The 72,089-nt window shown below is 41.5% G+C and overlaps 2 protein-coding genes and 1 non-coding gene across 4 annotated transcripts; all 3 read left to right on the top strand.

Moving 5' to 3' along the window:
- Nucleotides 1-16,238: 16,238 nt before the first annotated feature.
- LOC119915485 (glycylpeptide N-tetradecanoyltransferase 1-like) lies at nt 16,239-22,362 on the top strand. 2 transcript variants are annotated; one of them, XM_038735024.1, is made up of 11 exons: nt 16,239-16,477; nt 16,721-16,865; nt 17,525-17,643; nt 17,828-17,919; nt 19,187-19,303; nt 19,420-19,590; nt 20,147-20,258; nt 20,448-20,618; nt 20,750-20,917; nt 21,147-21,284; nt 22,140-22,362. In XM_038735024.1, exons 1-11 carry the CDS (start codon nt 16,262-16,264, stop codon nt 22,161-22,163), a joined length of 1,473 nt encoding a protein of 490 aa, XP_038590952.1. In that variant the 5' UTR covers nt 16,239-16,261; the 3' UTR covers nt 22,164-22,362. The 2 variants fall into 2 exon arrangements, with proteins under 2 accessions (XP_038590952.1, XP_038590951.1); XM_038735023.1 differs by having other exon boundaries at nt 19,408-19,590.
- Nucleotides 22,363-24,133: 1,771 nt separating this feature from the next.
- On the top strand, nt 24,134-67,556 carry LOC119915483 (supervillin-like). Its single transcript, XM_038735022.1, has 29 exons — nt 24,134-24,497; nt 36,477-37,004; nt 40,940-40,974; nt 43,946-44,001; nt 46,934-47,028; nt 48,301-48,406; nt 49,796-50,382; nt 50,955-51,087; nt 56,820-56,967; nt 57,507-57,590; nt 57,870-57,956; nt 58,343-58,526; nt 58,714-58,886; nt 60,043-60,204; nt 60,475-60,611; nt 60,744-60,891; nt 61,085-61,230; nt 61,494-61,669; nt 61,959-62,094; nt 62,360-62,660; nt 62,828-62,982; nt 63,118-63,220; nt 63,431-63,638; nt 63,722-63,855; nt 63,987-64,142; nt 64,785-64,928; nt 65,061-65,173; nt 65,612-65,767; nt 66,198-67,556. Exons 2-29 carry the CDS (start codon nt 36,625-36,627, stop codon nt 66,282-66,284), a joined length of 4,530 nt encoding a protein of 1,509 aa, XP_038590950.1. The 5' UTR covers nt 24,134-24,497; nt 36,477-36,624; the 3' UTR covers nt 66,285-67,556.
- Nucleotides 54,234-54,305, top strand: trnaq-cug. Its single transcript has one exon. It is a non-coding gene; the product is annotated as a tRNA-Gln (tRNA).
- Nucleotides 67,557-72,089: the final 4,533 nt, after the last annotated feature.

Raw genomic sequence — 72,089 nt, 5'->3', positions numbered from 1 at the left:
AATCTTGTGTGTTTAATCCTTACAAAACAACAAATTGTGGTTTTATAGAGAGTTATGTGCCAGACTATTTCTTCCTGGAGTATCTTCTAAATGCCTGGCAACCTCACATTGAAGACAAGACAGAGACAGTCCATGAATCACTGTGTCCGCCACCCAACCAAGAATCAGTGCCAATGTCCTTAATTCATTGGCAGAATAATTTCTTGTTGTTGTACAGAGCCAGGCTGGCTGTTTCCCCATGTTTCCAGTCTTTATGCAAAGCTAAGCTTACTTGATGCTAGCTGTAGCATATTTACATTTCACGTTTATATATATTTTTTTACATGTACGGCATTTAGCAGATGCTTTTGTCCAAAACGACTACTTACAAGTGCATTTGTCAGAAGCAATAGATTGCTGTCAGTAGTATACGGACAGAACAAGTTTCAAGCACTCATAATTGCTAAGTTAGCCGTTGCTGCTAGACAGTAAATATAGCTGGGTAAAATGCTAAACAGTGCTAAGTACTATATTTAGCAGAAAGACAGGAGAGAGGTATTTATCTTCTCAGCTAACTCTAGGCAAGAAAGCAAATGTGTGTTTCCTAAAATAAAGAACTAGGACTACCTTTTTTAAAAAGCATTAATAAATGTTTGTTGTCAATACCTACATGATATTATGTTGAAATAAAATATAACCTTGCATCAAGTTAACATAAACAGCTGTTGGGAGAAATTAGAATATTAACTGAACAGAAATTGTCCTTGAGGTCTGAAATTGGAAATTTGAAATTGAAATTTTTTGGATCTAGAAAGAAGAAACACACACATGAATTTACTCCACAAACACAGTGATGGACTGTTTTGTTGTAGCCCCATTCTTGGCAACGATTTTTCGAAAAACATACATGCTGGGTGTTTTGTAGCTGTCAGTGTTGTGTCACAGAAGTTCCCCACATGGTAAGATTAAATCACCTGATGCCAAACGACCCATTTAAAGCTAGGGTAAGCAATTTTTTAAAGAAGCATTTTTGTTATTTTATCTGAAATTCTCTTTACATCAGCAATCAATAAATCAAATGCAAGCAGCTTGTAAGCACCAACCAGCTCCTCCTGTCTGATCAATCATGTAATTTCTGTTATTATTGATGCCTGCTCTGTTCTGTACTTCGGGGGGAGGGTCTTTGCTGCTGCTCTCTCTGCTTTCTCAGGCTTTCCATGTTTTCACAGGGACGGGCAAGAAGCTCTTTTCCCTTCCTTATGGCTTTCCACGCAGGCACGTGGAGGGGCAAGAGATCCCAGAACAGAGCCATACTGCCAAACATAACTTACTGCAGAGCAAATATCAGTTTCTTTGATGAAAGATGTCCTGACTGAAATACAGTTAAGATGAATACATTCTCACAAGACAAAACATGATCAATCCTTAATGAGGGTCTGCGTGATTTTTTGTATATTTACTGAATATAAATTACTTTTGCACAGGTTCAGGAGTGTAGACTAGACTAGATTTTCTGTATAGTGCTCATTGTTACTTTATATTAGTATTATTGTGTAAAGACTATTTACATCCTTTCTTGTGTATGCCTGCTGGGTTGACAAATTTCTTACCATGGTATTTTAAGTAAACTGGCACTCCCGGCAGGCCAGTCTGCTTTTTCTGAGAGGCAGTTGTCTTTCATATTAGGAATTTGATCACTATAGGTGAAATGCAGCTTACATGAAATAGGCATTAAAGCTCTGGTTCTTATTATAGCCTTTTTAAAAATCAGCTTATGTTACAAATCCCATCATTGCATGGTGTGTTCATTTGGCCCCAAACTGGATAATATGCACCATATACTGTATATTTAATTATATTTCCTGTCAAATACTAATTGGGAATGTATTTGCTGTAGGAGAGGTTACCTACATTGACTACCGTGTCAGGCAACTAAAAATAATGAATGAAAGGAGGACATTGTAGTGACTCATTTCATCAATACACACTTAACCCCAACCCTAATCCGACTACAGCCTTAAACCTAAACTTTAACGGGAGATGAGTGCCCATAATGGTAGTGAACATATATTTGCACCACAGTGTGATTAAAACAATTACATAAAAACACACACAGCTGTACTGTACAACACACAGCATTTACTTCCCCCAATGAAGACATTGTAACAAATAAAATCCCAGATATTTAGGACTAACTCATTTTAATGAAATCCACCCTGCAAGCAAACTCTTGGTGCTGTGGTGCACAAACACACACAACTTTCCTTCTGGGTAACTTAGTTTCCAAAGTCCTGCCAACTTTTTTAAGAGCAGTTAAGGGTGATTGAGTCATGGAGACTTTTTCATTTAAGTGTTTGCCTTGTTTGAAGAGTTGTCAGGACTTTTGTCTTTTCAGTCTAGGCCCAATGAAAGTTCAGAAAGGTACAGAGCCAGACAGGTGAGGTGTGTCTCTGTCTCATTTCTTTGCAGGACTAGATAAAATAAGAGAATGAGACAGGTGGAGAGATAGAAAGACAGGCAGGGAGGAAGGGTGAGATGGAGGTTGTCGATGGTTGTAAATGTAATGGTCATTATTGTAAAGTCAATGTTTCGATCTCCCACAACGGCCATTTTCTCTAAGAGTTATCCCCCATGTCCTTGAACAAGATACTGAACCCTGCTCGCTCGCTGCTACTGTCACTTGTAACCATAATGTCAGTTACATGCCTTAAATGTTAGATGGACGAAGGCGGACAGAAATGAGAAGTTGCCAATAACAAAGCCAGCCAGCTTCAATACTTAAGGCTAGACCTCTACTATAGCAAAATATGGCACAGTGACAAAGCCAGCCATATTCAGTGCGGAGCTAGAGGGGAATGCAAATACTGTTGTCACGTCCACTCATCAAGGCCAGCAACACGGCCAAATAATAATAACAATAACAACCACCAAACAAGGCCCTTAGATCGCATGCTTTAAGTGGGAGGATCCTCTAATCAGAACAAAACCAAGCTTTTCATTTTCTGAGTTGTTGGCAACATCAAAGTAGTGTCCTCTTTGATGAAAAGATGTTGATTAGGACCCAGAAATCCACATGTGCACTAATTCCACAGGCAAGAAAGAGATTGGTGCTGCCTGCTGCAATTTAACCAGAGAGAATCAGAGATCTGGTTTAATGGCTTATTTAAAAAATGTTTCCACTTTACAGGATTTGATGCCACAGGTTAGCTTACTTGTTGTGTTACAACATGAAATTCTTCTGTCAAAACATCAAAAAGTACAAGGGATGTATTATTTATTTCTCATTTGAGTCTCTGTGTTCATGTGAAAGTCCACTGTTTGTTTTATCATCACCCATGAGAGGAGCAAGTTAGCTCAGCCTCAGGCAGGGCACCTTTTCCAAGGTAGACAGCACATCAGGATGAGTCACAAGTGGAGAAAGTGCAGGATGGATAGTATACTTCCTGCCTTAAAGGTTCAGTGTGTTATATTCCTGAGTATCTATTGAAAGAAATGCAATATAAGACCCATAAAAATGTTTTACATATACTGTGGGTCCTCTTACATGGACGTCGCCGTGTTTCTACAGTAGCCCAAAACGGATAAACTGCCCTACAGTGCGCATATGGTCACTACGTTCTTCTTCTTCTTCTTGTATAATTCGGGCAGTGTATATACTCATCACTATGTTGAATATGTATGTTTGAAGAAGCAGTCGTAATAAAATATAGCAGGGGTTGCAAATAAGTTTTGCATCAGTGCATTTTTTTAACCATTGAACTCATTGTGATATTGTTTGGTTAGCTCTGTCAGAAGAGTGCTAGACTGTCTCCTAGAAGGGACATTTAGGGAAATCACGTTTTCTGATGGCGCTTTCAGAGTTGTGTCAAGCAGGCTACAGACTCTTTTTAATGTCGTTCAGAATTTTTCAAAGTAAAAGCTCCAATTCCACTCAAAATAAAGCATTACTGCAAAAAACTCACACTTTTATTTTGCAGGCATAATCACGAAAGAGGAAGTGATTATGTGAGTAACTGTTGCTGTCATGACTGAAAACTATTTCATCAACGCTATCAAAGTATTTATTTATATATATTTTTTTTTCCAAGTACCATCATTTGGCCGCGGACCAGATATTATTGCTGGTGGGCAGTTTTGGCGAGGGTCAATAATCACAGAGAGAAGTAACGTGTTTCCATTGTCAATGTTGTAAAATATATAGTTGGATTGTTATATCATGTAACATTATTCTCCACCACTGTAATTGAACAAAGTGGAGACGACCCTTGATTCTCACCTGACTCTGCCTTTGTAAACTTCATCTATTATGTGGTTTATAATGGACTGTGCAGATACTTTTCTGGAAACCTTTATCTGTCAGTGGCCAAGTCGCAATAACATATGGATATACTAAATAATTAAGTAAATATAATTTATCAATATTAATATATCTATCTAAAGAAACCTAATTTCTTGACAGTGTAGCATGACTAGATCTGATCTAATAAATTTATGAGAATTAATACCAAATTATGAATTTAAATATTCAGAAAATATTAATTCACAAAGCTTCTCGTTTCACGGGGCACCACCCGAGATTCCGTTCACCCAGGGTCTCGGGATTCCCTGGGTATGGTTAATAATTTAGACAATTATTAATTAGTGATCAGTTAGTTAACAATCACTCAATTATCTTAAATTAGTCAGTCAGTCTCATATCGAAGGGGTAAATTCTCGTGGCAGGGACTTGGAGATAGGCAATACACACACAATTCCTTTGATTACAGTGAAATATTATTAACTAACTAAGATGAATATTAATGCGGTTACATATACATCAAAAAAATAAACAATGGGTAAACAATGAGAATGTGGGGTTCTATTGTCAGGAGAATTTTGACTCATACGGCCAGCTAATGAATGCAAGCTATGAGTTTTACGGACTAAAGATAATGGATTAACAAACTATTGGACATCACTGACCACAGAATACAGGGTTTTTGTCTTAATGCATGTTGCTGTTAAACGGCCTCACACTGGCGGAGTTCCGTGCGTTCTCGGTTAGGACAGCTTAAAGCCGTCACTTTCTCTGCCAGGGAATTGCTCCGGAGGTCCGTCTTTTGTCGGCTTATTGAAGAAACTTGCAGTGGGGGCCTTTTCAAATCCTGACTCGGGTCAGAGGTTTGGTCGTCCTTTGCTACTGCTTGCGGCCCACGTGGCTGATCCGGGTGTCGGGGATCAGTGTAAGTTAGCTCGAATTTAGCTTGAATTAAAATTGTGTAACTTACGGTCTAACAAACAAAAGAAAATAAAATAAAAAGCAAGTAAAGTTGCTGGAAACGAGTGAAAAATCGATGTGTGGCTTGTAAACGAACAAATGGCCTTTGTTGCGCCGGTTCGAACTTCTTAGGGCGTTGCGGGAAGAGGGAGCACGCCGGGCGCGTGCCGAAGCACAGTTGGAGAGAGCCAAACCATGAGAACGTCTCGGGTTACGTATGTAACCCTTGTTCCCGGAGAAGGGGAACAAGACACTGCGTCGGTGACGACACTATGTGAACGCCTGTGGGCGTGGCAGGGCTGAAATCATGAATGAAACTACTCCAATCCTATTGGCGTTGCTAGAACGGTAGCATGTGACCTAACTGGCTAACTGGAGGCGTATATAAGCACGTCGGCACACCGGACAAAATTAGCTCTTTGCTATGAAGCAAGGCACTCCAGGCGGGGCGAGGTGTGGCGGACCGACGCAGTGTCTTGTTCCCCTCCTCGTGGGAAAAAGGGTTACATACGAAACCTGAGACATTCCCCTTCGAGGGAACTCGAACTGCGTCGGTGACGACACTATGGGAACGAGAATACCCACTATTCCACGCCGAAGCCGCCACCTGCCCCCCAGCGTGCAGTAACCCATAGGCACGACTAAGAGGAGAGCGCACGGGTGCCGGGTGCAGAGGGAAGGTCCAGACTGTAAAAGCGGATGAAATCCTGGAGCGAAGCCTCTACGAGGAGGGCCCTAGAGGCCGCCATGCCTCGAGTAGAGTGCGCCCTTATGGCCATAGGTGAAGGTAACCCGCGCACTTGATAGGCCAGGGAAATAGTCTGAACGATCCAGTTGCTGATCGTGTGTTTAGAAGCGGGGAGCCCAGCCTTGGGGGACCCGAAACACACCAGCAACTGGTCTGCTTTCCTCCACCGTCACATGAGGTGGGGGATGAAACGCCTGCAGCACCGTAGACCCTGCCAACCTGGACAGAACCTTAGGGACATAGCCCGGACAGGGGTGCAGGATGGCTCTGACCCTCCCCGGGGCAAACTACAGGCATTGAGGAGAAACCGGAAGTTCCTGGAGATCCCCCACCCTCCTCAGAGTGGTGATAGCGAGGAGAAGGCCATCTTAAGGGTCAGGTGCTTGGCCTCAGCCGACTCCAGGGTTCGAAGGGGGCCTCAGCCAGCACTTTGAGAACCACTGCCAGGTCCCAACTGGGAACCCTGGAATGAGTCACAGGTCTCATCCTCCGGGCTCCACGGAGGAAGCGCACGACCAGTGGAAGCCTCCCCAGAGGTCCATCCCTCAGAGGGGCGTGGAACGCTGCCTCGGCCGTGTCTGCACCATGGCATCCAGCCCTAGCGGGCTGGGGGTGAGAGGGAGAACCAGAGCGGACAGTGCGTAGTCTCTCGAGACTGGGCCGAACCTTCGCACAACCACTCCACCACCTTGGGGTGGAGTCTCCATTCCCCGGGCCTCAGCCCCTGTTGCGACAGCAGGTCTGCTCCCTGAATCTGGGTCCCAGGGATATACATCTCTCTGAGGGACAGCAGTCTCTGCTGGGACCACAGGAGGATCTGATGCACCAGCTTGCATAATGGGCACGAGCGCAGACCCTCCTGGTGATTCAAATAGGCCGAGGAGGGCGGGCAGAAAACTCCTCAGAGCTCTGAACACCACCAACATTTCCAGGCAATTTATGTGCCAAGAGAAATGAGTCTCCTCCCAGGAGCCGTCCATGACCGCGCCCCATCCCGTGCGTGAGGCAACCATCGAATAATTGTTCGGCGACATGACACTCCCAACACGGGACCTTGGGACAGGAATCCACTGCCAGGAGACCCAACACCCTCTGAAAGTGTTTTACAGTGATGGTGCAGCCTAACTGCACTCTAGTCACTGTGGACAAAATGAAGCCGATGCGTGCAGGCGACAGGCCCGCATAGTCGTTGAATCTCACACCACCCCTAGGAACGTAGTCCGTTGGGCGGGCGTGCTAGGCCGAACGGAAGAACCCGATACTGGTACGCTGCGCCCCTGAAGACGAACCTCAGGAACTTCCTGTGAGAGGGACGGATGGAGATGTGGAAATATGCGTCTCTTAAATCTATCGTGACAAACCAATCCTCGGATTGGATGTGACTGATGATGGCGGGGATGGTGAGCATCCTGAACCGGAATCTCCTTGATTGGTTCAGGGACCGCAGATCCAAAATCGGACGCAACACATCCGTCCTTCTTGGGAACTATGAAGTACCGGCTGTAGAACCCGGACTCCCTGACTGGCGGGGAAATAAGCTCTCTGGCCCCGTTTTCCAGCAAAGAGCGAACTTCTTGTCCCAACACCATGTGGGGCGGCTGTGGCTCAGGAGGTAGAGCGGGTTTGCCGTTAATCGGAAGGTCGGCGGTTCAATCCTTGGCTCCCCCTGGTTGCGTGTCGAAGTGTCCTTGGCGGCTATTCCGCCAGTGTATGAGTGAGTGTGAATGTTAGTTTCTGTTTGAGCACTTAGGCTCAGTGTATGAATGTGTGTGACTGGTGAATGCAGATGTAGTGTAAAAGCGCTTTGAGTGGTCAAAAAGACTAGAAAGGCGCTATACAAGTACGGAGCATTTACATTTACATTACACCTGGCTCTGCCCCGTGTGCACCGCAGTCCAGACCAGGCCGTTGAACTTATGCGGGGGGTGGACCCGGAACTGCAGCCTGTAGCCATCTACTACGGTGCGCAGGACCCACGGGGAAATATTTGCAAGGCTCCGCCATGCTTCTACAAAAAATCCGCCAAGGGAATCAGCCCCTCGAGAGCTCACTGGCGGCTAGCGTGTCCCGAACGCCAAGACGGCGGGTATAAACAGAGCCTGTTGCCTGAGCCGCTACAAGGGATGGGGACCTCGGTTAGTCTCTCGGGGGGCTGTGGGCGAGAGCGCCGCCTCGCGTCCCAGGTTTGTTGAGGGGGACTACGGGAAGCGACGCTTCGCTTCTGGCTCTGGTAGGAGCTAGACGAGGGCTGAGCTCGTCTCTCTTAAGCCGTCGCCGTCCTGGAACCAGACCGGCGGGGGAGATATTGCTCAAACGCCTCTGCTAATGACAGCATCCACTGCCTCACCAAACAGGCCAGTAGGAGAGAGGGGCACATCCAGGAGAAAAGCCTTCTCCTTCCACTGGATGCCTGAGAGGTTGAGCCACAGATGGCGCTCCGTAGCCACCAATGCTGCCATGGAGCAGCCAATGGAACGGGCCGTCTCCTTGGTAACACGGAGTGTTAAGTCTGTAGCTCTACAGAGCTAGGTGTGCAGGCTTGCACCTGCTCGACCCACTGCCATGTAGGCCTTGCCCACCAAGGCGGATGTCGTCCGACACGGCTTGGTGGGGAGCGCCAGCGTCTGAAGGAATGAAGCGAGGGTGGGAGAAAGATAGCTCGTGAGCGCTTCCTCCACCCGAGGCATCGTTCCATAGCCGTGCTGCTTAGTTTCTGTCACGCTGCTGTAGTCCAGCAGAGGGGACACAGCCAGCCGTGCAGAGCAGCTTTTTTTTTTTTTTGTCTCTTCCATGATTTACACAACTCATTGTGTAAATCAGGAAAGAATGGCAAGGATCGACGCGGGGGTAGCGCTCGGGCTGCAGAAAAGCTCATTGCGGTTACTGCCGCCCCGCGGCTCCTGCCCCGCCTCTCATAGCTGGGCGCAGACTGATGACGTCGGCCCGGCTCCCAGAAGTCATCCTCCATGATGCTAAGCACGTCTAGCTCCTCAGAATCAGACTGTGCAAGCCTCTCCAGACTCATACCTCAGGCGGGAGAAGCCGAGAAATGGGCTCCCGAACGGGGAAGAGAGGAGGCGGAGTCAGCAGACGAGGAATGGGAAAAAGCCTCGGCAGTCCCGATGCCCTCGGAGATGTCGCGCTGGGAGCCCCATGACCGAAGCCACTGCGCCGCCTCAGCGACCGCCGGGCCCGAGCCATGGGGAGAGCGCATCTGGCCGTCTTCGGAAAAGAGAGCCGCACGGGACCTCAGTACCCTCGGGGGCAGGGCCTCGTAATGGCCGCAAGCAGCCACCTCGAGAGCTGCCTGGGCATGCGGCATCCCCAGACAGGAAACACAAAGGGCATGAGTGTCCCCAGCTGTGATGTAGCGCGGGCATGGAAAAACACACTGCCTGAACCACTCACCAGCAATCTCCTCTGCCTCTCCTTCCAGGTAAGAAAACTTCCTCTCGTGGTTGCTTTTCGAATAGTCTCGAACATGCCAGAGTGAATAGAAAAAAGCTAATGTGTCCGGTGTGCCGGCGTGCTTATATATGCCATCACACACTACCGTTCTAGCAACGCCAATAGGATTGGAGTAGTTTCATTCATGATTTCAGCCCTGCCACGCCCAGAGGTTCCCATAGTGTCGTCACCGACGCAGTTCGAGTTCCCTCGAAGGGGAACAAGAGAGAGCAAGACAGCGTGGGTCGCTGCTTTTGTCTGTTGGGGTGTGGTTCCCAGAGGGCAGTCCTTTGTTCCCCTGAGGGAGGGATTGTTTCCGGTTTCCTGGGGACCGTCTTTTCTTTAACTTTTGATATGTCTAAAAAAAATCTGTTTGCGCGTATTGTAATCAAATATCTTCCCACAATCAAACCTTAACTGCCAAACGGTTGTACCGTTCTTAGTTTTAAGCACTTGATAAAAAGGAAAACAATTGTCCGTAGTTAGACCTTAAAAGGTTAGCATTTCATAGGAATCACATCAGATGAGAGGAACTTAACTAGCTTTCTGGATATATTGGCTGTTACACGTTCTTAGAGAATATAAGCAAGATCCACGAATGGCATCAATTATGGACAAGATAAATACAGAGTGACATTTATGTATTAAACGGCATTTCAGACGATGGCATGTAATACTTATTTTGTCCACTTGGCGGAGCTCGGGTTACATGAAGATAGCTTTGATTGACCTTAAAACAATCTTCTGCTCAGGATCTGGGAAATTTAGTTATTTAACCTTAAATTCGAGATGGAAAATTTCTCAAGTAGTATAGGATGACATTTTTTATCATAATTTCTAAAGGAAGTGTCATAAAGTGTTGTGAACAAAGCATTGATTACAACATGAAATGACTAAAGGTCAGGGATCCTTGCTGAAAATTAAAATACTGCAAAATTAACTTATTTAGATTCTTTTCAACAACAAATAACACCAACATGGTAACATAACTACTCAAATGGAGTGGAGAGACCTCGTCAAGTAACTAAAAGATTATTTCATTAAACAAGGAAATGCTTTGAGTTTTGAGGAGACAATACTCTTTGTTTACACAAAGAAGTTCAGGGCAGTGTCTCTGGTGTCCTGGAGTTTCTCACACCTGGGCGTGAAGAGGAGAATATCCTTTGATGTGTGGTAATTAAACAAATAGGAAGGTCAGTTGCCGTGGTTACGTGTATGGGGGGCAGTTTAGGGTTTCCTGCCCTCTCTTACGAAGAGTTCCGATAGGCTGTTCAGAAGAAAGCTAATCTCTGGTGAGTGTTTCTTTGTCATTTTAACAGTCATGCACCGAGGCTTGTCTTGGCTGCTGCCAAAGGTGGACAGTTTTACGATCAACTGCCCAGAAATAGCACTTAGGGAAAGCAACCTTTCAACCCCCCTCCTGTTGGGTCTCTTCAGCCGTCTGTTGAGGGTTGTTATCTCACCCCCTCCTTTTCTTTCTCCCAGGGAGAGAGAAGGAATTTGGAGTAGTCCAAATTTATTTGATATAAAATGCACAAATCCACACTGTTTGTACACTAAAACAGGCTACTCTCTGCTCTCTGATCTTTTGTCCTGTGTCAGCCACTGTGGCTATCCTACACTCTTTGAAAGGGTAGGGGCCAGACAGAGATGGGACAGTTGGTTGAAGTTCGCAACCTCACCACTAGATGCCACTAAATCTTAAACACTGAATCTTTAAGAGAAGATTGTTTTACTCTTTCCACAACCTCGCCAAACAAGAATGCTAATGTTGGGAGATCCCAAATTACGTTAAGTGACAAAATGTTTTCAACATTCCATGTTAACGTTTTTTAATAGTTGGGGATCAAAAACAATTGAGTAATTAAGATAAGATAAGATATACTTTATTGTCCCCGAAGGGAAATTTGTTTTGGACTCTGTCCGTTCTGCAGCTTTACAAGAACAATACAACACAAAATACAGAAATAAAACATCTCTCACACATATTCTCATGCAACACAACACATGCTGTCGTATACATTTGACAGTTCCCTATATAGTAGCACATTGACTCCTTCTTCCAATGCCAGTTTTGATTGAATAACCCTGTCGGCTGCATTCCCGCAATGTAGCACAACCCTTCCACAATGAGATATTGCACACCCCTAATAGCTTATGTATTGCACAAATGACATATTGCACAACCCCTATAGCCTACATATTGCACAAATGACATATTGCACAACCCACCTAGCCTACGTATTGCACAAAAGCGCAATTATAGTAGTATTTGTGACTTAGGCAAAACAGAATTTAATGAGAAAAGAAAAAGACAGTGATACATTCCGATTTGAAAGATGTCACATACTTATTCTACACATAGTAGCTTTTAAGGATTAAAAAAAGGTAATCATCATGGTTTAAAAAAGTCTGACACAGGACACAAAATCACTTTGCAGCATCAAGGTTAGATGACCTACATTCATCTACATCTCAGACCTCTACACTTTTACTTTTTGTCATGGTACATAAACTGCACACTCTCAGCTGCACAGTAACACAGTAATGGCATTGGGTGTAAATCTCACATTGCAGAATTGTCCCATATGAGTCTAATTTCTTGGAAGGCTGGCTTTTGTTTTCAGGTTAGTCTGCGAAAGGCTACCTTTTAAGTAAAATTGTCCTGCTATGCCTGAATGACCACCTGAGTTTGTGGGAGTTTTTACAAGGGAGTGATGAATTTCCTCAACCCTTGGAGAAGCATGTTATCCTTTAATCTGTAATCAACAAAACTGGAGTTACCATTGTTACCGTTGTACAACAAACAATACTGTAGCTAGGCATAATGAGAATAAACAGATAAAAGATACAGTCATCCATGGGTACACATTTTATTGGCTGCTATGTGTGAAATAATGACAAGTTGGTGCAACTCTAAAGCTATAAAGAGATCTAAAATAACAAGTTCTTGAAGTGAGACTAAGAAACTTTTGAAAGATGAAACAGCACATTCTTACGAACAAAAGTTGTAATTCTTAACCAATAAATAGCACCTCTGCTCCATTCAGTACAGTCAGTTGTTTTGCTGCTTCAGCCTTACTTGGCCTGGTATGACCATTAACTTATGGTCATTAATGTTGGCAAACTTTACGGACAAACTTTATGACTCATCTCTTCTTGTGCTACTATTACTCCAGGGTTTGCCATTTATCTTTAGCCTGTTAAACTGACAATGAAATAAACAAATACAGGAAGAGAGAAACAAAGAAAGACAGAAACAAATAAAAAAGCAAAGAAAGGAGCCTCTACTACTCGACAATTATCATCCAATTCACACTTTGGCTGAATGCAAAAAGATAAACAGATTTAATGGCCTAATCATTCCTATGCCCTGATTAAAAACAGTTACTATATAATTGGAGACCGTGATGACTTATTTGACAGTCATGGCTGTCACGAAAAATTGAGTGAGCGTTAAATGCGTAAGTGAGAGAGAAGGAGACAAGGACAGAACAACAAGCTCGAAAGAAGGATCGGAGAGACAGTGAGTCAGAGCCGCTGAAAGACAAGAGTCAGCAGAGAGAAAGAGACGTGCAGAGATTGCTGCTCATTCATCCAGTCTCACGAACAACAGAGTTACAGACAGTGAGACAGACGAGGGAGACAGGGAAGAAGAAGAGAAAGCGAAGCAAACTGAGGAGGATCTTGTTCGGCAGATAGATCACAGCAATACAGATCTATTTACAGATTAGTAATAGTTCTGACTGTGTGCGTGTCTCTCTGTGTGTGCATGTCACCCTCTGTGTGTGTGTGTGTGTGTGTGTGTGTGTGTGTATGTGTGTGTGTATGTGTGTGTGTATGTGTGTGTGTGTGTGTGTGTGTGTGTGTGTGTGTGCACATACTGCAGGAACCAGTCAGTCACACTTACACAGGTACCCGCAATTACACACAAACACACACAAGAAACATACCTTTCCCTGGTTATCCTTATATCCCCTGAGCAGAAAGCTGCACATTTGTTGTTGATTGGCTGTGATAGTGGTGTATTTTATTATAGCACGTGTTTTTTGCACCATCTACAGGCCTAGGTCTGAATACATGCTATTCATTTTTATTCTAAGCATTTTAGGGATTGAGCTGCATGCATTCATTGCAACTGCAGAATGAATATGTTGTAACAATGAAAAAAAATATTAAGTTAAATGATTTATCCATCTCATGAACCAATGAATAACATACTGTATCTATCTCGATCTGCTCTTCACATCTTGCAACCTAAAGTCACCTTAAGGGAATCTTTCATCAGCCAACTTGGAGAAACACCACACCAGCCTCCCCCCACCAAAAAAACCCCCAAACAATTGAGGCAATTGATACAGGAACTGGAGTGATAAGGTCTCAAACAGACAGTTATATTTAGAGGTTTTTAACAAGGTGCAGCAACTAACTTTACAACACAATGCATTGTCTTCATGCAAAAAAGAGGAGGCACAGGCAGTGAAGACATTTGAATTGCCTGCCTCTCATCAGATGATCATAAAACATGTATGTGTTATATTATGTGTTCATAATGTCCCCTGCTCTAGGGGATGTGGAAACATTATTAATACCTAAAAATGTCCGGGTGGATCCAATCATATTCTTCAGCAGCGGTTACCTGCACTGTCCAAAATGGTAAATGTGTGTTTTGGCAAGAGAAGTGAAAGATTCTGCAGGAGACATCAAGGGGCTCACCGAAGATGAAAAATTACCAAATGACGAGTGATCATATTACCTTCATGTATATACATTATACATATACATGTTTGTGGTGTTAATCACAGTAGCAGTCAGTTTCTCTGACATGACCAGAGAGTAAATTTGCTATCAAGTTTGCTGAGCCTGACAGTAATCACCATGGGAGGACTGAAATCATGAATACATTCATATTTAATTATTTACTGTCTCAACAAAATGGGTGAATTATTTTTCCCGCATCACAATGAACTTGACTGATTCCTTCAGTAACTCAAGAGGGCTCAGTTATGAGATGAAATTTTAATGGTCTTTGTGGGAGTCTTTTTCAAAATGAAAAAGATAAAAAAAAACACACAAAAAAAAACAGAAATGGCACACAGCTACAACACAATAAAACAAAAATCAGTGCTTGAACATAGAGGTACAGGAAGGCGCGTCAGCTCACTAGAGACGTGTTGAGTGTTGTTCAATTGGATACGTCATTTAGCCTTCATCCTTTGCCTTACTGCTGCTTCCAGTAAGCTGTTGACACCAGTCTGATCATCTTGCCTAGCACTGTACTGGAAAGAAAAGTGCACTGACCATGAAAAATTAATAGAAGTATGTTGCATTATGTTGAAACACCTGAGCCTCAGGAGGAACATGCTGCTCTGCCCACCCTTGCACTCTACCTGTTTGATGTCAAATCATCAGTTGTTTATGAGATTTTCCATTATTGGACTGCACAATTTCTACCACTTACACGTCCTTCCTCTACTGGCTTATCAGTTGCAGGATAATACTACATTAGAAGCACAAAGTAGAGACAAAAATAGCTCCAGACAGGCTGCATCCATTTTACATGTATATTTCTATATCATCTATGGTGAAAAACAGTCAGGAGGATGCTGTACAGATTGTAAAGCCCCTTGAGGCAATTTTGTAACTTGTTGTATTGAGCCATGTAAATAAAAAGACTGACGCGCTCTCCAGATGAATCCAAGGAGCCATGTAACAGACTCCACAGGGACAGCAGTAAACCTCCCTTGGGGGGAAACAGAGGACAATGTACTCAATGCACAATTCAAGAGATGTCATAATTATTATTGGCAGCAGTGGCATGAAGGATCCTTAGGGAGAGGCCGTGAGCGCATGGATCATTTGGTCCAACTAACTAACTTGTTTGAATGTAACTGCCAATCGTATGAGTTGGTCGACACAGATCAGCTGATGGCTGGCATGGGTGTGCTGCTCTGCCTGAACTAAGGCCAGAAATGCACAGACCGTCTCAGACATAGATACCCATTATTGTTGCCGTTTGAGGGACTGTACAAAATGACTGGGGTGGGGAGGAGGGCTGAAACAAAGCAAGGCCCTCCCAGTTTTATTAATATTTTTTTGAACCCTCTCATTGACTTGAGGAAAAAGCAAAAGCAATAACTTCCCCCCTAATTTCAAAATAATATATCAAATTCTGACATAAAATTGTAAAATATTCTAGCCACTACCTATTTATTAATAAAGAGCTGCTTAATAAACAATTAATACAGCCAGGCTAAAGCTCTGGTGCTGCTGGTCTACATACAGAAGTTATCTTTTTGATTTTATTTATTTATTTATTTATTACAATAAAATGAAAGACTGAAATAAAATATAAATCTAGGATGAGAACTTCCCAAAAAACTCTCTTTAACAAAGACAAAAAATACATAACTCGTATAAAGTGCTGAGCTGTGTTGTTAACAGACTGTAAACTATACTGAACACGGACAATGATCATCAATTCCACAAGAACTATAAAGCTCTGGGAAAAGTGCTGTATTTTAAATGGGAGACTTTATGGGAACTCTGCAATTAGACAGCCTCAACCAATTAAATCTGCTCATGGATCAAGCTGTTCTAACCTTTAATCTGCCGCAGTGCTCTATGCAGCAGCTGTCTGACATATGAAGACCGTGAGAAGTCATATTTAATTGTAAGCATTGCTCTCAGTTATCTATCGACTGGGTGGGAGTTGGGTTGGGTAACTGAGGCAGTCACTCCCCTCCCATTGCTGCTCGCCAAGATAAGAGCTGAAAAACCACAAATGTGTCAGACAACACCCCAGTTCACCCTTCGCTTCAAGGACTCGTATGACAGTATTTTTCAGTTCTCTGTGTTTTCAGTCTGTAAAAAAATCAATCATTAAAATTAAGCCTTACAATATACAGGAACGTCAGTGCATGAAAATGTCTTTTAGCAATAAGAAGTTGGAAGAGGATGCGAGTGGCAGTCACAAAAGGAGCAAAAAGAAGCAAAAGAAGGACGATGCCTGGAGACCAGAAGGACCCAGGGACCCATTTGCCGTGGTGTGTGTCTTTGCGTGAGCGCACACATGCAGTGATGAATGTGTGCTGGTTTGTGTTTGTGACAATGTGAACTCTCATAAACTTTTCCATGGGTGAATCGTATGCATGTCACACATGAATTGAAAATGATCAATTCTATTGAAATGATCGGTTTTGACTGTAGGGATCGAGCTGCTGTGTGAAACTCAAATCTTCTCGAGAAAGATTATATAACTTGTCCTTGTTTGTCTTTTCCTGTCCTAGCTGGACTCTCTTCCTGAGAAGAAGCAGCAGGAGATCCAGAGAGCCCTCCACCTCTTCTCCTTGGGCCCAAATCTGCCAAAGACCCTGCAGCAGGCCAAAAAACACACATACCAGTTCTGGGACACACAGCCTGTCCCCAAACTGGGTAAGAAGTCATTCCTCTTCCAGCAATTATATGCCAGAATACTCTAAAAACAAAACATTGGCTCAAACTTTCATTGAAAGCAAAACTTGCTTATTTGCAGGAGAATATGATGATAAGATTAACACACATATGTCATATATGTCCTTTAGATATTGGGCTACAGCTAGCAGACGGTAAACTTAGCTTAGCACAAACATTTTATTTTATTTTTTACCTTGGACAGTGCCAGGCTAGCTGTTTCCCCTGATTTCAGTCTTTGTGCTAAGTCACAGTAAGCACACCAGCTATCATATTTAACAAACAAACATTAGAGTGGATCAATCTTTTCATTATTTACCACAATGTTGAGCTATAAAGAAACACCTATGATTCACTTTGCACCAATACTGCATACGATTCTTCTTTTGATTATTTTGAAACCTACATTGTTCAGCTTTCATGTGCAGTTATGTTTTTATACAAAATGGTAAGAAGATGCCCTATAATCCTATTGAAGCCATTATAAAAAAACATTATAGAGCAGCCCTATTCATTTTAAAAAGTCATGAGTCAAGTAAAGTCAAGTATATACCTCATTCACTATAATTACGATATTGATAAACAAGTTTTATATACCTTATTTTGGTACAAAAATGGTTTAATCTTTATTCTGTCCTCAGGTGACAGTATTGTGACTCACGGTCCAATAGTAGAGGGTGAAACCAGTGTGCGAAAGGAGCCCTACTCTCTGCCTCAAGGTTTCTCCTGGGACACTCTGGACCTGAGCAGCCCTATGGTGGTAAGTAACTGTATGTAAGTTACTGTATGTACATCATTAGAAACTGCAACCTGTCAAATTCCAGTCTTTCAGAAGTAAGGAGCTTTACTGTATTTTAGAGTAAAAGTTGCAGTTGGCAATCTTTTCTTAGTGTGAAGTTCATTAAAAATGGATGCAAATTTATCATTTCCATCTATCATCTTAGATGAGAGAGCTATGCACTCTACTAAATGAGAACTACATGGAAGAGGATGACAACACCATCAGATTTGACTTTTCTCTGGAGTATCTGCAATGGTAAGCTTCGAACAGCTGCATTCAGTCACTTTTGATTGCTATATTTTGAGTGTATATGAGCAAAATTTTCTTTTTAAACCTTTTATTAGTGGATACTGACTGAGATGTGATCTTCTTAAAGCAGTAGCATTTGGGAAATTTGCTTATTTTATGGGTGGTTATGTGACTATTTCTTGGCAGTGAGCTGTTGTCAGGCAACCAGAAGTCAAGATTTTAAGTTCTAAGTCAAGTCTAGTAATGAATGAAATACTTACTTACTGTCTCCTTATACAGTATTGATATATTTCAGGGAAGATATACATTTGTCATTTCGCTATTACGGTGTACCGCACATTGGAGAATTCTGATAAACACCGAGTCATTGATTATTCAAGCAGTTCATTTAAGTGCATCAAGGAGGCGGGGGCATTTCTTGAAAAACTAAATTACATATCTAGAATTGCTTTACCAAAAACAGGTGGGCAGGCAACTAGCAGAGACTCCAGGAAGTTACTGTGCCTAGCCAAGGAAGAGTCCAGCAAATATCCTCCACAAATGGCAAATAGTTATAGTTATTACACTTTAGTTTTTGTACTGAACAAGACATAATATGTTGTTTAGTAACTTTAGCGGTGCTGGTAGGTGCTGGACATAGCCAGGGTAGCTCTTTACCCCTGTTTACAGTCTTTGTGCTAAGCTAAGCTAACCAGCTGCTGGCTGTAGCCTTTTTTTAATGCACAGATATGAGGTTGGTATCAGTCTTCTCAACCAGCTCAACTGCAAGAAAGTGAATAAGCATATTTCCCAAAATGTCAAACTATTCCTTATATAATTTAATTAAACTGCTCAGTAAAACTGCAACATATTTCTTTTAGCCTCTGGGTTATACTAAAGGAATTAAGGTGTTGAGAGCCTCAAAAGGACAGCATCATTTTTCCCACTCGACTTTCCAGCCTGACCCACCAACACGCCGTTATCAGTTACAAGCTTGCTACTCTAATCTCTTTACTACTGGCTTTTTCCACTGTGATCTGCATAAATGGTACCTCTACCTTCAGGGAACACTTCCATCAAAACATAATAACATTTACTTTAAAATGAATAATTAACATTAAGATTCCAGGAACAGTCTCAGATCTCTGGGACAGAAGTTAAAGAAAGCTGCTGCATTCATTCAGCCAATGCACAGTTCTTTTATTGGAACTTGTCCTTGATCAGATTTATTGAACTACCCCTACATTTATTCACAGAGTCTTTTTGCAGACACTGTCATTCTTTTCCTCTTCAGGGCTTTACAACCTCCTAACTGGCTGGCCCAGTGGCACTGTGGTGTGCGAGTAGACACCAATAACAAGCTCGTCGGCTTCATTGCTGCTGTTCCTGCAGATGTTCGCGTATATGAGACGTGAGTAGCTCATAAACATGTGCAAAGATACGTGTTGTGTGAAATCTGATGCCAACAAAAGTGTAGCAATTTTCCTGTAAATGTCTCAAAGCAAATGCTCAAAGTGTGTTCTGCAGGGAGAAGCGGATGGTTCAGGTTAAATTCCTGTGTGTTCACAAGAAGCTGCGCCTCAAGCGGATGACTCCAGTTCTGATCCGAGAGCTCACCAGACGGGTCAACCAACAGGGCCTCTACCAGGCTGTCTACACAGCTGGCATAGTGCTGCCCACGCCACTAAGCTCCTGCAGGTAGTAGCTGCTACACAGTGTTGCTTCACACTTGACTTAAAGGGAAGCCACAATTTCCACTTTTACAGCCCCTGAAAAAATAGTTTCTCAGCACGGCTTCTTAACAGCTGTGGGGTTGCTTGCCTGTGCTGCCAGGCCACTGTCAGTCACATCTGATCAAAGCGCACCCACCCAGCCCTGATGAAGCAGACTGGCTTAATAAGTCATACCCATAGACTTTTTTAAAGATTTTACTTTAGTAAATGTGCTTAGTTAGTCAGGATTATTTAACGTTACAAAGAAATAATTAAACCAAGGTTCTTAACACAGTTAAATTAAATAAAACATGACATGTATCTATGTGGTTGTGGGTGTCACTCTGTCTCACTGATTAGCAAACATGCAGTCTTTGTGTTTATTCTACATATATTCATTTCGTCCAAACTGGTATGTTACAATGGGGGCTACAAATTAGCTTCTCTTAGCTATCCCATACATAAAATCTTTGGTATTTCTCTTATGAAGCAATGTTTATATTCCCTCAGTCCCTACCAAATAAACAAACTAATTATTTTAGGTACTGGCACCGTCCTCTGAATACCCGAAAGCTGACAGAGGTGGGCTTCCCAGGGCTGAGACAGAACATGATGAACCTGCAGAGAGCTCTGAAATTCAACCGTCTGCCTGAGGTTAGTTTGTGCTGCCACCTAGAGGAAAAAAAACATTTGTGCCATTACAGTCTGACATTGGCTTATTGCAGAATTGACAAGTGGCTGAAAAAACACAAAATATTTCAACTTAATCTGATTTTAATGATCAGACATTTGTGGTAACAGGCATCCTTATACTGAAAATGTCTTGCCTCCTCTATCACCAAGGTGACAAAGACATCAGGTCTGCGCCCTATGACTAAAGAAGACACCGTGGGGATACAGTCTCTACTCCAGGCGAACCTCCGCAGGTTTCACCTCAGCCCCATCTTGTCTTTGCAGGATGTTGAGCACTGGCTGTTGCCGAGGGAGAATGTGATTGACAGCTATGTTGTGGAGGTCAGACCTTACCATTTGTCAACTTTCAGCTGTCTCTATTTCTAATTTCTTTGGAGAGGGAAGAGAAAGATTTTAGCTCGCGTGATGCTGCAGTAGTTAAGAATTGATTAACCCCCCCTCCTCACACACAGAGTGATGATGGGACTCTGACAGGCGTGGTGAGTTTCTACAGCGTCTCCTCCAGGGTGCTGAATCACCCGGTCCACACTGGCCTGAGAGCGGCTCATCTCCTTTACATTGCCTCTACTGCCACTGACCCAGTCAACCTCATGGAGGACATGTTGGTCCTGGCTAAATCTGTGAGTGTGTCAAACAATAATCGCCTTAATTTGAAAAGTGCACAAGTTCAGCTTTGATGTCACAGAGAAACCTGCATTTAACTTTGGACATTCCCTCCAAACTATATACATGCAGTCAAATGACCCATATACTGTAAGTGTTATTAAAATCAGTAGTTTTTTAATAGGTGTACAGTTGGTTTACTGTGTATTATGACAAAATAAATGGTCTTTTTTCCCTCACTGACAGAAAGGTTTTGACATCTTCTCTGCTCTCGACGTGATGGATAACAAGAGTTTCCTGGAGAAGCTCAAGTTCAGCATCAGTGACACGAGCCTTCATTATTACCTGTACAACTGGATGTGTCCTGATGTGAGCCCAGACAAGGTGCTGAATATTGCAAGAACTCCCCCTGCCAAGACAAACATCACTGTCATGCTGTGCATTCAAACCCCAAAGCCCTCCACACCATTCCTCTCTGCTGCCAGCTGTTTGCTTTTTTAAGTTTTAATTCACTAACAGGACCGCGCCAAGTTAGAGGTGGTTTATGTGATCATGTTTAGGGAGGGTTTGAGGGGAAAGGGATGAAAAGGGGTCGAGGGGGAAAGGTTGAAAGGGGTCGAGGGAAGGTGGATGAGACAGGGTTGTATCGTGCTACTGAGAATCCGGGGGTTGAGACTCAGGATGAGGACTCGTCTCCGTAGAGGCTCGCTTGTGGAGCAGCTGATGGATCGTCCCCCCGTAGGGGGAGGGAGCTAGATGAGGCCGTATGGAGCCTTTTCTCCTCTTCTTATTGCATAATTCTAATACACATATTAAATTATTGGTTCTTCAAGCAGTTTGTTGAAGTGCAACAAAGTGGCAGGGGCATTTCTTGAAAAACTAAATAACATATCTAGGACTACCTTACCAAACTCACACAGAAATCCTATAAAGAATAAAGTTTGAAAACAGTTTTAGAGAAAGATTAAAATCACTGATTAATCTCGATTCATGATATTCAACCACTTCCTTTTATTGCCACACAATAAAGCAGGTGGCACTTATCTCTTTACAGCTGAAAAATCACTCTGACATTAGCAGCAAACTATGACCTTTACTAAAACTTAAACACAGGTAAAATCCAGAAATACAAAGTGCAGCAGTGCTTTTGAATCAGATGCGTTCTTAACGTCACATGATTGGTGTATTTGATAGCTGCCAGTCATCTGTGATTCATAGTAATGGGTGTATGTTTTACAGGTGGGCTTGGTGATACCCAACTAACCTGCCAGTGAAAGAAGACATAGCGGTGAAGATGAAAGGACTGGAGTGATTGGCAGGACATCAAACTGCATCACCAGCACCAATTTGGGTTTAAAATATAAACTGACAAACTGTTAAACACACACAGAGACACACACATAGGCTACACACTCACAAATCAATGAAAGAAATAAAGATAAATCTTCCATTTGTAAATATATTCATCATCTGGATGTCAGTTTGCTGGGTTCAGCATTTCTGCGATAGGAATAGATTGTTTCTGACATGAAGGAAAATTGAGTAAACAAATTCAAGCAGTTCATAAAATTCACCCTGTACACCATAATACTATTATGTGCATTAGTCTCTGGGTATTTCATCGGGCAATTCAAGCAACCTCTGGTGACATGACATTTAATATTAGTGCCACCAATACACAAATTTGATTGGAGGACGAGATGATTAATCATTTTCACTGAAACAAGTAACAACACAGAAACACATCTAATACATGCCCATCAATTAATTTCCGTGTGCATGCAGCAGCTGCATAATGTCAGGCGTAAATGATCAAATCAAGTTACGCCTCATCTAGACGATATGGATACTATGTTTATGAAAAATGAAAAAAAGCGTGTTTCTACAGGGTTTAACCCCTTACAGACGATTCATAAACAAAGCTACAGTATAGACTGATGGAAAAAAAGCCAAACAGTGATGTTGCTCTCTCAAATTTGAATCTCCATATCTTACCGAAACACTTCATTCTGTCCTTTTATCACCTTTAATGCTGAAGAAGAAAAAAGATGCTAATGAGGATATAATAAGATGCTATTAAGGATACAGTTTCAGCCATTGATTACTACTGCAAGGCACACTACTTAATTGCAAGACAGCATACTATAAAATTCGAGGTACATAAATTTTCTAAGAGCAGCAGGGGGTGCTGCAACCTTAACATGAGCCTTTGTATTGTGAACAACCACATAGGCCCTAGATGCAGACATCACTTGCTTTGTATTTGGTTGTTGGATGTGTAAGAAAATGATGCCCTCAGTACTATCTAAAATATATGAATTATAAGTTTACAGAAACTGTTAGAGCAATATTACAATGATAAACCTCTTTCAGTCTTTTAAAGCATTTACGTTGATGTGCCAAATCTTTCTACTTTAAATCCTGCTATCTGGGCCTCTCCAAAAGCCTCAATGATAAATCTTAGGTGATGGGGTGATGATGGTAATGATGATTCATGGGACTGGAAAAGGGAAAACAATCATTGTTCCGCTGCACAAATTTACCTCATCTTTTTGTGTGAATATTTGATGGTTTTACCCTCTGTGTACCTCTCAATTAATCAGATGAAAGAGGGGTAATAGTTTGCATGTTCTCCCCGTGTCTGCGTGGGTTCTCTCCGGCTTCCTCCCACCGTCCAAAGACATGCGGACTAGGTTAATAGATGACCCTAAAATTTCCTTAGGTGTGAATATGAGCGTGAATCGTTGTTTGTTTATGTGTGGCCCTGCGATACCCTGCCTTTCGCACGATGTCAGCTGGGATTGGCTCCAGCCCCGCGACCCTGTACGCAGGATAAGCGGTTGTGGATGGATGGGTAATAACGCTTTAATCACTCTGTATATATGTCTATGAAGATTCTCAGTCATCCAGGTCTATATACTCTGTATATAGTATGCCTGCCAGATTCCTATCCGTTAAGTAGTGGGCTACTTAACTACGCTTTACAACGTTTCCCTGTGAGGTGTAGGTAGAAGTATAAAGTAGCACATACAACAAATGCTCACGTAAGTACAAAAATCTAAAATATCTAAAAAACTTGCCACTTTCCACTTCTTTCAAACACTTAACATGTCATAAGCGAGGACTCCACAATCAGAGAAGTGGGCGTTTTCCAGAGACACGTGAATGCAACACCGGTTGAGTTTGGGCCAATCAGAAGCGGGAATGCATTTTAAGTTTAAAGTTACCGGACCTGCCAGTAGCTCTCATTGCCTACCGCCTCTGCACCCTGCACGGGCAGGACAGAGCCGTGTCTCCCCTCAGTTTCTGTGGAAGATGAGTACAGAAAGCCAGGCTGTTTTCTAAAGAGAAGTGTCGCTTTATTTCTATTTTTCCTTTCATTGTCGTCAAGGACTCGCTCTTGCCGGTGTCGTCTAATATTACCAGTGACGTGCTGTGGTGTACCTTAGCTTCGTCAGGAACTTTCCAAAACATCAGCGAACGTGCAGTTAAAACTGCACTGCGGTTTCGTCGTATTTAGTTTGAACGTCTGTCTTACAGGGGTCCCGCTGTAATATCTCCGCGGACGCTTGAGAAGATCTCCATAACGGATTGCAGGTATGTTATGTACAGTATGCGCTGGCAATGTTGTAACTTAATGAGTAACGTTACGTTGTTAGAGTGTAACAAACTTACACGCGCTGTTACTCCGGATGACTGGAGGCATTAGCACACACTGTAAGCTTCCTCTAAACGACGTTAAGTACTTGATAGGTGTTTAAGGAAATGCTCGTCTGTAACAGTCAGATTTCGGTAGAAAATGTCACGTTCAAAGGATGTGATGCGTAGTGTTGTGTCATAGGCACAGTCTCACCAGCTGTTATAGCGTTTGCCTGTTTAGTTTCCTTCCTTAATCATCAGCATAAGTTAGTTCTCACGGTGACACTGGGGGGACTGTTTAACCTCGCGCTTGGAAAACTGTAACGTTATTAGCCATTTGTACCGTTTTGTCTATGAAGAGAGCAACACTTAATGCTTACTGAATGTAAGTTACATATCAAGTGGAAGCGAGCTGGTTTTATCCTTTCACCCCCCTCTCTTGCTTTGGACCTGGCAAATTGGTCAGCAGAGACTAGTTCAGGCAAGCTTAGACGGCGTCTTTGCAAACAGTGACATAGAGGAGTGAGCATTTGGGTCTGTGTTCTGCATAACCACCTGTGAAAACAAAGCTGAAATGACATATATGACACTATATACTCTGCTGTGGTGAAAAAGGTCACTAAAGACTAGGTTACTTAAGTAGGAATCAAAGTTTGGAATCAAAGCCACCTTTATCTGTGTCAAACTGAGCTGTGCAAATACTTGCAATCTGGGTCAGGTGTAGCCTGCATTTCTTTCAGCATTCATTTTCCTTAATTTTAACTTTGCCTGGCCTTTATCACATGTCGCCAGGCTGTGAATTCAAATGTTTATGTACCAAATGTAATTTATGTGAGAGATATTACGTTATGTGTAAAAAGTGTGGCCCCCAAAGATTTCACTTAATTACTTATCTTACAGAGAGAGCTATAACTTCTTATAACTACGTGCTGTCAATCATTTCAAGAGTACATGGACTGTTAACTTTTCTCTCAAATGGTGAACAGAATGAAACTTATTCAGCCTCATATCCAAGGGCTATGGTATTTGAGGCGTGCCAGACTGTTATTTTCCCAATCTACTGTATCTCATTGGCCTGTGTCACAACAGGTTTCCCAAGACCTTCCTCAGCCAGCTGGAGTTGAGCAAGACAGAAGAAGAAAACTGATGCATGCCCCGATAAGATGTGCTTAGTGTCTGTGTGTCAAGCACTGAGCAGGATAGCACATGTTTGTGTTCCTCTTTAGCTCATTAATAACAGAGCATGCTGCTTTGTGTTACCATTGTTGTGTTTGGAGCAGTCGCCACCGAGCAATATGCATCCTGCGCAGAGCAGCTGGAGCAGAATGTTTCCGAGCTCTTGACATGCTTTATAGTTCTTTCCCACCTGCATAAATCTGCTGCTCTTTATCTGCCTCTTCTTTGGACCAGAACACGTTGGGTGGTTGTTGTTGTTATTATCATTCACCTGAACAGCTCATGTCAGCATGGGGGTGACGTCCTGGCGTCGCGTTGCCCCTGCAGAGATCTTGTTACCCAACACTTGTGAGAGGACTTTTTGGAGGGGAGCGCGCTGTGGATGAGCAGCTCTTGCTGCAGAGACTTGTCTTTGTTCGACACTGGAACATCATCAACTTGTTTTTCATTGGGTTTTTTCTTCAGAGCAAGTTGTAATGAGTGCAAATGTGGATCAAGTTTCAATTCCTGCAACACTAGAATTACAAGAAAGCAAGTGCAAGGAGTGTAAAAGAAAATCCCCTTTGGCCTAGAATGATCATTGCTCAGAGCAGTTTGAGATAAAGAAGTAATAGCTTAGGCAAAAAAGCAATCACTTAAAATATCAGTAATCAGTAAAATATCATTTTCCCTTCAGCACTGAATGACTTTACCCTAAAACACTGGCACTTAAGCATTGCCTTGTTGTTTTTGGCTTCTGTGAGGAGTTTATCTCGTCCTTAACCTTCAGATCAGTTAATTCTCTCTCAATGGGCATTTACTATGTAAGCTCTGTGACTGTTTTGCCAGCCTTCTATCATGAAGTTGAGTGAGATTTAGTTTGGGGCACTGAGTGAATGTACCTCGCACAGAGTTGTTTAGCGGAAAAGTAATTAAGTAGTTAAATTAGCATTGTAAATTAGATTTAAATGGGTAATAAGTTTATTTTATAACAAGACTCTTATCTCTACATAAGCCATGGAGAATTTTTACACAAAGTAAGGAAGCATTGATGTATTATAGTACATGTTGTTACACATGGTGATGCAAGATGTAATCTTTATTGAGCGTTTTCAGTCTTAAACTTCACCTGCAAGTGTTACTTAACAGTTAAGTAACATACTACAGCTGAACTGCAAAACATGGCTGCAAAAAAGTCAGGCACTAGATCCACCCACTCAACCCAATGTCTCTAGTCTCTCTAGGTCGGACTATCCTCTCTCGTAAGCTCTCGGAAGAGTTTGATGCTGCACAGCCAAGAAGTTCAGAAGTACAAATATTTATATAAAGCAGAGGAGATATGACAGTGTGAGCAATGGGAACTCCATAGGGAAAAGTGCTAGGGGTTACCCTCAGGCTAATCTCCACTAAGACATATTTATAAACGTAGCTAGCAGTTAGAGTGGACCGCTTCCAGCTTTGTCACCAAGACGCTAACTGTATTTGGTCAGCAACTGCACAGCCATGGCCCACTTCAATGACGTCTTTAACTAGTGTAATATTTGCATGGCACATAAACATATGGTTATACCTCAGACTTTCATTTGATTTGCGTGGACATAATATTTTCCATGTGCTGGGGAAGCACAAGGCCTCTCTCCATACTTCATTTCACTTTGTTTTAGCTCACTGCCAGAGCAGATCATTCATTTGACACCGTCGTCAACTTGAAATAAAGCCTTTAGAATAAAACATCAAAGAGTGTTTTGAATCCACGTTCAAAATGAGTGAGTTTATGGACAACTTTTTCTGTCGATATCAACCAGGGTTTTATTGGCCTTGTCTCCATGTGAGTGACATATGTTGCCATGAAAGATCTGTTAATAAAACAGACAAATGTGTGTTTGTAAGCCATATTTAGGGATACAGTCAAAGCATTGTGTTTAAACACAGCAACACTGTTAATGGTAACTAAAAAGGGGAACAAAGGGGACATGTTTGCAGAGAGTATTTAAATTATACTGCTCTCATTCTGCTCATTCTTAGTTTTATTGTCAGTAAATCATACTCTATATTGTACTAACATTTCAAACATGTTTCTGCTACAGGGGCATATGTTAGCCTCACAGAGATTAAGGCTGAATCAATGTGAATATATGTTTATGAGAGTGGTTAGTAGATTTTTCACATTTAAAGGGGACATTTCATCTGCCACCTGCAACAGCAATCACAAAACATAATTTTAACTAACTGGAAAATGCACTTTTTCGCTTTCTTGCCAAGAGTTAGATGAGAAGATTGATACCACTCTAATGTTTGTACGCTCAGCAAAAAGACTAAAAACCGGGAAACGGCTAGCCTGGGTCTGTCCAGAGGTAACCTACTGCAAGTCCACCTACCAGCACCTCTGAAGCTCAGTAATTAATATGATGTAGCTTGTTTGCTTAAAATGTAAAAAAAACGAAGTGTAAAAACAATAAGTTGTGTATTAATAGAGGGTTTATGTCGGGACTATTTCTTTGCCAGGAACAGTGACTCACTGGTTTCCACACAATCAGCAGAGACTTTGGCTGGTTATGGCCAAGAAATTCTCTGGCACAAAACTCCCCAGAAAACCAAACATAACATTTTGTATGGATTAAACAAATAAGATGTAACGTGTTAATTAATGAGGTTCTGGTAGGCAGATTTTGTTACCTTTAGACAGAGCCATGTGAGCTGTTCCCCCTTGCCGCCAGCCTTTATGCTAAGCTAAGCTAACCGGCTACTGGCTTCATATCTACCATACGGACATGATAGTGTCCTCAAAAGTCTCATCCAACCCTTGGCAAGAAAGAGATTAAATGATTGTTGATATTTGAACTGAATTGCCAAACAAATAAACCCCTCCCTTCAGTGCTCCCTCAGAAGCTCCGCCCCTCAGCCAAGAGAGCCTAAGTCCCTCGCTTCTGTATGGCAGTCAACGGCGAAATACAACTTTTTTTTTTCCCCTTTGAATTGTGCCCTGAATTACACATATTTTTGTCAAAAGAATTTTGTCCGTCGAGAAAGTTGCAGCTTGTCGTAAAAAAGTAAAATAACATTTAGTTTTTGTGAAAACCATTCAATGAACTACATCTCTCGTCTAGCACAATATGTCACCAGCGTGTTAACGCAGTAATGCTGGCTAGCGTTTATTGCTTGGTTTGTACTAGCTAGGTTACTTGGCTATGTTCCATGCAGAAATGTATCTCACCTGATGTGTTAAAATCCAACGACACCTGTAAGTTCTTTGACGTTAGCTTCAGTACCATTAGCTCCAGTCATTGAGAGAAAAAGTTATGACGTCACATATGCAACTTATGGGTTTCTGGTCTTTGTAATTATGTATTTTCAGTCTTGAACAGTATTACAACAATCTTCGACTTTCTTGACTTTCAAATACTTTAAATTGACAAACATCATATGTGTACGTTCAAATGTGCCGGTGTATAGAACTCTCTCTTCCTCTGCTCCCCATCTCTCCTGTGTATGAGCACTAACTGTTGCTGACAATGGAACAATGTAGTGTGGCAAGGTCCACACCACTTCGTTTGTTTTCCATTTACAGAGCCACAGCTGTGTAGAAAAACACACAAAACAAAGAGCTAGCAAACCATGAGGAAATATTTGCTGAATTTAACAAAAAGTGTATTTGAATACAATCACTTACTATCCCTTAAAGCATACTTCACACTATTCCTTTGAGGCTGACAAACCCAGTGCCAATGCATATTTGTTTGTCCATTCCATATTTGTTTTTCCATTCTTGCAATATCAATTCCTGTTTACCTATTTAAGCTAAATTGACCTTTACAGGACACAGAAAGGGTAATGGCCTCACTACTGCTTACCATACTGTTCTGCCATTTCTTAAAAGAGTTCAGTTGGCATTAAATGGTTAATACCACTACTGTTAATACTCCATCTCCCATCCCTAACCCATCCCCCCTGTAAAACAGGAGACTGCCTTAACTCCTCCACCCCCTGCTCAGTAGCATTCCAGCTGGCCAGATGGTGTCTGCTCTCAGCGGACACCAGAGAACCAGGGGAGAGAAACCCCACGAGCAGGATTCTCCGGATGAGACATTCCACCCAACTCACCCCCCCCCTCCACCCACTCATATCGCCCCCACCCACCTCCCCCTTCTCTCTCCGTTCAGTCTATCCTGCAGGCAGCCATTCTGGGGATGAAGTCCATGTTGATAAGTTGATGACAAGCGGAAAAATCGCATTAGATTGTTTCTACGGTGGAGAGACAGCTCTGTAGTTACTCTGTAGTGAACTGTGAGCAAGAATGGCAGTAAAAATCACTGATGTCTGTGTTTAGCCCAGAACGTTTATAAAACATTGTTGGAATTACTTCTGTGTGTCAAAAGCAGGCAACTCCACAGTCACAACTCATTTACTTTGAGCATTTTATGACATTTTCTAGCCACTGACATCTGTTCTTTAAAATGTTGAAAGTAATTTGTTAATCAAATGTCTTCCTGACTGGCAGTTTTTTATTTAATTTTTTTTTGTATGTGTACTTGTTTGTGCACATTTGGTAGAAAGTGGTTTCAGACACTAGCAACACAAATGCTGGAAGGAAACATGGAAGAGGAAAGATAAATTAAACAACATCAGTTCTAATCAAAGTGACTCGCGTAGTTCTAGTTTTCAAATGGTTGAAAGCACTCTGATTGATGCCTTGGTCAGCTTGCACATTTTATACTCTTTTCATTAAAAGTTGCCAAATTTAACGTACCTAAAGTGTTGCAGAAATACACACTGGCTCTCCAGCAAGGCAAGCAAGTGAGGCAATGCTTTTTGTATGTCAGGGCGCAACAAAGGGTAGCAATTGGTGTGAGGTTGGGTGCTTTAACTGTAGCTACTACAGTACATCTGTCCCATTAAAAATAAAACAAAAACAGTGTGGTTTCTGGCCCACACTAGCTCACTGAAAGAAATCCAATGTAGCACATTGTGTGTTATTTATGTGCGAGTCTGCTTGCATATGATCCCCTGGCTAGATAAAGCTCCATAAACCCCACCCTTCCCACTCAGACACTCCAGCTTCCATGATTGCAGCCTTGCTGGAGAGACTGTGTGTATTTCTGTCGGCCTGTTTTTGTGATTCTTCAGTTTTGCTTGTTTGCTTTCCCATACGTCACATTTAATGGGTCCTTTTGAATGCTGCAAACAGTGAGCCGGAAGGCTGGGACAAAGAGCCACCCTGTTTATAAAAAATAAAAAAAACACGCTCCTCTGTGTTAAACCTCATGGCTTTATTGAGTTATAATGACATGTGCTGTTGTTCCCCTTGACCAAGATTTCAAGGAGGGGAAGCAGCACACTTTCTTTCCCTAGTGACAATGGCAGCTCAGCCTCAAGCAGGCGGGTACAGTTTTTACAGTGTCAGTTACTTAGGTAAAGCAGAGTGCAGGCGTGAGTACCCAGGGGGTTGTTATGTCAACTGCCTTTCGGGTGACTGGCTACAGTCAACAGGACTTCTGGTAAAAGGGATTTGAGGGAGTTTGTGTCTGTGTGAGAAAGAGAGGGGGGGGGGGGGGGGTAGGGAGGGATGGATTAGGCACAGCCCCTGTTTTTGCCTCCTCCTCCTCTGCTGCAGCAGATCTTGTCCTTGCTCCACCCCCATACCACCAGACTGGGGCCCCTTGGCACCCTGGAGACACATGCCCCACAAAGCCATCACATCCACCCCTTAAAACCCCATTCTCTCCTCAGTCCTTCCCATGTTCTTTGCTCTTTCCTTCTGCTCTGACCTCCTTTGCACTCTTCATTCTCCTGTTGTGCCCACCCTTATTCTCCTCTGGGCTCTTTTGATCCTTTTTTGTATCTTCTTTCCTCTGTTGCTTTCCTTCTCCCCATTTTCATATGTCTCTTGCGGCTCAGAGCCAGGGGAGAGTTGAGTCATGTGAATGAAGAGCTTTTGCCATGTTAGACAAACACACCCCTCCTGTCAGGATCAACCTTTGAAGCTCTGTATTAGTAGAGGCCCATTACAGCAGGATGAGGTGTTGTGAGCCTCTACAATTGCAATTAAAACTTAATTCTGCCAGCAGTTGCAGGCAGGGTGCTTAGAACCACCTTAAGATTACTTTTTAATGAGAAACACATTGGCCACTCAGTATGTGGTTGATTGTTGTATGAGGTTGGCTTAAAACGTGTGACACGCCCTGGAGCAAAGCAAGGGAACATTTGGAAGTTACTCAGAAATCTTGTGCAGTAATATTGTCAATTGCCCCTGCATTGAAGATACTTCCGTGCTTTGTTTTGCGCCTTCTGAAAAGTCTCCCGAGCGGCACCAGCTGAAGAACCTTTCTAACTGCCAGTCTGTTTTTGCCTGGAACCCAAGCACTGGTACCTGGTTTTCTCAGTGGAGCGAAGTTTCCACTCTCCAATCTCCACTCTTCCCTCCAGGAAGAATGTGTGTCCGGAGCCGGCTGTGTCTTTAACTACCGCCTTTCTTTTTGCACAGCAAAGAAATGTTGACATCTTCAAGTCTCTCAGATGCTTGCGGCTACTTTAATGTGGATTCCTGAAGGTTTTCAGTGGCAAACTCTTGTCGTAATACAAAGTGTTGGTGCTGAACAGATCATTTGTGTACTGTCCAACTTTGCAGAGGTGTGCAATTTAAACCTTATAACTTTCAAAATGCAGACAGCTTCAGGTGTACATCTCCATGGTGTTAAATAAGATTTTCATGGGAAGATAAGACAAGATTAAAGTCTCGTGGGGCAATTCCAGAAACTGAAACAATGTTAATTACTGTGACACATTTGTTAAAAAATTTGTGTTTGCGTTTGGTTGCTAACTCTGTATGTTCTTTTAGTGTTGTGACACCCGTCATTACTCATAGAGGGCTGTGGGTTCTGTGGTAAAACTAAAAGGCAGACTATTAGGTCATACGTCCTTAAATGTTAATAATCAAAGCTTGTGTGCACATTGCTTGGACCTTGGCCAATTATGGACCTGGATAAAGCTATTCAAGCTTTATTTTGGCTATTACTGACTTGGAGAAAAAGCCCCAGAAATTTAAAACAGTCAAGATCCCCTTCTTTTCCCATGCAAACCCTTAGTTTGTGAGTAGGGTGGCAAGAGCCTCTGAGGCGGCTTTCTGTCTGGCCCTTGTCTTGGAGTGAATCAGTGAGTTGACAATCAGTATGTGCTCCTTACAGATCTGTGCGACAGGTATTCTTTTCCCATAACAAGCCTGCTTCCCATTGATTTACCCATGCAGGTGACAACATCACTGGGCTGTGAGTAACAATGGCATAATGAAATTTTGGATTTTCTTCTTCTTCTGCTTTAGTTGACTCACCTTTGTCCAAATGTTTGAGACTGTAAGGACGCCATTGATGCTGTTAAACTACAACGAGTCATTTGTAGTAGTTGTAAGTTGTAGTTGCCAGGGGGTTCATTGAAAAGTATACAGTAGATCAATATGAAAATAATGCTGTAACACCTTAACACTACGTGTTGCAAACGGTGCAAAAGTAATGCATGCATGGTTGAAGTATTTCACAAAAGGTATTAGATAAATGGTTGGGATAGTTATCTAAAAGTTACAGATAAATAGTTTAAATTACTAAATGTGTTGGTTAAGTAGTTGAAATACTGTAGTTAGCTAAAAAGTTGAAAAACAGCTGAAATAGTTGGATGGGTAAATGGTTGAAATTTCACTCCAAGTGGTAATAGTACAACTGCAAACTTAACCAAACAGAAGTGGGGTGTAGTGATAGATAAAAAGGGCAAAAAGATTCTCTTCACACATTTTGAATTGTCTTTGAAGTGTCTTGGCTGTCTCAACTTCTGCTTTTGTGGTATATTGCATTTGTTAGTAGGTCTAGAACAGCGATTATGTAATCAAAAGTAACAGCCTATAATCACTAGAGAAGTAAATATTTAAAAACGGGACCATCTTGGCTTACTTTAAAGAGGAAGGTCTAGCTGTTGTTGAACCCATTTAAAGTGTTCTCACTGCCCTTACCCATCCTGTCTCTTAAAGTTTTGGGCCTTTGCCAGGCTTATGAGTAACATTTCCTGATAAATTGAGCATTTACGAAGGAGGAAAAAGGGCACGGTCAGGAAGTGACACAGTTGGCCTTTGTTGAGACAGATCTTCCTCTCGTAGCCAGGAACAGCTCCCGATGGGCAACAAAAGGTCAGAGAACACTCTAGTCATTGGAAACAGAGGACTCAGTTTGTTTACATGCCCTAGAGGAGCAGAAATAATATTGCCCATCTGAATTAACAGGTAGGACTGGTATAACTGCATACTGAGCAAGACAGATGTGCTGCCGTCAGTGAAACAAAAGCCATGTGTGTTTTTTGATGTTTTTCTTACACGCTGTCCATCAACAAACCGTCAATCGTGATAGCTGCCTTTTGGACAGTCGGACAGACAGGCTCACTTTAATCTAATACAGATAACTTATCATTATATAGTGAATCACAATAGATCTTATTCAGAGCCTGCTTGGTCCTTCACATTTCTGCTTACTCCCGCAGAAATAACCATAAATAGTTAAACACACCTTTGGGAGTTTTGGCAGTATAAAACTCCTACCAAAACACGTATCTGAGGGTGAGTTCACATTTGCTGATAGGGCTGATGATTTTTAAAGTATGACTCAACTGGGTTTTCAGTCCCCCTTGTTGCTTAAAATAACACAAGCAGCTTCCAAACAAAGCAGCCTCGATGTTCTGGGCCTCCATGGACAAGCTTTAGCGTACCGTTTAGCACTCCTTTTATAGGTAGTGACCTAGGTGAATTATGTAAGTGGGTGCCTATTCCTGAAATCAACATCCAAACGCAGGATTGTTTTTGCCTTCATAAGGTAATTTGCAGGCTCTGGAGTGACATTCAGTTTTAACCCCGAAACACGTCAAGCTAAAGATACCTGCGTTAGTTTGTCATGAGGATGACACGTCATGGAGCATCACTGCTGCCTCAAATTTACATATGTTTTGACATTTTTACAATAAATAAAGTTATTATATTTCATGACTTCACTATCAAAACAAACCTTATCTTGAAATGCTAAACGTTTTAACCCTAGAGCAGAAATGTAATACAACTCCAGTAACATCTTTTTCTTATTTAGCTGTGGAGACCTTGAAGGCTTGAGGCTGGGTAGTAGTGGATTTACCGCTACCAAGTGATTATGCCTGAGTAATAAACCATTTGGTTTTCATATTAGGCAGTAAATTCCATTTAAAAAGCTTTAGGCTCATCTGATCCTGGTTACATTCGTAGAATGTGTTCTAGTTTCTGTTCTGGCTATGTTAAATTGGCTATGGGTATTTGTTGCTGGACTAACTGGAATGGAAGCCATTGGTGCCGATCTGTTAATTTAACAAACAGATGATGATTTTTTTTTTCTGCTCAGCGGAGAGCATACATTTCCCAGAGTGAAGGTGTCTTGGAAATCTCTGGGAGCAGACAACATGTAATCGTCCAGCAGAGTTACAGTTTACGGTCAGACTAAATTTGAATGTACACAAGGGAGGCACTGTTTAGCCAAGCACTGTTATGTTAGGTGGAGGAAAGATCAGAGAGGTCAAGGTGAAGACTGACACACACACAGACACATATCCCCACCATATACATTGATTTCCTGTGTAATATTTGAAGGGCATATTCTTTCAAGAGTCCTGATTTGGACTCGGTTTTATAGCTCAGCAGGTGGCCAGGGGTCAGAGGGGGGGGCACTTGAGATTTGTTCAAGCTTCTCCTCATTACAGAAAAGCCTCTTGGAGTCATTCCACCTTATGACCAGACCTGCCTCTCTTTTCCCTCTTGCCTTGACCCATCCTTCTCTTTCCCTCTTTCTTCTCAACACTCTCATTACTAACATTGTCCAGACCCAACACTTCTCATTTATATTTTCCTATACCCCTGTTCCTGGCCATAATGTGAGAGCCAATATGCTGAATTAACTCATGCCCCGTAATATGAGGGACACCAGGGGGCTACTTTAAACCCCAGCCCCTCTCTAATAAATATAGCTCATTTTATTCACCTCTTTCTCGTCTGCTTGGCTGTCCTCGGTCAGACTCCCGAAAGCATCGTAAGCGTGCTTGTGCTTTAAAAAATGTCTGTGGAAAAGCCCCTTGCGCTTGGTGTGGAGCGATCAGAAGCTGCGCACACATAATTTTTCTTGCTGTTGTCAGCTGGCGATGCATTTAAAGTGAGTGCGGTTTTCAAACCTCTGCATCCGAGCCATGTGTGGTTTTCTCCACTGTGAATTCCTAATGGAACAAAATGAGCTCAACCCAGCCTCCTAATTTTTTACCCCCTAAAAGTCCAAATGTATTAAGTTCAGTACTTTTTTATTGTGCTAGATGTGGAAAGGAGATGGTAAACAGATTATGCTTTTCAGGCACATAGGAGGCTGAAGCCTGTCTCAACATGCACTGCTTGAGAGGTTGTATACTGTGCATAGATTGCAAGATTATAACAAGGCTATGTTATGTGTTATTTGATGTATGATTCTCACTTTCTCTCCCTTTCTCCTCCCTCTTACCAACTGGCTCCAAGTGAGTCGATAGAATAGAGGATATATGAGAGTCTCACTGCGGTGGTCGGCTGTCTTTGTGCAGAGCTGGCTGACATCATTCTCACGGGTGGGTAGGGAGGGGGGTGTTAGCTGGGCCAGGGCAGGGCTTGGCTCTGAGCTCTACAGCTGAGTATGAAGTACATCCAGAGTGCCTGTCATCTGAAATTGTACTCTACAATCATGATGCACTAATACTGTCTTCCTTTCTTGTTTGCAGCGCTGGGATGATTTTGATGGAGTGAGACATTGCTGTCAAGGGAGATCTACAAGAAAAGCTGATCTACATTTCCAGGTTAGGACAACTGAAGTACCAACTTGGAATCTCCTCACCTGCACTCGAACCCTGAACTGAATTGAACTGCAAAATGGATGGAATAGACACCTTGCAGAGCTCAGCCCTAGAGACCAAGGCTGAGCGAATTGCTCGCTACAAGGCAGAAAGGAGGAGGGAGCTTGCGGAGCGCTATGGCAACACAGACGAATTCACTTCCAAATATGTCCGTAGGGAAAGGAAGATTGGCGACACATCCGAAACAGTGTCTTCAGAAGCAAAGGAGAAGGAAAAATGTGAGGATAATGGATCAGAGAAAACATATACCAGGAGGGGCCTCAGGAATAAATCCATGGAGCACACTGATGATGAGCCCGCCCAGGAAAAAGAGAGTACCACTCAAGTCAAAACAGACATAGTTTTATCATCTAAATCAGAAGCTGTCTCCTCCACAAAGACACCCTCTCATTCCAGGTGAGTTTATTCACATTGTCACAAGTTAAAAACAAAGCACACTTGTATTGCCCGTTGTTTGTGCAAGGCCAGTCACAATGTTGTTCTCGATGTGACATAAACTTGGCCAGCGACATGAAACACAAAGTTACTCAGGCATGGAGACTAGAAGAAGGCTAGTGCACGTGGAGGCCAGGCTAACATCTCAGATATAGATTGCAGTAAAACCATAATTTATTATTTAGATTTTCTTGTGTGTATCTCAGTTTTGACTCGAGTAACAGTTAAGACAGAGTGCTGAATAGCCATTCAGTCTGTACACACAAGGAAATCTGCAAAAAGTTGGAGCATAATGTTCCGATAACCACTAATTACAATTGAATTAAGTACAGTGGCTTTTATGAGGCACCTTGATTTAAAAGAACATTTGCAGTTTTAGCTAGTAAAAAAGGCTTTTAGATCACTGTAAAAGGGCTTGCTGGCTCCTAATGAGAGAAGAGGAGGCAACAAGTCGGCACATTTAGAGAACACTTAGTGCTGTCTTCCGTTTGAAGTAAACAAGGCATCAAACATTTCCAAACTTGGCCATGTATGCTAAGCAGAGGACTGTCTCATTTATTTTGCCATGGTATGTTTTGCTGTGATGACATGCAAGCTGCTTGCTTTGGTTCACTTTACAGTGATAAGGGGGGTGCTCACATCTTTAACACAATAAGAATGTTGTAATTTATGTAATTTGACAATAATAAACAGGAATTGTAAAATCGACCTGAAAAACTGTTGGAGTTTTGTCATCGGTTTCCAGGAATGTTTTTCCGTGAATTGTACATAGATGGAATAAAACATGACCAGACATGGGGCTGGGGTTGTTTGAGCTGTAATCAAGCTGGGAGATTGTGCTCTGTGCACACAGCCGGACTAGTTTCTTCTTGAAAAAAAGCCTGAGGGAATGACAACAGAGAGAGAGAAGAACTCAGATGGACAGAGTGTGATAATATCAGAAATTGGGACTTGCGGGGAGGTAGGGTTTTCATGCCGTACGCTTAATGAAGCAAGAAATCTACAGAGCTGTGATTGATGGCTTGTTAGATATTACGGACCAATTACAGAGAGCATGAATGTGTGTCACGTCAGCTACTTATCGTGTCCGTTTTGTTATGACGATTGCTGCATCGGACAGTCCAGCTGTGCAGTCTTGTGTGAAGGCACACTTGTGCAACATAGTTAGACAGTGGAGGTTATATAGAAGCTATTGGTATTAGCCAGTAACTTGTCAGAGCTGATGCCCAAATATTAGCAGTTTATTTGTGTATCTCGCTTTCACCCTGAGATCTAGGGGGTAATTGGAGCGGTCTGGGAACCATTTATTTATTCAATAGCCCAACGTGAGAATGTGGAGTGTTTTTTGTCACCCATGCTTTGAAAGCATCCTTACAGATCATTTTGAATTGTGTTTTTATACAATATATCCCAGATTCCTGCATGCGTTTTATGATTTATGAGCTTCACACATATTAACTGAACCTTCGCAGGCAACATGTTTGTGTGTATCTGTTCCAAGAATAGCACAATAACGGAAACTGGAACTCAGCTATTATAGTGATAATGAAAACTGCCTGTCAAAGTGCTTATCTGCCACAGACAAGAGTCCTTCTGAAGTTACAGTTGAAGGATGGCATTCCAAAACACAGTGAGACACAGTAATGTAAGAAAATATAGGTTACAGGTACTGTCAGCTGTACTGTAATCTCATCTTTCTGGTTGCCTGAATATGATTTTAAAGAGAACATTGAACATCAGGTTCCTTGGTTTGGTAGTTAACTGAACCGTAGAAGAAATGTAAGTCAAGTGTTTACAAAAATGTGATTATCTAAAAGCACTGTACGTGCATCACTGATTAGTTTGTATGCCGTGTACAACACTTTGATCTACAAAATGAAGATTTTATGAGTTGGGAAGATTATATATAAATCACTGTACACAGTACTCTTATGAAACTTAAAACAAAACAACAAAAATGCAGTTGATTAATAGATATTTTTCAGATTTATAGTGTGAATGGTATATTGTAGTATTTTGGGTTTGATGTTATGTGTTATTAAGTATGTTTTGTAAACACCAGTAATTGTGCTACTGGCATGTTGGGGTTAGCCAAACACCTCGGATTATAACCAGGACTGAATGGGATTTGGGATAATTGTTGAGTTCCAGTATCTGCCATATTTCCAACAGTTAGGCGCACAAATTAGAGACATTAAAATGAAGTCTTAACAATGTCACAGTCATGATTATATCCCTTCTGTACTCTTACTTCATCCTCTCTGTCCCTGTCTCACTCTCCCACTTAAAGCTTTGTGTTTTTGACATAATTTTATAGAGCAGCAAGACTGAGGAAATGTACTCTTAAGTGTTTGATTAATGACTCGCCTGCCTTGATTTGAATGTGTGTTAAACTTTTCTCTTTTTAACTTCCCCCATTACTCTCTCTGTTGCTCTTCTCGTCCTCTCTCTTTGTTCTGCATTCCACTCTTCTTCTCTGATTAGTTTTTATGGCAGCGTACGCCAGACGCGTGCGGGGCCCCTCCCTTTCAGCTGGCAGTCAGAGTGTGGGTGGGGTTGATGAAGTGCCACTGAGCCTTGTGGTTGCAGAATGAGGGTGTTTGAGCGTTTGAGAACTAGGTGGAATCAGTCACCAAGCTCACCATGGTCTGCAACCAGACTGTCTATTAGCCGAGTGCCGCATACTGTAGTACTTTTACCCATGTGACTGTAGTTAAATGAATTATATGACACTGTGTGATCATGTTCATGTGTATATAATCCACAGCTACAGATTGCTGTGTATTAAATTACTTGAATTATTGTTATCCAATCAATTTCTTATCTTCCATCTCCACTACACCATGTTCACGCCGTAAATACGTTGTCCTGGCATTTTTAGATTCTCTACTATTATCACAAAGCTGTACTGAGGCGTGCCAGGCCAAAACTGACAAAACTGTCCGTGGTAACCAAACCCAAGCCCAAAATTACTCATAATAATATACTGCTGTAAAAATTACTTTTCAACGTTTGGGGAGTCAAACATGTCACTAGTCTAAGGAAAAGTCAGAGATCCGAGTCGGGTCCTATATTTATTTATATTTTATGTTTTATCCTACAAAATACAGCTGCACAGTCTAAAGAGGCCGGGTCCCCCAACACCTTTCCGATGTCTGAATTTGATGGGGAGGGAGGGCTGTGTCTAACAATTTCTATTACTTTCGCACATCGTCATGTGGTTAATTGAAACTTCTTGCCGCTGTTTTATTTTTGCGCACTCCACAGCTGACTTGTTGCCATTGCTGTGCGTTTGCAGTTTTTAATGGAGCACAGTGCTGTGTTTCATGGAACAGATTCAGTGGATGACTTTATTAAGCCGTTACCGATCCCTTTAAAAAATGGCTACATTGTAGCCCGCAGATCGGCTCGGGGCTATCTCCACTTCTTCAGTAACCTCTGACCCCTCCCAGATGTCCACCACGATTCTCTATTATGTTTTAAGCAGTCCTCTCTCCTGCTCCTGTTACATCATCGCCGCTTTTCCACAGGCAGCTGCTGTCCCCATCCATATTTAAGCCCCATTAGTTAGAGATGAATGGGCATCTTCTGAGGCTACACAGGCATTGCTGTTATATCATTGCTAACATGAGGCTGGAGGAGCCTCATGAGTAAACGTTGTAGGATGCACATCATGTGAGGCGCAGTAAGTGGCTTTCTGCAACCCTTCTATTAGTCTGTTTTATATTTCCTTATGTGGCTTGAGTGTACATTTTTGGATTATAGTTGTATAAGTAAGCCTGAATATTCTCATTTTTCTGTCTAGTTTGCAAGCCTCAATTGTAACAGCCTCGTCATTTCTGTCATCACTTCAGTGTGTAAGTGAGTGACCTCATTTGTCTCTCTTTCTCTCCTAGGCTGCTGGAAACTGATGACAGAGATGAGCTAAAGGGTAAGACGAAGTCTCCATTTTCACTGCACTCAGATCCTCTATTGTTCCACAGACTGCTTTATCCCTGAACTCATTCAAGTTGTCTCTGTTACTCAGTGTTAAAGGAATACTGAGCTCATTGCTGATGTCAGATCACCTACCGGGTTTATAGACATTGGCTGTTTGAATACACTGCCACCGACGAGGAGTGAAAGAAAACAGATCTACTGATGTCTTTGGCTGTTTTTGTTCGCTTTATATAATTTAAAGTGAATGTTTTGCCTCAGGCGATGGTTTCCCTCTTCAAAAAAAAATTAATAAGGGAGATAATGTTGGCACGCGTCTGCCGAGTTTTTGTTGTCTGACGAGTTTTGTTGAAAGACTGTGACTTGGTGGGTGTGCGCATACACTGGAAGCTTGTTTCAGCCAGCTAGCATTATGAACTAATGTTAGAGTCCGCTGTTACAGAGAGAAGAAAATGGCCAAATTAACACATGGGCCGCTGGCTGCTTTTCCGACTCACATTCAGCCACCTGAGCCCACACAGTCTGTCTTTCTGTCTGTGAATTTGTCCATCTGTCTGCCCACCGCCTGTTTGTCTGTGTCAGTGGCGTCCTGCCACCACTTGATTTGGTGGTCTTCTGTTGTGCATGCTTAATTGCTGGTCAGTGGTGTGTGTGTGTGTGTGTGTGTGTGTGTGTGTCTGTGTGTGTCTGTGTGTGTGCACATAAGGGGAAGAAAGATAGTGACAGGGAGATGATAAGAGGATCCCAAGCACAAAACAACAGTATTTTAGGATGTATTCAAGCAGTGTTGTGTAACCCGCCTTACTTTCTCAGCAATGTAAACAGAACATTTCTTTACCATCAAAATCAGGAAGTCTGGCAGATAAAACCTAAACAACAAACATTTACATTTAAAATATATTTTTCAGGCAGGCAGGGAGGCACCAGAGCGATACCTGGAGTGAAGCACAGGGTATAAGCTAAAATGGAAGCCATTATGTTTTCTGTCTTCTTTTCCATTCAATCATTGCATTTCACCTAGACCTTCTACATGTAAATGTGCACAGCAAGCATAAATAGTTATGTCCGAGCTGTGCTTACTGATCTGCTGCCTTGGGTAGAACTTTTTTCATTGCCGTTGTACAGGTTCTACCTTCCTTTCAGTGAAATGGGTCTGGTCTGATCTGATCTAATCTACGGCGAGAAATTGAAAAAAACATTACATACATTTTGACATTAGTATAATAATAATAGTGTCCTGTTTGTTTAACAGACCAGAAAGGCCATTGAATTATCACAAAGACTATTGTCTAGACCTACTCTATATGAAAATAGCAGGGAGATAACTTCTATTATGAATTGGCGCCAAATGAATAAAATAATTGAATTAAAGATTTGCTTTGCTTTGACTGATTATCTGTCAGACATCACCAGTGTCAATCTTTGGTTGGACAAGACAAAAGTAAAAATTGTACTAGACAGAACCCAAAGACACAGAAAGAGGAACAAAGGACAGTCAGTGTTCATCTTTCATTGAGAGATGTGTGTGTGAAAGCACATGGCTGATGGGAGCTTCCTGTCCAAGCTGGCAGAGGATTCAGTGCTCTGAGCCTGGACACCTCCCGTGGTCCCATTAAGGGTTTCCCCGACCCTTCAGCTACGCCCCAAGTCAGCAAGAGATACAAACATTCATCTGAATACTGAACATGTGGCATAAGCCTTCTGTTAGATACTTGTTTCCACTGCTGAGTGCGATCAGAGATGCACGGGTAGGCTAGAAATGCACTGGAAAGGCATCCAAAAATGTTAAGTATCCATTTCTCAGGGGTGGTATGTCAATCATGTAATCATTATAACAGGTGACAAGATGCATTACAACGAAGTACGAAGTGTGTACTTAAAGTCAATACATTTTCCTTGTGTTTTGGGGAAGTTAATTCTGCTGTAAACATATTACATGCATAACACCATATTATGTAGATTTAATGAACTCTATTGGCCATTATAAGGTCAAAGGCCCATCCAATAAGCTCTCAGCACATGGATGAAAACACTTAGTCACTAAACTTAAGTGGAGCTTTATCCATCTCTTGAGTTTTTCTTTTTTCTCTCTGTCTCTCTCTTGGACGTTGGATGGATGATGATGAAAAAAAAAATTGGACTGGAGTCAAAACTAGAAGAGTGTAGTCTGAGAGGAGTCACCAGTCTGAAATGTGTAATGTTTCATCATCTGACCTAAATCATGCAAGGTTCTGGACAGCAGGGGAGCATGGAAACACAAATCAAAACTTTGGAGAAGGAGAGTTTGTCGGAGACATTATTTGGATTTGTTTGTTCCTTTGTTTTCTTAGGAGGGGGAACATTGTCAAGGCAATAAAAACTGATTTGGAGTGGGAGAATGAATTTGAGTGTGCTGACTTAAGAAATGTGTTTTGTTTTGGAATTCCATTAAATTTAATGGTTTCCTTTTGTTCGCATTAGAAAATTATATTCTCTGGGCTGTTTTTGATTAGACAGCTCACATGAGCAATTATTCTCTTTCTCTTGTGCGCAAATGCACACATACAGTAATGGTATTCCTTTCTTTAAAAAGTCCATTATCTCACCATTAACTCTCAAAATATATAGGGTGGTCCTACCTTCTGAATCCTCTGGAGCCTATTGACTTTTCCAAATCATTCTGAGTCTAGGGAATCATCTCTACGTGGAGGGGTGAATGTGTTTGTACATTTACCTGTTCAATCTGCTTGTGCGTAGTTCTGACTTTGTGTGCTAGTGTACGGTTGATGTCTGACCTCACCATCTTTCCAGCTGTCAGCAGTGCATTGTGTTGTGGATACCAAACACACGTTGCCCGTCTTAAAGATGACACCCTGACTGATCATATGAAACTATACACTGGCAGGAAGCAATTGCACCGTTTGTGCAAATTGTCTTCTCACTGTTGTATTTATGGTCAACCTTATGTGTATGTGTGTTCTTTTCAGCTGATGAGAAGCCTGGGGACTCAGCTGAGAGGACTTCCAAGATGTCTCTTTTTAAGGTATAATATCCAAGAGGTATCCAAATGTTTTGTGTGTGTGTGTGTGTGTGTTTGCGCGCATGTGTGTGTGTGTGCTTATACGTAATGATAAGTGTCATGGATTACAATTTAATAACAAAAACTACCACTCATTAGGGGTGGGAATCACCAGAGGCCCCACTATACGATATTATCACGATATTTATGTTGAGATTCCATTTTATTGCGATTTTAAATATTTTGAGATATATTGCAATTTATTACCTTTTCCAACTTCCAATTAGGTCCCTAAAGTCAAACTTTGTCAGCATCTGTTTATCTAAAAAGATACATTTCTCTGTTTGTTCATATCACTTTTTCAGTCCTCTGTATAGTCCTGTTAAGTTTTCTAGTGGACTAAAAGAGAAATAGATTTTATTGTTCTAGTACCAAAAAGTTAAAACTCCTATCTGCAATTTATATAATAGAATATCGATACTTGGTGTCCGTGTATCGATACAGTATTGCCATGGCAAATATCACGATACTATGCTGTATCGATTCCCCCCCCCCCCCCCCCCCCCCCCCCCCACCCTACCACTCATGGGAGGTGCGCAGTTGTTTTAGACATGAAACATTGTCTGGTTTGTACAACCAGTTTGTCATCGTACTTATTTTGTTATAAATAAAGTTGTTTTTTAAAAAACAATGTCCCTCCAAATTGTAGAACTGCCTTCTTGTACAACCACAACTTTAATTTTTTATTTCTTCATGTGTTAAATACAAAAGGTGCTTTTGAAAGCTTTGGATTTGAGTGTCGAAGGTAAAGTAACAAGATTATTAATACAATTATTTTACTGTTAAGTAATTAGTAAAGTAATTACTAGTAGTAATGTCATTACTTTACATTACAATGAGTAATAAATTGCAGTTTTCAAATAAACTGCCCAACTGGTTCCATGTTCATATGGGAGGCCCAGTTTTCCTGCACTTTACGGCATTTTACCTGATTGACAGGTGTCTCTGTAAGCAGACATGGAGGATGCCACCTCAGATTTAAATTTCATAGCTCCAAATGACAGCGCACATTAAACCAGATCCTTCCTTCAAAACTTACATTCATAAACTTGCTGTATCTATGTTTTCCTTCAGCTGGTTGCTCGATGGTTAATTCCTTTCATTTCCCTCGGTGATTTACTCCCAGCTCTTTCCAGCGCAGATGGTGTACGCTTCAACCCCCCTTGAAAGTTTGCTCCATTAATAACAAATTGAGCTGTTCCATACAGCACTGAGTTGTCCTGCACCTGGACGCACACTTGGCCAAAGTCATGACTTCACACACAGTCCATGGCGGTCTTAGCAGCGGTGGAAAGACAAGTCTGGAGACCTAAAAGATCCTTTCCGGAATAAAAATTTGACAATGCCCCCAGTCCTGTGGGAGACATACACATGTGCGCTTAAAAACACAGAGATTACTGCGCTTTCCCAGGCTCCTTAAGTTTCAGAAGTGGTTAGGTTTTATAATATTGGATGTAAATAGCTGTTCTAGCTTGGTCTTTACAGACCAGGAGCCGTGCCAAGGTTGGCCAAGTGAACCCAGATGGCAGCAAGTTGCGCCAACCAAAAACCTGCTGGGAAAACAAGCAAGGCTATCACATTCACAATCACACTACTTATTTTCTCTCTTTTTTTTCTGCTCTCTCCGTCCTTTGTTCTGACATAGCTCTCTGTTATTTTAAGATGTCTTAACGTCACTGCTAATGAGTTTTGAAGTCATTAGCAGTGACGGATACCCCTTCTCTGTTTTCCCTTATCACTCCCTTCTCCTCCACAGTCCCTGTTAAAAGCCAGTGAGTCAGTGTCTCCAGCAGGAGACGCAGAGTAGGAGTGAGGTTACAGTATGCTTTCCAGCACGGATGGAGGCAATAAAATGTGTACATGGAGTCTTCTGGAGAATGATACAGCTCATTTATATTTTGAATTTCCTAAATATATGAAAAACTTTTCAGAAGGCAATGCATTCATGACGGGGGGAAAACAAGTTCCTTCTTTATAATCAGTGAGCTTCAGTTGGTCTTTAAGAGGCCTCTAATTCTGTAAGCTTTGTTGTGTCATTTCGTGAAAAAAAGAGCATTTGAGTTCTGTTGCTTGGCTCACAGCTGGAGATCCAGTTATCTTCACCAGGGCCTTGGTAAAGTGTTTACTGACAAAAGGTCTCACACGGCTGCATGGTTCACACTATACGCATGTTTTTAAAAGTGTGATAAACTTTAGACTATGAAAGATGGACAGAGAGAAAACGTGAGCCTCTCTTTTGGGTCCGGATGAACTTGAATTTGTGACAGCAGCAGGTGTTGTTTCACTGTTTCTATTCATCTTTTGTTTAATAATAAGCTCATTGTTTTAGCTGTAAACAGCTAATATTGTGGTGTTGTAAGGTAACAACCCCGCATTGTCAACAGCATGTCTACCCCTCAGGTCTTACAATGGACAACGCAACTTACACAAGTGTGATGTGGTCACTTGATGTGATCACTAGATATTTTTTCATTCATTGTGGATTTTTCAAAAAGGGAGGAGTAAATTTCAAGATTTCTTTAGCCAGTAATTGAGGCTATCAGACACAAATTGTTATTCAGATATTTTTATGTGTCTTATAATGTGTCTGGAGGGGATCTTTAACCTTTAAAAAATATAAAAACAAACCATAATGACTTACTTAAGTGAACTTTACTTTAATGTGGAGAATGCAGTAGCGGCAGTATTCATCTTTCTCTATTTTTTAACTGTATGTACTCAGCAACTCCACTGGAGCATTTGCAAGGGTTAACAGCGTTGCTCAAGTGCAGGGGTGGAGCACGGTTCATTCATTCACTTCCCTTATCAAGACTTTTTTATAGCTGGCGTGGGACTAAAGCAGTATTTGTTCCGAATGTAATCCTAACCTTTAGGCTTGCCTTTTCTCCACCTGTAGGACCACGACATGACGGAGGATGGAAGTGGCCGACGTGCCAACAACAGGGTAAAGGGTCAGCTAATGAGCAGCGACGAAGAGGAAACCTCTGCCAGGTAGGCAGGTTCAAACTGATATATTGTTAAGTGTTGGCAGCATGGTCGCACCATTTTATCAGACTAAGTGCATTAAAGCTTTAAATGGAGTCTTCTTTTTCAACATTGGAGTAATAGATGTTGTGGCCTGCCGTACATTACAAATGCTGTAACTCAAGCAGATAGAACAACGAGATTCACCCTGAAACCAACTGACACAGTCACACACAGGCCGAGCAGACCGAGCAGAGCACAGAGGTGATTACAGACCAATCCAAAGGCTGTCTAATGATGTAAACAGCTGCAGAGATAAACCAGATAAACCTGCAGAGCTTCCACACACTCACTTTCTCTCCCACGTGCACACGCATAAACACCCAAACCCGCCGGGTTATATTGTTACCATGGTGAAGCAGATTGAAGTTTGTAGCTGCAGCAGCGAGGGCCAGACTACACTGTAACCACTGGAGTAATATCAATACGAAATGCCCCCCATGCGCACTGTATGTATGTTGCTTTGTGTTTGTGTGTAAATATGTTAAAGACATGAGTAAGAGTTTGAACTGACAAGTTTCCTCCCAAGTCTGAAGAGATATCAATGTATTATGAACCTTGTTACGTACCTTTTTTTTTAAAGCAAAGTTGCATTGCAATGCATGCAACAAACCAAACACTTCCATATAAATAAATGTCCATTTTGAAGAACTTTCTACAATTCCCATAAAAAAAGATGTTACTAAGGAGCTGCTAAAAGCAAATGTGTCTGAGCGTCACTGGCAGCCAAAGGTTAAAAGCACACCCATTTGATGAGCTGATCATGAGCTTGTGGAACTACTAGGCTTGGCAGGATTCGCCGTTGTCAGTGTTTATTGTTCATTATGCTGGCTCAGTGCCTAGATTGATTATAAAGCACCAAATGTCTGTTTATTGAATTAGTGTTGTAAAAATCAAGGGAAATCAAAATCTCCAAATCTTCTGCAGTTGTGTAGGACACAAAAGCTTTAACCAGGCCGATTTAGTAACATTCAGTTCAGTATCTTCTACTGTATTCTTAGTACATTTAGCATAACCTAATAAATACAAATGGTAACTGAATATATCCCCAACCATCGATAACAGAAGGAAGATTTTGTCGTAGCACAGCAGACTAATGATTGTTACATTTCTTAGTTTGTGGTCAGCTATTTCCTGCAATTCCATTATATGATGAATGTATTGTTTTTACATCAAATGTATTTAAAATTTAGATTTTTTTCCACTGTCTTTGTCCCCCTTTCCCCCCCGATATTTCAGCCTTCCCAAAACCGAAATGAGCAAAGTAATGGATGAGAAAGAGGCCACAGAAGAACCTTCACTGCAGGAGCAGTGTGAATATGCTGCCACTGTGGAAGAAAAGAAGGTCAGTATTTTTTTTTTTCCATCGTAAACATGTCACATGCTTTTCATAACTCAATAGGTTCAAATGTAAAAGTTGTCTCTGAATTGTGTTTGGAAAGATCATATTTTTGAGCACAATTGTTGCAATTCTGAAAAATGTAACCGCTGCATGCGAGCCAATTTCAAAACTCTTACTCACCTTAACTTTGGCTCTGTTTCCCCTCTGGGTCTGGTTTAGTTTAGGTTTTTACTTTTTGAAGTTTTGTAGATTGTAATTCATGTCAGTGATGTACAGTTGCGGCGCAGACACACACACACATCCTTTAAACTTGCTTAGATAAAATGCGATTGCATCACCCAGGTCTTAAACTGATCCTGACATGTAATGAAACTATGTACATGTACTGAATGCTGCACACAGATGCCCAGGCATGTTACACACACTGGTGTTTTCCATTTAAGAAGACCGCCTGGTTAGCATTGTACTTTCAGCCCCAGCTGGCCTCACAATCTGCCACTTCCTTTGTCTCCTCCTAAATCAGAACTCCCTTATAACCTTTGACCTGTCAGTAGGATGTCTGCTGTTGTTTCAGCTGCTATCATCTAAGAAATAACATATTAAACATTCACAAAAGGTCGTGTTTAGATGTGTCATTTTATGTGTGCTATATGTGTATTAATTGTGTTGTTTAAAACAAGTATTACTCTTTAAAATGCATTTCAAATGCATGGTGCATTCTTAAAACTGTTTATATTTCATGGTAGCTCAAACTACAAAAGCCTTTTGTTTTAGAATTACACTATTACTCCACACAGCATATGTTTTCTATTAACATGCATGTGGTGTGGGTTTTCTGAAAACACAACAAACGTGTGAAGTCCCACACAAGTCGTACAGATTCATTGACAAAGGATGAATCCCGCTCAGTCTTTGTTGACACACTGTTTGCTTCTTTCTGTTTTGCCCGTTAACTGTTGGATTTTCTCTTTTCCTAATCACCATAGTTTTGGCCCTCCTGTTTTGTCTCTTCTGTCTTTGTTAACCCCCTTTAACCTCCTTACCCTGCTCCTCTGACACCTACTAACCCAGAGTTCTACTGATAACCGCAGTAGGTCACTGAAAGCAGAAACAGTTGTAGTTTGAACATGTGTTTGTGTATGCATATTATACAGTCTTTGTAGCCTTGAGACGAGCAATAATAAAACGGTATTCACTGTTTATGTGGAAACTGCTGAGCAGCTGAAATTGGAAAATGTTGGTCTGATCTCATTACATGCTATAACCAAGGACCATAGAATAGTAGTCTTGCGACTTTAATAATTTTTTCCAGGTATTATAAATATTATCGCTGGTAGTAAAAAACAAAAAAACAAAACAAGCTTTATCTCTCTTTCTCCTTCTCTACATCAGCCTTCCAGTCTCTACTCTGAGAGAGATCTCCTCTCGAGCAAGAACAGAGACGCCTCTCCCCCTCCCTCTCCCTCTCCCTCTCCCTCACCCTCTCCCTCTCCCTCACCCTCACCCTCACCCTCTCCTCCCTGCCAGCTTTCCTCACTGCAGCGCCAAGACTCAGGGCCTCGGGGTATCAAGGGAATCCTAAAGAAAAGCCGCTCCACCAGCGTGGAGTCGGACCACAGCGAGGGCTCGACTCCAGAGTGTGCGCCGGCCCGACAAAGCAGCGTCATCCTCAGCCACCTCGAGAACGAGGAGGAGATGGAGGAGGAGGAGATAGAAGAAGAACATCAAGAAGAGGAAGAGGTCAGTGGGGAAAATGACCAAGAGGACGAGTCACCGACAGACGATATCACAGATGGGGGGAGCTTCAGTGTCAACAGACAACAGAGGGAGGGAAGCAGCACTAGCAGCAGAGGGAGCTTCGAGGAGATGCAGAGCCCCTCGCCTGACGATAGCTTGGAGCAGACGTCCATAGTGTCGGAGGATGTTGAGGAGCTGGAGAGCAGTCTGGATTCAAGCATTGGCTCCTCACTCAAACAGAGGTCATTGGATGGACACAAACGCAGCATGCATTATGATGACAGACTACGTATAAGGCCTGAATGTGCATATTTGTGTATATGCAAAGGAAAAAGGGAAATAAAAAAATATTAAATAAAACTTAAACTTAACTAAACTTAAGCTCAGACCTGACAACAGTGAAACTTTGTATACTTTTGTAATTAGTAAGAGCTGTTAGAAATATAGCAAAACAAACACTGATTATAGTACTAAAATCTGAGCCTGGTTCCACAAACTCTAAAAAATGTAAATAAATTCCATCTTTGCACTGTTTCAATATATTTAAATAGACTTTGATTCATTTTATTTTAATACATGTGACTTAATCCCCCAATAATGAAAAACAAAGCATCATTACAGGCAAAAGCAGTAACTTTGAATGACACGCATTTTTTGTAATATACAGTAGTTGTAATAGATATTACCTGTGACCAGGTAATATGGAAAAAGACAGAGAGAAGCCAGGGAGTACAACTTTTAAATATCTTTAAACTTTTAGTGATTCCTTGAAAAAACAGTGGAAATGACTCATGCATCTTCTGCCCTTTTTCAGACTGGCAGAGTTCACAAGCGACAGTGAGAAGAAGAACAGAGTGAAGAAACCCAAACCATCCGAGCTGATCCAGACATCACTGGCCGATCGCTTCGGTCAGCTCCAAGGCGCTGAAAATGCCTGGAAGAAAAAGGTAGGTTTTTACTTATTAAACTAACTCTTTCTTTGTGTTGTGGGTTTTAGTAGTTAGTCAGTTAGTCTGAATAAAATGTCTACAAGACTTCTTAACAATAAAAGCCATTTATGTTGGACTGCATTGTGTGTGGGGCGGGCAAAAGGGCATTAATGAGCAAATACTACCTTATATCAAGACTTCCCTTCCACATTTCTTCCTCTGCTGAATCAGCTTATATCCCAGAGTGGCTGCCAAGAGGGTGTGTGGTGAGGGGAGGGGGGCTTGGGGGTGCAGGAGATTTGGGAGTGGTGATGCCAAAGCTAGAGATTCAGCTGGCCTCCCAAAGAGAATGACAGACACACCCCTTCCCCTTGTAAAAACAAAATCCTACACCATGACCAAACACCTGCAAAGCTTCCTAGCTAATGCCTGTTTCCTTTGCTGGGGTTTGGACTCTCCTCCTCTCACCGAAGTGAAAAGAGAATTTCCTGCATAAGCAAGCTTTTGTGTTCTTTTTGGGCCTTTATGTCTCACAGAAACATCCAGGTCATACAGTTTTACACAGGTCAGCGTAGACGGGTCAATAGACACAACTGAGATATTTTGAAGTGTTGATAGAAGTGGATGCAGGTTTCTACATGCTCTTCTCCTCCACAAACGAGACCACCCTTGATGGGTTTAAGTGGAAAAGCAACACTACACTCTGTAATACCTAGTGCAAGTAAATAATGGTACTAAAGCAGTGGAAAAACTTGTATGTGCCACACGGACATCCCCAAAACAGCCGACTGGACATGATTGTAGTGATGTCATGTGTATTTATGGACCATCTCTTGGTTTGATGTCTGCCAAGATCAACGATCCTCTTGGGGGATTTCTGGTTTTGGCTCATCCTTCATCCAAGGATGACCTAACCTTAGAATAAATCCACTCTCAGTCTGGAAAAAGCCACTTTGTAAGTACAGACAGCCAAAAAATGTGAACAAATCCCCGGTCAACTAAATACTGAAAACTGATTTTATTTTTGTGTGGTCTGTCTTCATTATGACAAATCAACGCAAAGTCTAAAAAGATTTAGTGTAATTCCATTAATGGCACAAAAACTGCATCCTCAACACTCAGACGCATGAAAGAAGGGCCAAACCAGTGTCCAAAATGTCTGCAGATTTTTTCCTTTAGCTCTATCTGAGGTTATTGCCTGTGAATTGGCCTGGAACCTACTGTACACTGCTACTGTAGAACTCTGGGAAACTAACTCACATCAGAGATAATACATGGTTTGGCTAAATTATCGGCATTGATGCCATGTCAGCATTAGCTATGGGGCAGTTCCATGCATGTGACTATTTTTGATACATCTCTATTTGTCTCCCAAGGAAGGGCTATTGCTTTTCATGTTTAGGCATGTAGAGCCGGAGCAGATGTTGTTGCTCTTTGCCTGATATGTGGGAGACCAGGGAAGGTTACACGCTTGGTACACACCATGGTCATCTTCAACTGGCTCCAGATGTTTCCTGTTAAGCCTGCTAAGCTTTTCTGTACAGCACATTTGGGTTGTAAAGTGAGGCCTTGTTGTGAATTCAATTTAAAGAGGGTCTGTCTTGTCTGGAATAATGATTGTTAATCATAAGTTACATTGACTGTTTGCAGTAGGTCATTAGTGAATGATTAATTGTAATGTAACAGAAAAACTACACTTTGCCAGTACATTAAATTATACATTTTAAAGTGTACAGTACTGTCCACACAGACATCAAAAAAAATATTTTGAAATCTACAGTTTGCTTTCAAATCTTTCAGGATTTGCTAAATGTCATGCTATTATATCCCAGTGATGACTCATTGAAGACTAGTCTGATCCAGTCCATTAAGACTAATGCTCTGTTGGAAATATTATCCCCGGGTGTGTTGATTCCCAGAAAATGTATTAGAGATAATCAAATAAAGATGAGTTGATTACCTCCAGTGTGTTAGTGTGTTGAATTGTTTTTAAATACGTCATTTACAGAAGACAACTCATAGCTAATTAGTTAATTAGTTAGAACACCGAGAGGAATCAAACAGGGTGACATTTTCACTACCAACTGAATCATGACACTAGTTTTATACCCTCATAAATTGGAATAATTACATGTATTGCTTTCAGTTTATAGTGTAATGGTGCCCTCTTTGCAACAGTTTTCCTTTCTCTCTCATCCTCCCAAATTTTATGCCAACTTTAAAATGACCCACGTCTCTTCTTTAGTCTTCCACGCTAAAACCCGCTCCAGCTGTTGCAGTCTAAAGTTGCCCTCCTATGTTCTTTCTCCTCCATACTCCTCTGATCATTTTTCTTCTCTCTTCTCCTTCTCTTCCTATTATTCCTCCTCCTTTTTACCCTTCCTTCCAGTTTCCTCTGTCCCTACCTGTGGACTCTACCCCTTTCACCTGCCTGTCAACCTTTCCCATCCCTTCAGGTGAGTGAGTGTACATACTGTAGATCCCTCTTTGCATGGACCTAATAAATAAAAGATTTTTTGTTTTGCCCTTATTTCTCTACCTGCGCTCTGGACAGCCTCTCACACTTACCGCTGAGAAATCAGAGCTGTCAACACACTTGTTGTTGCTACATGAATGTGGCTTGCTGGCCGTCAGTGGGTCCATATCTGTGTCAGTGGTTTGGCTGAGGCACTGCCTGCACCATACAGTAAGGCAGGGCTGAGAAAAATGGTTTCCTGTGGGGGTTTGAGACCCTAGCCCTTTCCTACCCTCCCTTCTCTCTGGGGTCCTGTCAAGCCAAGGTATTTCCCCTCTCTGATTGACTCCAGAGATGGGCTGCTAGCTGGAGGGGCTGTGTCAGTCTGTCAGTCATTATAGTACCAAGAGACTGTAATGTAAGGTAGTGTATAAGTAAAAAAAGGTATTTTTGAGTCTTAATTGTTTAAATTAACAAGACTCTTTTACTTTTAGAGTGTTTTTGGGGCGGCATTAGCTCAGTCTGTTCGGACTTAGCTTGGAAACCGAAGGGTCGCCGGTTCAAGTCCTGCACGATCATATGCCGAAGGTGTCCCCTGAGCAAGGCCTTGAATCCCAAACTGCTCCCTGACCGCCGTACGATGGCAGCCCACTGCTCGCTAAATAGGATGGGTTAAATGCAGAGTACTAATGTCCCCTTCCCTTTGAACGGTTCCATGGTGTAATGGTTAGCACTCTGAACTCTGAATCCAGCGATCCGATTTCAAATCTCGGTGGAACCTGAATTTATCTGCAATTTCCCCACTGTGGGACAAATAAAGGTTTTTTATTTCACTCAAGATGTGCAGAAACAGCTCTGTATGTCAGAAGATATATTCTGTCACTTCATGAAATCAGCAAGAGTTCACTTTGATGTTCACCCCTAGTACGTTGTCTCTGTGTGTATGATTAAATGTATTTCTTTGAACTTTTCTCATGTGTCAGGCTAATATGTTTGACGTTAAAGTAAAAAAAAAAAATGAGTGAGAGGCAAGAGAGGTGTGTGTGTTTATGGTGTGTTTGAGCGGAAGATTGCCTGAGGGAAACTGGTGTTTTTCCGTTGTGTGACTACATGGCTGTTTGTATTTTGCAGTATGTGTCACGTTACTTCAGGACAAATAACGCAGGATTCCTCAGGCTTGTTATTTAAATATTATTCCATTTTTGTTACATAGTATTTCAATTTCCAGATACTTATACTTAAGGTTTTTTCTATTTTTAAATGATTGTTTAAGCAGGGGTGGAGAGTCTTACTCAGGGACAGTTCAACAGTAAATATATTGTTAGACACAAGTTGTGACTGTTGTGAAGATTAAACTTTTGACCTCCCAGTCACAGGATTTCTTCAACTGCCAGGTTATTTTTCGTCTGCTTTTCCAAGCTCCCATTGGCTTTGTTCTGTTTAACTCAGATCAGCATGACTGATCTTTCAAAATGAATATCTTTTTGGAAATAGTGTGAGCAGTAAAATAATGCAATAGTGACTATTGTTTTTGTCAATTCACAAAGTTAATAAATCATTTTTCTAACTGATTAATGGGTTGAGTAAAATATATTGGATGGTAGCTGTAAGCATTTAATTAATCAACTAGGTGGAGTACACCTTGGAGAGGTCGCCAGTAAGTCACAGGGCTCTATTCATAAAATTGCTCATTTAAAATTCACATTTCAACAGGTTTAGATTTGTCATGAGCTAGTAACAGAAATGTATTGATGTCTGCCACTTTGTTACAGTATTATGTAGTACTTGCTTCAATTGTATGGCTATACAATTAATCTTAGAACTGCGATGTGAAAGTAGAATTTTAACACTCACCCATTGCCTTAGCTAGCCAAAAAGTGTGGCCAGCCATAGTTAATTAACAGTAATTCTATGAGTTGACAAAACTACAACTTGAAGACTCAGACGCAGTTGTCTGGTTATTTTGCACTTTACATGCCAGCGTCTATACCATTTACAGTCAGTCAAAGATGGGTTCCTCGAGTAAGGAAGCCTTGGTAAGGGAGAAACGATGGAGGTTCTAAATATCATTATCTCTGTATTATCGTATCGTGTTTAATACTATGAAAACAATCAATACAGGTCCTGAGGTTAATATAAAGAAAACAATATTAAAATTGCGATATTGGCCAGAAAAATCCCAAATGAACATTTTCACAACTCATTCAGCCTAAGCTTTTGTATCAACATCAATTTAATATCAAACATTTGAGGATAAACTGCTGATTTTGCGAGGAAACTACCCTGTCTGTTCTACTGCCACATTGACATCAGCCTGGCTGCAGTTCACCACTTGAGCCACGACATCTTTCTTCGCTTTAAAGCTGCTGACATCTGTGAGTGTTTAAGTTGACTCTCCAGAGCTCACAGTAAAGATGATGCTATGAGTTACAGCGTGACAGTCAGCAAAGCACAAAGATCAGTATTCGTCCACAAAGAAAATTCCTCTGTGACTGTAACAAGCTGTTTGGGTTTTGGGAAACCCAATCATTTGTTTGTCATTTACTTCCATCTCCTGTGGCACACACTGCCCTGCTAGAGCTCTCATATAAATGTCTATAGGCACAAGTATATCCAAGAATATACAGTGCACATATAAATGCATGCAGGTACCAACCATGTAGAGGTTGCAATGCTTTTTCTATCTGCTGGAATAAGGGTAGGCAGCCAGTAAAAACCCAGGAAGGGCCATAAAACGGTTCAAATATTTAGCAGTGGAATATCATTACTGTAACAGCTCCTAGGGCCCAGTGGGACCAGGGGGCAGTAAACCTCTGCTAATTCATTTTTAATGGTAGAGTTCAGGTGCAAAAATGGCAGCAGGAGTAAATCACGTAAGGAAAGCTCTACGTAGTGAGTAGTGGGTGATGGATGGCCTCTGGGTATATAAATGGGGATTTTGGTGTTTTATTGTCATGTCTCAACATTCCTCATGTTTTCTTTTTGGAAAATAGGGTTTGAATAACATAGAAAAAACTTCTGGAAGTAGTTGTTTTTAGGGAAAAGTCACACTCCCCCCAAAAATAATAATTTCCTATTAAATTCCTTTCTGCCCGTGACGTTGTTTCACCAGTAGACTCTTCTATCCTCATGCAGGCTTTCTTGCTCACACATGGTTTCTTCACTGTGTCCTCATAACTGTTGAAATGAAAACTGTTGTTTGAAATAAATGAGTAAACTAGAGCTTATGTACAGTTCTGAAAAATAAAAGACATAAATCTTAAATTTAATTGTATTTGAATAAATGTTCCAACAGACTTCTGGTGTAGATGTGGAGCCTAAGATGTCGCTGGCAGAGAGGATGAAGATCCTTAAAGACAAGGAGGAGCAGTGGAAGAACAAAGGCAAAGGAGCAGCCAACGACTCCATCCAGTTCACTGTGGCAGGACGCATGGCCAAGAGAGGTGAATCTACAGTGTGTTTATTCAGTGGCTTTTGCATTCCTTCAAGTGTCTTTCAGGTCTTACACTTCACTTTATGTTAGTCTTTATTTTTCTTTTCTTTTTTAAAGAAAGATTCAAATAAACAGTTGACATTAAGTTTTCAAATAAAGAAGGGGAAAAAAACGACCCAATAATGTTTTGTGAAAATGGACAAACAAAACAATGATTGCAAGCCTTATAACAGCATACTGTATATAGACATTTAGCTGCATCATATTTGATCATTCATACACAGGCACAAGAACATCAGATAGGATATCTTCAGGGTTGATGGATACTGTATGTAGGACCCATGAAGATGGGACCTAAAAATAATTCCCTCTAGAGCTGCAATGAGTATTCGATTAATCTCATTCCCTTGAAAGTAAACAGAATATCTTTGCACTTTGAACTGTTGTCCAGACAATACAAGGCCTTTGAACTTGCTACTTGAGACAAGAAAAAATAATTGACTGACAGATCAATAATAAAAATGATCCTTGCCGTTTGTGTTCCACCAGGTCTTGTGTCAGATACCGGAAAAGAAGAGTCACCTCTTGTCTCTCTCAAGAAGTCCAATGTCACACCTGTGAAGCCACTTGAAGGTAGTACACATAACCCTTCAACTTAGAGTCAGTGTGGAAGTCATTCAGGGAATCAATAATGTGATTAACCCAATACATCTGTTAATGCAGCATTATGTTGTGAATCAATAAGTGTATTCATACTTGAAGTGGACTCACATTACACAGGTTTCATTTAAATATTTTAGTAATTTAATATAATTTAATACTTTTTTAAAACAGTATTAATGCCAAAAAAGAATATTATTCTACACTAAGTACACTAATCCACATTTAATCAGGCCTGTTTTTGCTGGACAGAAATCTCCAGTAGAACTGACGTCAAGGTGGAAGGAGATAAAAGGCTTGACAAGCTTGAGTCTTTCCTCGACAAGCTCCACAATAAAGGTATTTGTTGTTGTTCTTCAGTGTTATTCAAGTGTTTTTAAGGCCTAGTGTAGATGTGTGTATACAGAATTTTATTTTATTCCAGTCTTATGTCTCTTTTACTGTCACATCACTATAATGTGTATTGAATGTTACAAATAAGCATTTTTTAAGTGAACCTACACAGACATTGATTGGTTTATTAAATATCCCGCAAGCTCATAGGACAGGATGTCCTAACACATTTAGTACACATCTATCTGAATGAATCACCTTACCATTAACTTCTTCCGTCCACCTAAAAGCATAATTCAGCAAGCACAAAAGCATCATTAGCAAGAGAAAATGTCCGTGTAACACTTCCTGTTCCACATCCCTCCTGTCTCCTGCCACGGTGGGCGGGTCAGGCGTGAGCAGTAGCAAGACATCCACCATCGAGGTGACGGCAGAGACGGAGAAAGAAGTGATGACCCTGGACGACGAGGAGACGTTCGGCAACTTCTACAAACCTGTGTCACCCTCGACACTCCTGGACTCCAGTGTGGTTCTGACAGAGGAGGACTTCAGCCAGATCCAGGCCGATACACCAAAGTCAGTTTATAATTAACAGTAATAACCTAAGAACTTTTTCTGTGCCTTATTGACAGAAATGTACAGTTTATGGGATCATTGGCCATTAACCATGTACTAGTAAAAATACTATTGTCCAACTGTCATTCTCAGGTCCTTGGTTGCTTAAATTCTAAATCACCACTGTTTTGTGTGTTTTTGTCTCCAGGCTCACGTCAGCCGTAGCAGAACACAAGCGGGCAGTGCGACCACCCAAAAGGATTCAGGGCTCCAGAAACCCACTGCGGGCTCTAGCTGCCCGCAACGACATTCGTCAGGTCTACACCGAGCAGAGGCTTAACGTAGCCACGGTGGAGACCAAGAGGATCCAAGTGGAGAGGAGTAAGTCTACTCAAACGTTCTTACTGTGGCGCTGTTAAGGTTCTCACCCTAGCTAAGCTGAAGAGTCTCACATGGCTAAAGAGCTTTCAAGGACCACCCAAAGATAAATTCATAACCCAAATACTGTATAATGACAAGATACATGGTGGTGTTCCTGATAAACTTACAAGGTTCCAGCAGCCTTTAGTGGTTTCTGAAGGTTTTAGTTTGCTCTACTGGTGTCTGAAACTTTAACAATTATATATAGGAAAACAAACAATAGCAGATGAATGCAATTACAGTCAGTAATTTAAAACAATTTTGATACTTGAATGGAATTGCATAATACTGTAGCTCAATCAAACCCAGAATTTTGTCTCCTGTCCCACACTGTAAAATTCACAAATCATTGTACCATGAGCTATAGAAACTCAAATCTTCAGGTCAGTATCAGATTTCTCCCTTAACCCAGTCTAATTTGGGAACCACATCTTACTTATTTTAAGAATATTTTACCGATACAAGACTCTGCTTCCTCTTTGTTTATAATTACTGTTTAGAGACAACTTTGTTACAGTTTCAGTTAGACCTTGAATTGAATAACATGCTGAACGCAAGGATGCATTGTTTCATCCTGCACCCTAACACCCCAACTAACTGTGGCTTAAGTTTAGGCAGGGAAATTGTGTTTCTCTAATCCCCTACCCCGATGACAAAAAAACAGGTTTCCCTACTACTACTACTGCATAAAGCCAACTGTAAATAGGTCATTTAAGTGTATGCACTGTAAACTCACTGCATGAAAGCAAAAGCTGAGGACTGAAGCTGTTGGGAAGGTACAAGCAGCTGTTCTTGTTAGCTACCTGATATTCTTATGCTGTATGTTCATATGCTGCTTGTGTGTTTCCTATATTCAGTTCCTCCCTATAGACACTCTTCACAGACTAGTTTGAACTTTTCACAGGTAGCACAAGAGGAAGTGAGCACCGCAGCTCTGTATAGGCTGTCTACTAGCTCACATGAAAGAATAAATGAGAAAACATATTCTGTCTCTTATGATCTGTATCAGGTTGTGGTCTTTATTTGTCAAAATTAGTCAGATAGTACATTAGATCAAGGAACAAAGTGTATCGGTTCAATTCTATTGACTGGTCCTCTTGTTTACTTTCCCTCAAAGTGGCAAAACACTCCAAAACAAACCTGGCCGATGTGGCCTTGGCCGGTCTCGCCAGCAAGGAGAACTTTCGCAAGATCAGCCTGCGCAGTGTGAAGTCCACCGATGTCGTGACCAATAACAGTGCCGTGCCTTTCAACAAGCTCATGCTCATTCGCATCAAAGGTCAGAAACACAAGAGAATGTGTTGTTTTTCTATAAATAGTATGGTGATCAATCACCCGTAACTGTATTTATTATGAAATGCAAAGGACATAACACTCAAAACTGCTGTTAATGGGAATCTCAAGTGTGTTTCTAGTGTCATTTCTTAAGAATTATAAGTTAATAAACCACAAAAAAAGAATATTTAATGACAGATCTATATCAGTTCCAGAGTAAGGCTCTTGAAGTCTGGTTGCAAAGAAGTTTAAGCTGCTTTGTCACCGTCTGTAGGTCGGAGGCACGTCCAAGTGCGCTTGATGGAGCCCACAGCCCACTCTCTAAACAGTGGCGACTGCTTCCTTCTGATAACGCCAAAGCACTGCTTCATGTGGAGCGGAGAGTTTGCCAATGTCATTGAGAAAGCTAAGGTACTGAAGCTCGCACACAGAATGAAAAAAAGCTTCCCGAAAGTTTCAGAACCAGGTTTTGGATTTGAATGTTTAGCCCGGTGTTGATACAGCGTTATAAACTTTCCACTTGAATCCACTTTGTGCGACCAGGCATCGGAGATGGCATCGTTTGTCCAGACCAAGAGGGACCTCGGGTGTAAGGCCCCCCAGGTGACAGTTCTGGAGGAGGGCATCAACACTGACAGCAGATGGGCCAAAGAGTTCTGGAGTCTGCTGGGAGGACAGACCCAATACAGAGGTTCATACACACATTTAACAATTTAACAACATAGTCAGGATCATCATCTGCTTTCTCTCACTGAGTCTACCTCTGCCTGTATTAAGTACAATTGATCTTGGATTCTCTATAACATCAGGGTGTTTTTAGTGAAAGTGAGTGGAAACTGCTGCCCTTGTTTCATTGTGTGTGTGTGTGTGTGTGTGTGTTACAGGGGCAGGGGAGCCAGATGAGGATGAGCTGTATGAGAGCGGGGTGTTGGACTCTAATGGGGTGTACAGACTCCAAGGAGACAAACTGGTGCCTCATGAAGACGCATGGGCCTCTATCCCGAGTGTCTCCTTGCTCAACTCTAAAGAGGTAACTAGAGTCCTACTAGAGTAATGACCTCATATGTCTGGGAAGTGTGGAAAACTTAATGTGATCCATTTTGCACCTGGAAAAGTCTGCACAAAAAAAGTCTGAAAAGGGATGGTATAAAAGTTTGAGATGTTCCTAATGCATCTTTAATAATCCAGACATTCCAATGCTCATTGTTTCTGTTGTTTTGCAACAATAACTGCAATAACTAAACTTTCTTCCATCTTCTCTCCCTCCTTCCTGCTGCCAATACTCCACGCCAGGTCTTAGTATTTGATTTTGGCAGCGAAGTGTATGTCTGGCATGGGAAAGACGTGCCCTTGGGTGACAGAAAAGTTGCTGTGAAACTGGGCAAACAGCTCTACAGCGGCAGCTATGACTACAGCAACTGCAGGGTCAACCCTTTAGATGCCTCCTGCACGAATAAGGATGTGCCTCAGTGAGTACCACATGTTAATCACGCCACCTTTTCTAGCAGTTATCACAGTTGTAAAAGTGCTCTGAGTCTGTGGTGCACTTTTTGGTTTTTATTTTAGTTGTTTTGGATGCCTGCTGTGTACTCGGTAGATGCAGTTTTATGTATGATATAAAGTGGGCATGATTGCACAGCAACATTTGTTGTTGATTATTGGTTGGGTTCTTGTAGCCCCCAGTGGTTTTATCTTGCAAGTACAGATGCACAGAGAAGATGTTTTTAAATTGTGTGTGTGTGTCTTTCTGATTTCCAGGCAGGGGGAGGGTCGTCCAAGCTGGACTCTGTTTGGCCGTCTGTCAGAGCACAATGAGACAGCCCTGTTCAGAGAGAAGTTCCTGGACTGGGCCGAGAGGAAGAAGGAGGAAGCGGCTCAAGCTGAGGAAATAAAGGTCAAAAGACTTCTGAAAATAACGTTGGAAGTGACTCTATGTTCATATAATATATGAATCAGTGCCAGCTTTCAGAAGTCTGTTTTGCTTGTTTGTCCTTGCTTTGGGTTCATATTTTGTGTTAATTCTTGATTGGATTGGATCTGTAGGTATGTCTTTAAAGGAATTAAGAAGAAGCACAATTCTGCTGTAGCAGTTCAATTCATGAATATACTTAGCTAAGTAACAAATTTAAAACTGAATAAAATGTTCTTTGTCTGCTCAGAGCCCAGTCTACTTCACCGAGCGTGCCCCATTTGAATTGGAGCTGCAGCCATGTGATGCCAAGGTCCTGCTGGACAACGAGCCGGAGCCGGTAAAGACAGTTCTGGAGGGGGTGAACGTCCAGCGGGGCCACGGCCTGGTGAGGGCAGACGATGAAAGACAAGCAGAGTTGGCTACAATAGCTGTAGACGCCTGGCACATCAAAGAACACGGTGAGGAGGAAATGCCTGAAAAGAGCCTGGGTCAACTTCACGAGGGCGATGCATACATCATCCGTTGGAAGTACTCCATCACCACACTGGGTGAGTCCTCCAAATGGGCACACAGTGGACTTTTAAAAGGCAAATTTAACTGTGGTTAAAGAGGTCTGAAAGAAGAGAGGCCTGAGGGTGAGGATTCTACAAGAGCAGAAGTCCTGTTTTCCTTTACTGTGGATTACTGTAGGTCTGCTCTGTTATGTTTTTGTCAGTGGGGAAGCGGCAGAAACCCGGGGAGCTGAGTGCTGGCGCTCCAGGAAGAGAGAGGACTGCTTGTTTCTTCTGGCAAGGCCGACACTCCAGCATCAGTGAGAAAGGAACCTCAGCCCTAATGACAGTGGAGCTGGGCAGCCAGAGGGGGTCACAAGTGAGTATAAGTTCATCACAGCCATACAAAAATTAATTTTTAATGGTGAAGTTCTTGGTTAGAACACATAGTTAGCTAGTGTTTCTTCTCAAAGTGTGTTGTTCTTCATGTGTTGGTATCTGATTGTATGTCCAGGTGTTGGTGAGTGAGGGGAAAGAGCCTCCATGCTTCCTCCAGCTGTTCCAGGGAGGTTTGATCATCCACAAGGGCAGCAGAGAAGGCAGTGCCAACAACACAGGTCAAAAACAAAAACATGCACTGTATTACTGCTGATTTATGTAGAAGCTTTGGTTACCTGTATAAAATACTGTATCAAACCCATCGTTACAAAACGGTGAGTTGGAACTTGTTGGACACTTGTGCTAATTCTCAGATTTAGTTGAATGTTTTGACACTGTATTGTTGCGGCATTACTACTTCTCTAATACTGTCTGGTTCACCTCTCCAGATGGCTGGAGGTTGTTCTGTGTCCGTGGTGAGGCGGAGGTGGAGGCCTCACTAGTGGAGGTAGAATGCCAGCATGCCAGTCTGCGCTCTCGTGCCAGCCTGGTGCTTCTTAATGCTCAGAAAGGCCTTCTCTATTTATGGCACGGCTGCAAAGCTCACGTCAGTGCCAGGCTGGTGGCCAAAAGAGCTGCAGACAAAGTAACTCAGAGGTAAGGCATAGGCAGAAGGATAAATAATTTTCTAATGGACGGACACATGAGGACCAATAATTTTCTGCGTTTGTGTCTTCAAGGTGTCCCCCAGAGTTAGGTCTGAGCAGCACCAGTAGCGTGAAAGTGGAGGAGGTGGAGGAAGGGTCCGAACCCGCAGAGTTCCAGAAGGCTCTAGGCCCGCAGGACAAGAAGGCCTACGACTGTATGCTGCAAGGTGCGTCCTCGCATTCACACACAACTTACCCAAATGATTATCAGCTAGAAAGAGAGAGAAAGCTCATTAATGGCCGTTTCTGTTCAGTGTGCGAGCTGATGTGGTGAGATGTGTGTTCGTGTTGTCTCCAGATCCAGGGAAGTACAACTACACACCCCGGCTGTTTCGGCTGAGCGCCAGCTCCGGAGTATTCGAAGGGGAGGAGCAACTATATCCCGCCAGGGTGATAGAGGGAGTCATGGCGATGCCCTTTCTGCAGGAGAACCTCTACTCCGCACAACAGCCAGGTACCGAACACACACACACACACACACACACACACACACACACACCTGCAGCAATGTTACATTTCACTGAATTGTGTGTTTATTAGTTGTCTTATGCTTTACTTTGAAACTAAACACCCCCTTTTCTTTCTGGAATATAGATCAGTGTAAAACTAATTGTAAAAGGTGATTGTTATGAATTGGTGCTGTATAAATAAAATTGAATTGGATTGAATATGTTCTCCTAGAATAAGGTTTGGAGAACATAGGAGTCAATAGTAGTTTGTGGGCGGCTGTGGCTCAGGAGGTAGAGCAGGTTGTCCGTTAATCAGAAAACCGACGGTTCTCCAGCTCTTCCAGGCTGCATGTCGAAGTGTCCTACAAAAGCGCTCAAAAGCGCTTTGAGTGGTTGAAAAGAATAGAAAGGCGCTATACAAATACGGAGCATTTACATTTAGTTTTGTCCTTGATTGACAAACAAGACATAAAAATTTTTAATTTAAATATTTACCAGCAACTGGAGAGTATTTATTTATATACTAAAATATGACTTCTCTTTGTTATATTAATTTAACATTACTAGGACTGTATTACCTCTTAGTTTTACTGGATAATACAAGGGTTCTACCATCTTATCTAATTCTCATGCTCTTGCCTCCCCAGCGCTGTTCCTGCTGGATAACCGTATGGAGGTGTACCTGTGGCAGGGCTGGCAGCCTGAAGACACACAGTGTACCGGCTCAGCGAAGATACGCTGGAACAACGAGAGGAAGTGTGCCATGGAGACGGTGCTTCAGTACTGCAAAGGTCAGAGTTCAACCAGTGTAGCTAAACAGCTTGTGTGAGAACATCTATAGTAATTGTTCAGGACTGGTGCTCACATTTACTAACTTACTTATAATCCTAAAAGTAACACTTGGTTTGTGGTATGATTTACAGAAAAGAACCCTCGACGCCCCCCTCTGGCCTATCTGGTCCTAGCAGGCTGTGAACCTCTAACCTTCACAAACATCTTCCCGTACTGGGAGAAGGACACCAGTATTGCTTCACTGGTGGGATCTTTTTTTTTCATTGTGATGTCTCTGTTCATTTGTGTTGGGGTTAGCAGATCTGTCCCAGTATCACAGCTCAGATAGGCAGATTGCTTTCAAGTCAACACTAGTCAACACCAGAAAGAATCCAAATCATCTCACTCAACCAGATCTGTTCAGACAAAGTACCATCCCCCAGATATGTATTTAAAGCTGGCATGCAGACTCACATGTAGTGTTAAAGTAAAATGAAGAATTGTAGAAAAAGAAAATGTGTCCTCTGTAGTAAGCAGGGATAAAGTCACCATCTTGGATTAAAACCACTGTCATTTCAGCCTCCCATCAGCCTCCGTAAACTCAGGAGCATTATTCTTTCCTACAAGATTTATTGATCTTAAACAGAAACTACAGTATTTCAGTTTTATGTTTGTTTACCTACTGTAACGTATATGCACGCAGGCAGAGGGCTCCAAAAACAAGGTGATGTTAGTAAAGGAGGCGCTGTCTAACCTCAGTAAGCAGCAGTACTCCATCGAGGAGCTGACCGGGAAACCGCTACCAGAGGGAGTGGACCCTCTGCGCCTGGAGGATTATCTGTCTGACCAGGACTTCAAGGTAGGGCCTTTTAGACTTAAAGTTTATAGATTGTTTTGTCATTAAGACTATTTACTTGCAATTAATTGCTTGTAGTGTGTGGGAGTGTAAGCCAAGGACAGAAGACAGAAGGAACATTTCTGAATGATATTCAAATTAAACCGTGTATTAAAGCAACAAAATCTAAGTAAAAATATCAAATGATGAAAATAATAAAAATTCTTTGACATAAAAAAATGTGATCCAGCTTTCTGGATGTTAAATCAATGAGCTGTGTCTTTGTTTTGGATGTTCATACAGTTATGTGTTTATATAATGCATACATGCATCTTACAGCAAAAATACTTATTAACAGATTTCATATATTGATTCTGAAAGATACAGTATACAATTCATAAACACTTTTAATTGAGGCCTCATGTAACATGTTTTCCTCTTTAATGTTTTGCAGACACTTCTTGAGATGAGTCGAGTTGAGTTCAATGCCCTGCCAAACTGGAAGCAAAAGAATCTCAAGAAAAGCAAGGGCCTGTTTTAAAACACACCAATTTGTACACAAATGTTTTCAGCAGCTTTTCTTACATTTTGTATTCCTCATTGTGTAAAGGATAAAGAAAAGCAAATGTACAATTTTGTTCAAATGTTGATCTATTTTTAAAAACAATGCCATTTAAAATTTTTCCCTGTTTCACTGAAATATTTTAGCCAACCATTATGTGCAATTACTTCATGTGAATCTTCTTTTTGATGGGAAGATGTTTTCCTTGTATGGTAAAAATAGTTTCCCTCACATTATAAATATGTAATATACTATAAATGAATGTGTTTTTATGTTTACTCCAGACAGTGTCAATTTTTGTGTTTGTGAATGTGTTTTATAAAAATTGCCTGTGGTTATTCATCGATTTTTATATTTCTCTACTTAGAAGTTGACAAAGAAAAGAAGCAAAACAAATGAAAGTTCAGAGAACAATCCATGTCATTTGTGATTGTTTGAAAGAAATGCGGTAAACAAAGATTCTAGACACCTGGCTCATCTAAAGTGTTATGACAGCAAAAATAATCCATTTATATCTTTTTTTTATTTTTGTATTGTAACAGAAAATGTGCAGAGGACGTGTGACAAAGTAAACTCCAAAATCCGAAAGAAAGCTGAAAAATGAAATGTTAACTCTTGACTTTGCTACCTTTACATCGGCCTTTAAAATGGACTCAACAATTGTTCTAGTTTGGTACTGGATACTTCCTGCTTCTCATGAATAACTGCCTGTGTGTCAGTGATTGCAGCATTCTAATCAAATGGTTGTTTAGGACCAAATCTTTTGTCTTGTTATAAGTGTTTCTTTGTGAATCTGTGTGAGTGTAAATGTACAACTTTAAAAGTATTAAGTGTGTGTGTGTGTGTGTGTGTGTGTGTGTGTGTGTGTGTGTGTGTGTGTGTGTGTGTGTGTGTGTGTGTTTATGTAAGAGAGACAGCAAGAGAGTAACTGTGCTGTATAAACTGCCTTTACAGCTGTAGATGACACCACAAATGTATACTGCAAAACTTGTCCTGTATGTTAATATGACTGTAATATGCCTGTGATGTCTGAATAAGGAAATTCTCTGCATGATGTTCACAAAAAAAATTTTGCTTAATCACATTTGTTGCAATATGCATCTTTTTTGTGATACATGAGATCTGCAATATATGTTGAGACAGCTTCCAGGCCATCTTGTATTTCATGGCACATAAAAGTAAACATTGGTGGTAGGGAAAATAAAAATTAATGCTCAAGATTCCCTTTGAAATAAAGTATTTTTAAAAGTGTTTGGTTCTGATCTCCTTTTAATCAGCTCAAGCGTGGATATTGTCATAACATTGGAAACAAAGGGAGGAGCTATACGGGTTTTCACTGAAGATGTTTTAGCATGGAACAGGTGTAAATAATTAAATTAATGATAGCTAATGTGGGCACTTAAATAAACAGAGCCCTCGTTAATGTTATTAGTAACACCTGTGTTTTTCTTACTAAGCTGAGTCAAAATGTCTGCCGTGAAAAAGGCCTACTGGGATCAATTAACAGCCACCCATTGCTAGTGGCCAGACACATTCATTTATTTTATTTCTGTGAAAAAGTTGCATTCCTTATTTTGGCCTTATTGGACAGAACAGTTTTTAACAGTAGACTTTTTCCCAACCCGCGTTCCTCACACATTTCTTTAAAGCCCAGAGGCCATTACGGCTTCACAAGCTAGAAGTTACAGCATCTGAAAAAAACAGTTAATTATCTGTAGGAGCTCCTGAAAAGGTAATTGGTTACTTCAGCTATTTTAAGATATAGAATGTGTACAGACACTAAAATCCTGTACAGTCTCTTAGCAATGGATTATTTTGGTAACCATCTTCATAGGCCTCATGGCAGGCATTTAGACCTGTCTTACAGCAGGAAAAGCACAGGTTGAATTAATAACATTAACGATGGCTCCATTTAATTTAGGGGTCTCCCAAAGCTGAGCCAGCAGGCACAGTACCAGAGCCCTTGGAACTAAAATGATGATCTAAAATGAATACAGTCAGTATTCATTTTATTAGTAACATTTGTGTTTGACAAGTCAAAAGGTCCACAGAAAGGTCTGTCACTTGTTTACTTTTGCTTGATTAAATGCTTTAAAATCTATCATGTTAGAAATCCATTTCATTAAAACGACTCAAGGACAAGATGACAAGATTGATTTTGTTAGATCTGGCTCATTAAGAGCTGCTGGGCATAATACAGCAGGGATAATGTTCAGGAACATTGATCAATAGGCTCATTCTTCCATATCATGGTATTGTGCTCAGGGCCTCAGCCAGGATTTTAGAGATAGGCCTTTTCTCAGAGAAAACTTTAAACAGACCAACATACATTTAAAAAAAATCTCTTCTTGTATCATTTATTAATATAATTTAAACTTGAATAATTTTAGCTTTAATATAGATTTAAGGCAACTTGTTGGCAAAAGGTTATATTTACACACCCAGCAGATACAGAGCAAAATTAGCATTCATTTGGAGTCGTATTTGGGTTCACTTTACTAATATATTCACTCTTCTTTTATCTTTGTTTTTGGTTTTCACCAACTTGAACTTTATCAGTTAGCTAGTTGCTTACTTTGTTTGCCATTTGGTGCTGGGCAGGTACCATACCCTGAGTTTCTAAAGGTTTTTTGTTGCTGAAACACAGCTATGAAAGCAGTAGAAACCAAAACAGTAAAGTTTCATGCGGGATAAAATAAAAACACATCTAAGATTTTTTTAAAGATAGCGCTGAGGGGAACTGCAAAGTCGGGTGATAACTCCATGCGATCAGTTGTCAATATAAAATACAGATTGTAGTAGCTGCTTTAATGTTTTATTTTTTCAGTTAACTGTTAAATTGTGTTTTACTAATTAAATGGTGTTTCCAAGCCTCCACGCTGTCAGGAATAACATTTTGGGAAATCCTTCTTTACTTGTTGTCCTTAAAAGTCAAAGACATGATATAGTGTCCTCAATACATCTACAATAGCAACATCCCTGATTATGTTACTGTGTAGTCACTACACATAATACGGTAATGCTACTTTGCATGTTAATGCAAGGTTAAAAGTTCTAGTAGTCATGTTTATATTTAACCACCAGGGGGTGGCCTCTGTCCAGCCTTTGCTATCTGTGAAGCTTTGCTTTGAGCAGCCTTTTGGCCCATACATAATCAGTAAGTGATAAGTAGGAAATGAAACATTTAAAACAAAGAAAAACAAACTAAAGAAGCTTGTTGAATTTGTTTTTGTTTGTGGGAGGTAGGTCTTGGAAATTTGTCATGGAAACATTGTGTCAAAAAACATTCATGATGAATATTAATTATGTAAAGCCTGACTCATGCATTGCAATAGCTGTATTAAACAACACCTGCTGAGTTAGGTTGCAGCCTATGGTTGCAGCACATCTGTGCATTACACACCCAGGGTCAATGACATACTGTAAACACACAGCGATAAGTGTGTATCACGTAGAAGACACATTTGTTAAAACATAAATTAGCTCTACCTCTCTCCCCTATAGATCCTCCATCCACGTTGATGCCAACAAACAGCAGCAGCAAAGTTATTTCCATAACAGATGGCAAGAGGCAGTCGCTGCTTCTCCGAACAGCAAATGGGCAACTGGTTTGTTTATTTATTAACAACTCTGTCCTGGAAGCATTTATCACCTTCATCGCTCCGCCTTCTGACTCAGGTGCCACAGCAGCCCACAATGAGGGTGACATGCAGGCAAACAATGAAGCTGCTAATACAAGATTAGCTTGAGTAATAACATGCTGGATATGAGATGAAGGAGCTGAATGGGCAGCTTTGGAAGGGAAAATGATCTAGAGCTTTAATCAGGCCCCAGCATTTGTCTGAGCATGAGCCTTAGTACGTCCTAAACTCTGCCTGAAGTCATGCTTAAACAATATTTGTTATACACATTGAACCAGTGCCGTACATACTGTTTTGTTTTCCTCTGTTTTCAATATTGGTAATGCAGCGCAACAGAAGAAGTTTGTATTTTCCAAATAAAGTGGCTAATTTTGGGTTTCTGTCAGTTTCACTAAAGTTAAGACAGCTTTAAGTGTTAACAGACACATTAAAGCAATTAGTTTGATGCTTTGGAAAATATGTTTATTTACTTTCTTGCCTTGAGTTAGACGAGAAGATTGATACCACACTCTGTCTGTACGCAAAATATGAAACTACAACCAGCAGCCAGTTAGCTTAGCTTAGCATAAAGACTGGAAACAGGGAAACAAACTCCGCCTACCAGAACCTCTAAAGCCTACTACCCGTAATTAACGTGTCATATTTTGATCTGTGCAAAAACAACAAGTTGTGGTGTTACAGGGGAAGGGGTTCTGTTTCAGACAATTTCTTGGCAGGGCACAATAACTTCCTGCAGTCTCTGCTCCACTACAACTTTTTACACTTTTTTACACTTTTCTTTTTGTACAGATTTAACAAACAAGATATAACATGTAAAAAAAATGCACTGGTCAGTGGATTTTCTTACCTTTGGACCAAGACAGGGTGGCTGTTTTACCCCGTTTCCAGTCTTATGGTAAGCTCAGCTAACTGGCTGCTGGCTGTGACTTCTTATTTACTGCACAGACACAAGTCTGGAAGAGTGGAATTGATCTTTTCGTCTAACTCTCAACAAGAAAGTGAATAAGGAAAATGTTCCAAAATGTCAAAGCAATGGTGAAAAGGCAAATTGCTGCAAATGTTGCTAATTACTAGTTTACCACATTTGACTCTAGGAGCACAAGTCTAGATTTCTTGCATCTTATCTCAACAACTCTTAAACTATGCCAAAACTGTCATTGCCAACATATTCCCTGGAGAATAGGAGCTCTCTTTGTGCCAGTGTAATTTGATTTTTGTGTGTATTGACCTTTTGTACAGAAAGATGTGATGAGGTCATAATTGCTGAGTATGAAACCTCAAGAAAACCGCAGGATAACAAAAGGAAACGCCACGTCCAAATGAGACATGTTAGGAGAATTGATTGCCCTTAGAGAAAACCAATCAATTCTCATCTACAATGTACGTGCACATCCCGCTTTTGTACGAGCCTTCTTTCACTGTAATATAACATGTTTATTAGCTGGAGCAGCAGAGATATACCCATTTGTGACGAGGACAAGTGAGTCCTTCAAATTCTCATAACTCACAAAGCAACAGCGCCTGGCTTGCTTGGAAAGAAGGAAAAAATAACTCTCGGTTTTATGTGGGAAATCCAAAGCCTTGAAAAATTCATTGTTCGCTCTGAGTGCAGCAGCCAATATTGAAGCAAAACAAACCTGCAATAACCTTGGATGCTTGTGTATTTATGTGTGTGTTGTCCATGTGTGTGCACTGAGGAGAATACGTAAGGGTGATAATGTTGCTAATCAATGTTGCTCTCTGGTTTCCCTACCAGCAGCGTTCTGGCTCTGGATTCCCGCTGGTGAGAACTCGCCAAGTTCTACAGCGGGATTAACTCTCTGATCTGTGCAGTACGTGCACTTCAGAATATGTACTGATCCATTAGGTGTGAGTCACATCAGGGATTCCTAGGGTTTTCTAGGTTTACTTTCTGAAAGTTTTTCTATCTTTGCATTTGACCAATTTTGTCTTAAAGGGACACGGCATTAGTTGGACAATTACTTCAGTGTTTCAGCTTTGCTGTTTCTGATACTTGTACCATAAATCAGGGGCCCTATTCACAAGGTATTTTATCTTAAAAATAGCAGTCCTAAATGGCACTAATAGCTCATAAACAATAGTTTTCAAGGGTCCACATACATATTTTTTTAGAGCTTACAAC

This window comes from Micropterus salmoides, unplaced genomic scaffold (assembly GCF_014851395.1).
Source record: "Micropterus salmoides isolate LMB-PRFRI ecotype aquatic unplaced genomic scaffold, ASM1485139v1 Ms_hic_scaffold_21, whole genome shotgun sequence".
NCBI lineage: Eukaryota > Metazoa > Chordata > Actinopteri > Centrarchiformes > Centrarchidae > Micropterus > Micropterus salmoides.
Note: the sequence above shows the minus strand (reverse complement) of the source record. Positions and strands in the feature narration are given on the sequence as shown.

Excerpts from the sequence above, each read along its gene's own strand:
- LOC119915485 (XM_038735023.1), top strand. The coding sequence starts at position 16,262 with ATGACAGTATTTTTCAGTTCTCTGTGTTTTCAGTCTGTAAAAAAATCA. Across the intron at positions 16,866-17,524 it reads ACAGCCTGTCCCCAAACTGG|GTGACAGTATTGTGACTCAC; the intron begins GTAAGAAGTCAT and ends TTCTGTCCTCAG. Across the intron at positions 17,644-17,827 it reads ACCTGAGCAGCCCTATGGTG|ATGAGAGAGCTATGCACTCT; the intron begins GTAAGTAACTGT and ends CTATCATCTTAG.
- LOC119915483 (XM_038735022.1), top strand. The coding sequence starts at position 36,625 with ATGGATGGAATAGACACCTTGCAGAGCTCAGCCCTAGAGACCAAGGCT. Across the intron at positions 37,005-40,939 it reads AAGACACCCTCTCATTCCAG|GCTGCTGGAAACTGATGACA; the intron begins GTGAGTTTATTC and ends TTTCTCTCCTAG. Across the intron at positions 58,887-60,042 it reads GAGGATCCAAGTGGAGAGGA|TGGCAAAACACTCCAAAACA; the intron begins GTAAGTCTACTC and ends TTTCCCTCAAAG.